The sequence below is a fragment of the Adiantum capillus-veneris genome, chromosome 5 (genome assembly GCF_014529385.1).
Source record: "Adiantum capillus-veneris isolate H3 chromosome 5, ASM1452938v2, whole genome shotgun sequence".
NCBI lineage: Eukaryota > Viridiplantae > Streptophyta > Polypodiopsida > Polypodiales > Pteridaceae > Adiantum > Adiantum capillus-veneris.
The window spans coordinates 7572693-7644781 of record NC_140935.1 but is presented as its reverse complement, the minus strand read 5'-3'; the positions used below and the strand labels follow the sequence as shown (position 1 = coordinate 7644781).

Below are 72089 nucleotides of genomic sequence, written 5' to 3'. Positions count from 1 at the left end.
GTGGCATGTTTACACACACAAGGAGCTTCACCTACAACCCGAAAGCTCAAATCTTCCTCTACACAAAGCTAATTGTAAGAGGTTCATACTTGTTGTTTGTGGGTTCTCTTCTTATTTTTGGTTCTTTTCTTTTTTGTGGCCACAGAGCTCATTATTAGTGGTTCAGATGTACATAGTAGATTATTTTTACTTTGCTTTGGTTTGTTTGTTGTTCTCTACTTGATTGTTATAGATTTTGTTTGTGGTTCTCTATTATGTTGATTCTAGACCTATATCCCTCAAGCATGAAAGGATGGCAGCCAGTAGAGTGTGTCATAGATATTTTAGATGTCCAGCATGGATCTATTGGTGAAGATCTTTACAAAGGGAGAACTCACGGTTCTCTAGCAGAAAAGGGGATATTCTTTTATGATCATTTTTATGTCCCACCAACATCTTTGAAGGATTGGGGCATTGTCACCTAGGTTGCGCTGCCTGGTTTTAGAAGTAGAGAGTGGCCATAGCCTAACATTGCAAGCAAGTAGAGTAGAGTTTCTATTTTTATTCCCATCATTTTCTTTGTGGATTTCTTTGCAAAGGTTGATGTGAAAGTCTTTAGAACAATGATGCCGATAAAGTGCTTAGAGAGTGTTTGCGGATGAAGATTGGAGTCAAAAAACAGTGAATGGGATCCTTTGCAAAGTGCAATATGGCTCCATTACGTGTAAATGCATGATCCATATCTAGAATATCATTATGTCATCTTTTTATAGTTGATGGCATCATGTGGGGGGGGACTTGGTCCTTTTAGATCCGAACATGGATGGTTTCAATGAGAACCCCATTCAGGACATTGATGTACGGATGAATAATGATCACTTGGCAACATTGAAGATAAGAACCAAGTGCTTGTTGCACCAAGTGAGACAGGACTTACACAATGAGGAGATAGATTTACCTACAACTTTTGCTTTTTAGATAGCTAAAAAGAAGGTATGTAGATAATGATTTCTTTTTTGATGGAGAAATTTGTGTGACACATTGTTACTTTTTCTATTTTTTAATATACATTGTGGGTCTCGAGGAGGATTGAGAAAAAAATTTCTTAGCCAAGAAGTGCCAGAAGTGATAGTACATCTTCTTCCAAGCTAAAGCCTACTCCCTATGGCAATTGTATTAGAGTGCCATTTTGTAAAAAGGTCGGTTGTCTCTTCTTGTAGCAGACTGACATTTTGTAGAATATTTCCATATCATTGACAAATAACACTTTGGTTCAGATGTCTCATCTTGTTGGTTTTCATTTTTATTTCTTTTATTGTTCAGATGTCTTATCTTGCTTGATATCTGATTTATTTTTTATTTGCTCATGTTGGGGTAAGCCATTTAGCTTACACTCGATATGTGACCAACCCCTAAAGCCGAGCATACCAACCATGCATCCTTATGTGCATGTGTGCATCCCACTACATAGATTTCCCTAAACATATGCTTGTTTACAGTCACATGTTATTCTCTATAGCCACATGTTGCTTGACCTTTCTTCCACATGTGATGAAAATCAGTTTCTAGCATTAAGTGCCATCTTCCACTTTGAGCCTATATAAGGCTATACTGCTTAGCTTGTAATTTGCTCTATCATCATAATCAATCAAGCATTTCCATTTCCATTTTCATCAAGTGCACTCTCTCAATGTCTAATACAATCATTATGTTCATTTCAATATGAATGCTTTGCTTGTCTACCCACCACAGCCTTTCAATTTAGATGTCTTATCTTGTATGATGGCAATGCCCTTCACAACACTATAAATAGGCAACTCGATTTAGGTTTGTCACCCTTACAATGAGCAATAGGTCAAGATATATGGGTTATGGCTCCCCTTCCTCACCTCATGTGAGCAAGAAGGAGAAAAAAAAAAGTGAGAAAAACCCATGAACAGGAGAAGGAAGAGAAGGAAGAGGTAGACCCTGAGGCAATTTTTGTTATCTCCACTTACTTGAAAGAACTCCCCCCATGGTTGGAAAATTTCTTAGGCCCTTCAGGGGTAAGGTTGGAGGATGACATGGATTATGGTTTGACCCTTGACATGCTATTGTCAACACAATTGGACTTGTAGAGATAGATGCAAGGGTTGCCACAATTTTAGCAGAAACTGAAAGACTATACTGGGAGCTACACAAGAGATGGAGCCATGTAGTGAAATTTGTAAAATTTATATCATGCTATCAAGGAGAGAATTTGTAATGTTTTCTCTTTACAAAAAAATATGAGTATGTAATGTTTACAAAATGCTCTCAAGTTGAGTGTATGTAATGTTCTCAAGTAGATAGTATGTAATACTCTTAAGTAGAATATGTATTGGTTTGCTATTTACAAAATTTTGGTTCATAAATACTTTTGGGGGTTTTGGGAGTCCTAGGACTCTTTCTTGTGCTTGCCTCCTCTTTTCTTCTTGGGCTCTTCCTTGGTGTTTTTGGCTCTTCTTCTTTCTCTTTTCCCTCCTTAGTCTTTGGCTCTTTTGCTGTTTTTTGCTTATCGTTTTCCTTGGGCTTTGGTTTTTCTGATGTCCTGTGCTTCTTCTTTGTCTCCTTCTTTTGCTCCTCTTTTTCATGTGTTTGTGATTTTTTGGGGCTCTTTTTGGGGGCAACAAGACTCTTTGCCTTCTTCTCTTCCTTTGGAACCTCCTTGGGCTTCTCTTCCTTTGGAACAAGGTTAAGCTTCTCATCCTTTTCCTTTGCTCTTTTCAGTGGATCCTCCTTGCCCTCTATGGTGCTTGGCCTCTTCCTTTGGCTTGTTTGGCCGTTTGGGTGCTTGTATAATGTTGTGGGTATCTGGACACTAACCATATACCTAATCAACTTTGCCCTTACCCACCAAACATAGTTCTCGGTGTAGCAATTCCTATTGATCTAGCAAAGAAAGATTGGTGTGTTATCTCTCAAAAAAAATTCAAGTAACAATTATATTTATATGGTCAAATGCTTACCCTAATAGTCCTTTTTGGGTTGCAATAGTTGTAGTCAACCACTAGCTTTGCATTTTTTATCACTCTCCATCCACATGAGAAAGCCTCCTCTTGCAAGGGTGGCTACACAAATAGAAGGGGGAAAATAAATATACTATTTAAAATGTATTTACTTACAACGTAATAGCACCATACCTTCACATCTACAATTTGCATGTCATCCATGAGCTTTGTGATGGGAGGACATTGCTCAATTACCTCTATCAACCTTGAGGCAACCCTATTTAGAAAGATCCAAAGCATTATTACACAATAAATGAAAGTGGAAGCAATGGCTAAAGTATTAGACAGTTACGCTTACAGCCTAGCCATTCCATGCTGGCCCTCAAGAGAGTTCAATATGAAACATGCTTTATCATTGATATCAATTTCTATAAGACTCTAGTGTGAGCTATGGCAAGACCACTGGACATTGTCAAAATCCTCCAAGATGAAAACTAAAAATGACCCACGGTTGCAGAAGAACATACTTCTCATGGTAGGGGTAGAGAAGGAGCTCACAAGTTTCAAAATCAATATTGGCTAGCCAGTTCCTTATGTCAAAATGAGTTCTCAAATAGTGAGAGATGGTTGGGTCAACCATGTCCACTTTGTGTTGGTGGACATCTAACTTATAGTCATGCATCAATCATCTCCAAAGAAATTCAAAGAACACTTATTAACTTTGAACAATATACAAAAACATATATAGAATGTTGATGGCTAGGAAAACCTCATTCCAGGATAATATGGTCATTGGTCTCTTTTTGCCAATCTTTGAGAATGTCAACACACTCAGCATCCAGGAAAATATAATCTTTTCTTTGAAGAAGGTCATCCTCTAAGAAAGCAGCCACAATGAAGCCTTTTGGATTGACACCTCTCAGCAATGAAGGGAGTTGAGCTTCAATATCCTTGAGTTCCTTTTCCAGCTCCTCCCTGTCAACTTTCATCTCCTCCCCTTCTTCCAGAGCATCCTCCCCATCTATGACTATCTCAATCCCCACTTCAAGACCTTTTTCCTTTGTCAATGAGGGTATGTTGAGGATGTTGAAGGTTTTCTCATCTTGAAGAGGTATAGATTCAAAAAATATGTTGAATATGTACCTTAATCTTCAAATAATCATATCTTTGTCCACAAATGGGACCCTATGATAGTGGGTTGCACATATGCATCTTGGGATAGCTCAATTAAAAAGTCTTTAGCAGCCTCATGTATACATGCCAAGGAACCTCTTGGAAGAACTCAATTAAAAAGTCTAGCCTCCTCCATACATGCCAAGGCACCTCTTGTCCATCTCATATCAATCTTAAATTGCTTTGCTATTTTCCCTACAGAGCCTTTGAAAAGGAAGCCTTGGAATTTCAATTGTCAAAGCCTTCTGTGATCTCCTTATCGCATCATCTCACCTTTTGAGAGAATCTCCTTTTCTGTACATGTGGGAGTTTCATGCCAACTCCCTTTTTGGTTGGTTTCTTGGAGGATGTAGCTCCTTTATCTCCATTTGAGCTCTCACCTTTATCTCCTTTAGAGATTTCACCTTTGTCTCTTGGTTTGAAATCTCTTGGTGTTCCTTTGACATCTCCTGATTTGACTTCCTCTCTAGGAACCTTCCTTGCAGTATGTTTGGTCTTTGACATATCTAAAGATTATACTTTAAAAAAAAGAAAATATATAGTCGTAGAGTCACTTAAGTTTCTCTTTCAAAATTTAAAGACTATCTTAAACCTTGTTTTCATTCACTTGAAAAGAACACAATCTCAAAGAGTTACATAAAAAATCAAGATCATGTCCTCTCTACGTGAAAATAGTGTAGTGTCTGACTACTCTATTTTTGCTTAAGGAGAACATCATTGCAAAAAAATTTACATAAGCTTTTGTGGTGTTCCTACGCAAATAGTGTAGATGAATACTCTATTTTTGCTTAAGAGAAACACATCCACAAAAAAATTTTACAAAATCTTGTGTGTCCTTTCTATGCAAAAATAGTGTTGTCGTCCACTACATTGTTTTTGCATGGAGAGGACACAATTACCCACAAAAAAAATGTGTCCTCCCTATGCAAAATAAGGGTTGGCATATGCATGTCCGCGGATGCATGTCTGACCACACAAAAAATTAATATAAGCTTTTGTGTCCTTGCTATGCAAAAATAGTGTAATTTTCACGTAGCGAGGACACAACTTGAAAAAAAATATGTGTTGCCAAATTTACAAAGAAAGCATGAAAAAATAAAAAGTTTACCTCACAATAAGAATTCCACAACATCCAAACGAGTAGAGAAAATGAGGAGAAATTATGTTTGTAGAAGAAGATCCGATTCAAATGACCGTGTGGAGCAATAGAAGAAGGTTTGGTACAAATTGACCTTATGGAGCAATATGGAGAGAAGAATGGAGTTGATAAGAAAAAATGGTGAAAAAAATATTGTTAGGGTGCATACGCTTCTATATATAGTAGTGAAAAATTACCTAGGTAAAATTTAAATTGACTTAATTTATGATGCATGATTTAACCATTGTGCACCTGTTCCAAGGTGGATGGTTGAAATATTATTTATAGCTATCAAAGTACTTATAAATGTCATTTTTATCGATCTTTGGCATTTTGTTAAGATGTTTGTCTAGAACTCAAATCTCAAAATGTTGCTGAGAAAGCACAAAGGTATGCGTTTTCTTTAGAATTTTTTTTAAAACATTTTTCTAATGCAATTTGAAAGTGTATCATCCCTACGCAAAATTAATGAGTATGGATGTTTTGTTGATGACGCTGAAATGGCACAGAGATGACACAATGTGAGGGGGAAAAAATTAATATCTCGTTGCTAACGCAAAAACTGAGCACCTGGACATACCTCTGAGTGCTCTATTTTTACATAGCAATGACAAAACCTCTTCCAATGAATGTATATTTTTTTATACATGTCGTTCCTATGCAAAAATAGAGCACCCGATTGCTCTATTTTTGCAAAGCAACGACCAAAAAAAAAATCATGCTAAAAAAAATTTGTATGTTATTACTATGCAAAAATAGAGCACTCGGACATGCATGCGAGTGCTCTATTTTTGCATAGAAACAACAGAACCTCCTCGTTATACAACCTTCTCTAATATGTCGTCTCTATGCAAAAATAGAACACTCGAACAAGCGTCTGGATGCTCTATTTTTGCATCGGGATGATGTTAGCAGCGGCTAACACAGGCTACACTGAATATGTATCAAGCGGGAGATATGCTACGGATGTGACTCACTATTTCCTACTCACTTTGTATAAGTCTTGGGCTCATTGGGAGTTCCAAAGTTGTATATGCTAGCTAGAGGGCTCAAGCTTAAACCCATAGTAGAAGGGACTGTGGTGAAAGCCTTTAAAAGGAAGCCTTTATGCAAGGAAGCTTCATTCTTGAGTATCCACTCTTGAGGATCCACTTTTGAGAGCTCTCTCTCTCTCTCTCTCTCTCTCTCTCTCTCTCTCTCTCTCTCTCTCTCTTGAGTGTTCACTCTATGGATGGCCTAACCTTGAGCTTAATGCCCATGCTTAAGAGGCTAGTACTAATCCATTGTAATTAGAGAAGCTTGATTTATCTAATCCCTATTTTACTCATTAGTCTTATCTTCTCTACATTTCATTATGTCATGAAGTAGTATTACACTCTCATTATTCTAGATTTGAGAGAGGTATGTACTTTTTGCTTTGATTTTAACTCTCTTCTTCCATTAGTATTTCAATTACTTGATTACTTCTCTAATTCTCTTGATTAGTATAGTGTGTGTGCACTCTTGGTCATGTCATTAGAGTTTGTGCCTAATTGTGTGCTTAAGTGTGTGAAGGTTTAAGAGCCTTGAGCTCAATGCCAGTTGTGTGTGATGTGATTAGAGTACCTTGGTTGGCATGTGATGATTGGGAAAGCCAACCTCAATGCAATTAGTGTGTGCTTTGATCATTGATGCTTGTGTTGACTGTGTTCTTGTGACTCCATAAGATTGGCAACTCGGACTTCTGTGGACTTGATGTGTGTAGGAGTTGATTGATTAGTGATTAGAGTATGTTTACAGTTAGTCTTGCCATGGCTAATCTCTACTTGCATTGGTGAGGTATTCTCTTGAATCCTCTATTTCTATTCATCCGATGCTCGTTTTTCCATGCCCTAACCGGGTTGTTGATCCACGGATTGATAATTCTATGTGGGTTGCAATTAGGTCGTTGCTACAACGCCTCCCAACATTTGGTGCCGCTTCCGGGGATTGATAACCTAAGTTAGTGAGTATAGGATGTTTAGAATAGAGTAATTTCCCTACTAATTTCATCGGTTTTTTAGTGTATGTAACTCAATTTTGGTTTGATTTGATGATGTTTGTGCAATAAATTCAAGCTAATTGTTGAGTTATGAATACTCCAAACCCCCAATTTCACTAACTTCTCACTAACCATTGCTAATTTCACTTCATTCCCATGCTAATTGTACTAATTCCATGCTAATTTTTACTAATTTTTGACTAGCTTTGCTAACCTAACCGCTAACATTGAAGTGTAATGAATATCAAATCCCCTTATAAGAGGTGGAATCAATACTTTTATCAAGTTAATTGTGCTAATCCATGCCTAATTTGATGATTTGAGTGTTTGATTTTGGCCTATAATGGTTAATTTTTGGGCTAATTTGGAAGAAGCCACACATGTGTGTGCATGATGGAATCATCGCGTGGAGCAAGGATTAGCTTAGATGCAATCGATTATAAGTGCATTGACCTACTCCATTCAATTTTTGGGTGGTTAATTTGATTCCAATGTGTTGCTAATTCATAGCTAAAATTAGATGTATAAATCAATTGACCTACACTTCGCACCTAATTTGATTGTTTTGGGATGAAATTGATGGTCAATTTTGACTAATGAATGATGTATGTGTCCAAATAATGCTTAATTCTTATCAAGAATTCATGTGTGTGAATAAAAATCATTGTGTGTGTAATGCACCAAAGAGGAAAAAAACTGCCAAAAAATTCAAGTGTGTGTGCATGCATAGAAATTGATGGAATTGATGAAATGTGAGTGTGCAATCATGTAATTGATGTGCATGTTAGGCTAATTCAAAAAATGGATAAGCCTAATTGTCAAAAATTTGGGCAAAAATTGAGTGTGTGTGCCTATCCAAGACCACTTAATTTTCTATAATTGATGGTCAATTAAGGCACCTAAATGATTTTTGATTGTGAAATATGCATGGAAAGTGTGTGCAATCATTAGGTGTAAGCCTAGATACATTGCCAATTGAGCCAAATTTGAACTTTTGTGCTTAATTTTTTAGTGTGTGCATTGCTTGATTGGGTCAAAATAGTGTCATTTTTTTATAAATTGAGCTTTGCATTCTTTAAGCTTGAAGTTTCCCAGGTTCCTTTTTAGGAGAAAAGCCCATAAGTCCTTTGATTCTATGCTCCTCAAAATCCATTTTCCTACCATCATTGTGGAGATCCTGCTCATGTTCAGGAGACCTAGGCCACCATTTAGATTTAGGTAGACAGCAAGTAACCCACGCTACTTTTGGAATCTTTGGGTTATCTAAATCTCCTCCCCACAAAAAAGATATGAACATAGAGACATATTTTTGCAATTGATATTTTGTTGGTTGCCAACAAGACAAAAAGTAAATCAGTGATGGCATAATGTAATGGTTTAGTACAAAAGCCCTGCTGGACAGAGAGATTTAGTGACTTTGCCATCTAAAACTTTTTTGTCTAATCTTATTCAGCACCCAATCCCATCTTTGGTTAAAGGTGAGTCTGAAACCCATAGGAATTCCTAGCAGTTTGAAGATCTGTCCATCTTCAATTTGAGGACACCCTGCTTATGTAACAATTTAAGGTTAGTACCTGTTGAAGCTTTGAAACCTGTTTTTGAATGGTTGATCATTGAACCATTGGCATCAAGAAATTGTTAAGGCAATCCCAAAAAGTTTCCCAAGTCTGAACATTAGTGTGCATTAACGCTTTAGTGTCATCTGCAAACTATTGCAAGCATAGCTTCTTGTTGGTCCCAGGGATATCAATCCCTTTAATTTTACCTGCTTCAATGGCATCTTTAACCAACCAACCCAAAGCATCAGAACAAATGGCATAAAGCAAAGGACATCCCTGTCTAATAGACCTCAGGGTGATTGATTAAGTTTCCCATTTATGGACAATTTAGCCAAAGCATTACCAAAGAATAATTGAATGACTTTGATAAAAATTTTGCCAAAGCCAATGTTATACAAAGATTGGAGGATGAAATCCCATTCAATCCTATCATATGCCTTGTCAAAATCAATATTAAAAAACATGTAGATCTTTTCAGTGTCATCTGCATAGTCTATAGCTTCCCACAATGTGATAATAGCATCCAGGAAAAATCTAATCTTAATGAAACCTTTTTGCTTAGTAAGAATAATATCATGCATTATAGAATTGAGTCTCCTTGGTAGGGCTAGGCAAAAACCTTGTAGGCAGAAGTCAAACAGGTAGCCGGCCCCAATCCCCCCCCCCCCCCCCCCCCCCCCCCCCCATGTATGAGCTTGATAACCCCAGTGTTAATGATAAACCTCATTGGAAAAACCATCTATGCCAAGGGATTTTCCAGCCTAAAGAGCGTCAATAGTGCTTTCCAATTCTCCATCTGTGAGAGGATGGTCCATCATTTTGTCCATGGATAGGTGTAACTTCTAGGTTGTCTTTACGAGAGTGAACAACATTGCCATTTTGATCCTTTAATAATAGGATGAAATCTTTAATCTTCTTTCTTTTGAGAAGATTAAACATGCCTTTGTCTAGAGTATCGATTTTGTCTACCCAATATTCTCTGATCCACATCAAAGAAGCCTTTGCAACAATGAGCTCTTCTCTTCTAAGTTGATCCTTAAGCTCAATGAGGGTTGGGGGGGGAGTAAGTCAAGGAGAATCCTTTGGGTATCTTTGACAGTCTTGTCCCAAGCTTTAGAGACAGAGGGATAACTACTGAAAGCTGAGTCAAAAGCCTCATTAACCTTTAACTTGACACAATAGATAGAAAGAAGGGATTGATCAAAGTGGGGCTAGCCTGCCTTGTACCTACAAGCATCCTTATGGAATTCAAAGAGCACAGGGGCATGATCACACAAAAGCATAGAATTTTCTTTCCAACAATTGACTTGCCAAAAATCCTATAGCAGATCAACATTTATGTAAATCCTGTCAAGCCTTGTTGCTCTAAAACAATTACCTTGTTGTCTGTTTGACCACGTGAATCCAGTATTTTGAGAGATATCTAGCAACTTTTGATTATCCAACATATCTTCCCACATGATCTTTTTTTATCCTCCTATGACCTGACCAAGCTTGTTCCATTTATCCTCAATCGTTTTCACCATGTTGAAATCACCTATAATCATGCCTAGTTTAGGCAAATTGGCTATCTCTGACCAAGATGTAGTCCTATCTGAAATTGAGTAGGGGCATATAGGGAGACTATAGTAAAGTTAAGGGCCACCTAATAGAGAAAGCAACCCAACAGTTGTTAGAAGACATGTGAAGTGCAGTAACCAGAGAACTGTATTTCTCGGCCATTGCAATAGCAACTCCACCCTTAACGCTTCCATGCTCAATGGTAAACCACTTCAAATTTGACCCAATTCTGAGAAGATTGGTGTTTGGGGCATTACCAGAACCTTTTCACTCTTGTGAACACACAATGCAAGGTTTACAATTAGAATCACCAATCCATTGCTTGATCACATGAGACCTAACTAGATCAGTTATCCCTTTGCAATTCAAAGTAAACCTAGTAGGTCTCCCCAATCTCGGAAAAATGAAATCCTTTCAAAACATCTTAAATGTATAAATAAAGGGTGAGTTTAGGAAATGAAAAGACCTATGGAAATGGAAAGTCAAAAGGCTCTTGGTGTCCATATAAAGAGATGGTCGAGTGCACATTTATACATATGTGGTTTTCTTTTGCTTATTTTTCTGTTAGCGTTTCCTTCTATGTATAGTGTGTCCTTCCATTATATAGGTAGTGAATATATTTTGTTTGAAGCCATTAGGAGAGAAAGAAGAAGAAAAAGAAGAGATTTAACGTCGTAGGAAACTATCCCAAGAGACCTTAAAGATATATCCAACGAGGAGAGTTGAACTCAAGACCTGTTAGTCAAGAGAGAAATGGCATAACCAATCTACCACACTTGGGTGATAGAAAGGTTATACCATTTTCCTCTTTTTATTAGCACACACACACCAGAGAAGAAGAGTATTTTAACGTCATAGGAAACATATCCCAAGAGACCTTAAAGATCTATTCGACAAGGAGAGTTGAACTCAAGACCTATTATTCAAGAAGGAAATAGCATAACCAATCTACCACACTTGGGTGATAGAAAGGTTATACCATTTTCCCCTTTTTATTAGCACATACACACACACCCACACACACACCCAAGAAGAAGAGTATTTTAACGTCATAGGAAACTATCCCAAGAAACCTTAAAGATCTATCCGACGAGGAGACTTGAACTCAAGACCTATTATTCAAGAGGGAAATGGCATAACCAATCTACCACACTTGGGTGATAGAAAGGTTATATCATTTTCCTCTTTTTATTAGCACGCGCGCACACACACACGAGAAGAAGAGTATTTTAACGTCGTAGGAAACTATCCCAAGAGACCTTAAAGATCTATCGGCGAGGAGAGTTGAACTCAAGACTTGTTATTGAAGAGGGAAATGGCATAACCAATCTACCACACTTGGGAGAGCAATAAATAAGGGGAGGACAATTCATTTTTTACTGCTTTTAAGTGGTTTTGCCAAAGAAACAGATGCACGGTTAGGACCCTTAGAGGCCTCCTTCTTCCTCTTTGATTTAGCTACTGAGGGTTGTGACAGTCTTTCTACTTCAGCTTGAGTCATGAAAATGTCGACATAAGGAGTGGGGGAGCTGTCAACCTTTGCGTTTAAAGTTGCATCATGCTCTTCTAGCTGCTCTTCAAAGGAAGGATTATCTTTGAGATGAGGATTAGGAAGTTGGGAATTAGGAATTGTATCTTCCTCTGAATCAAAAGAGGATAAGTTTGACATTCCTCCATCTCTCTTTATGGGACTACAGGAGGGATCTTCTCTAGGATCCTCAGCCTGTTGCTCCACTACTTTTCCTTTTTGAGATAGGTTCTGGGACTGATTCTGATGTAGATTCTAAGGAGTACCTTCTGGTCCTGCATGTTGATCCTGTGATAGCTCTTCATCCTCTTTGTCCTTTGGTTCCTCTAAGTCATAATTGAAAGGGTCAAATACATTTTCCAAAGAAGGACTGTAGTTGAACTTGTTCTTACAAGGATGGACTAGAGGAGGGATCTTCTCAACGTGTTGCTCCACTTCTTTTCCTTTTCGAGATAGATTCTGGGACTGATTTTGATATTGATTCTGAGGAGTACCTTCTGATCTTGTGATAGCTCTTCATCGTCTGGTTCCTCTAAGTCATAGTTGATAGGGTCAAAATACATTTTCCAAAAAAGGACAGTCACTAAACTTGTTCTTACAAGGGCTAGCTTTAGGGTTTTTGACTCTTCTTGCGAAATATGTTTTTGGTACTGACTGAAACCTTTGTTTTTGTCATGTGGAGGTTCTTCACCAGTTGGGACAATTTTCATCTCAGGGCAATCTTTAATGTAATGCCCCTATAAGTTCTTGGGCGAGTTCTTGTAAGCAACCCTTTGTAAATGGAAAAATCTACATGTGCAATCTCTGAAAGGCACATCAATCTTCAACTACTCGTGAATGTCTCAACAATTGAGGATCCCATCTAGGATTTATACTTTCCCTAGCCCTTTGACCCAAGACTTTACCTACCTAGCTCCCCACATTTTTGAGCCATGGGTAAACCTCTATGGGAAGGTCAGGGAAGTCTACCCGGACTGGCACTTTAGTAGGTCTCGGCCCCCTAGAATTGAACTCAGGGTGCCAGCTTTAACACAGTCATAGGGGTTTTTATAATAATCCATTGGCCATGTCTTACAACTTGTAGGGCAGTATTGGAATCTTCAAAAAAGAATAGATAATAGTTGTTATGTAAGTATTGAACCTTGAAACCTTAATGTTCTTATTAGACCCATTGCTGAGCTATCCATGTCTTCAGTGTTTCTAGAGAAGGCCTGATTCCATGGCAGAGACCAATTACAACCCTCTGTTGCAATTGAGTGTGCCACATCTCAAGTTCTTAGTAGGTATAGCTACTCCCTCGTCATCAATGGAAGGATCTCCTATCTCAGACGTATCCTCCCTATCAAGAATGTCCTGATCAAGAGCAACCCCCTGTTCATTAGGAACCCCTATCCTAGGGCTCTCTATTGGAACAATCATCAGAAGCATTTACTTTCATTCCTCGAATAGGCCAAAGACCCGAGGATGAAACAGAGAGACCTTACCTGCTGATTCAATAGGACCAGGGGATTCATGCACAATACTGGATCCCCTTGAATGTTGATAGCAGAGAGGAACATGGCGAGACAACTATAGAAGGTGCTCTATTCAGAAAATTATAAGCGAAGCGGTTTCTCCCTGCAAAGGCCTGAGGTGTAGGATTAGGGTTAGCACGGATGTGAGAAGAGACTAAGCCATTCCTAAGAGCTTCCTGCAGCTCCATTGTTCCTCCCTTCCCAAGGGTGGTGCAAGCGAAAAGAGGAAAGGAGACCTAGTCGGAGCGTGGTTAAAGGGAGTGAACAGGGCCATTATGGTGACGAGACCTCTACAATTCGTATTGTGCATTCGCCGCCACTCCTCTACCTCACTCCATTTTTGTGAAACTTTTGCAGACAGATCTTGTGGCTTTTGCTACATCACTGCTAATGTTTGGGTTTCTATGGCTAGGAACATTCACAGCCACAGATTGGGAGTGATTAGTGCCTGTCCACTGGTACATAAGGCTGATGCATGTGCTTGCCCTACCCATGTTTTGGAACCCTGCCAGTGCATTCCAAAAGACAACAAAAGCTCCTCATAAAGCACTTGTCGCATCGAAGCAGCACGCCCCAGTTGCCTTATACAGAGATAGTAAATTGACTTGCACATATGTACGCACTTGATGAACCCTGCCCAAGCTTCAGAACTCCCATGCATGTCTCTTCAATCTCATCCAACTCCTCCTTCCTGTTCTCAACCTACAAGCCCCTTCAACAGCCATCGTCTACTTTCATGCTCTCCCTTTAAGATCACCCTTGCAATAACTCGCCAGCGCTTCTTTTTAGCGATACTTTTCAATGTGAGCTTCCTCGGGGAATTTCACCCTCATTCACATTATTTTCAGTGTCATCAAGGTGGCCAATTGTGGTAGCAGCATTCAGGAAAACACTGTAAGGTAAAGGGACTCGGTCTGACTGCGCTTCAAGCTCTTCAATTAATATGGGTGCTCTTTGGTGGCAATGGTAGGCAATGCCTCAAGCTTGAGGTCAAAAGGAGAAGCACCACAGTACTCACATGGAGCACGATGCAACAACGCAACAGAAATAGCCACAAGACTATGATGAGCAAGGAAAAAGACCAGCACTGTGGGTGCTTTGAATATCTTAATTTGAGGAGAGTATGCAGTCACAATATATACAACCCAAGATGGTGGACCTCAGGCAATGCTTCACTCTATTATTAGGTTACCAAAGTATCTTACCACTACCAGAATATGTGAAGTCGCTCATTAAAGCAGACTCTGAACTACAATCTGTTTTCAAAGGGGTACTTACAGATGCTTGTTACAAGGAATTCTCTTTCTTTTTTTTGTTTGGGGGCGGGGGGGGGGGGGGGGGGGGGTGTTGTTGATTTGTAAACGGTAGTGAATCTGCTTATTCATACCATCCATTCCTAAATTGAAGACATTGACCAAATGCACATGCTCAGTCCCATCTCTTCAAACATGACATCAGAGTAGCATAGACAACATTAATCAATCATTTGTAATCTGTTATCTTCCGTTGCTGCTTACTACTAATATTGCTTCCCCTTCCACCTTTTCTCTTCAATTGGCCTGCTGCATTGACATCTTCACTTTGTAACTTGCCTTCCAGCTCCTCCTTCAAGGAACTGAGATGCCCTTCAGATGGTTGACCTTCAGTCTCCTTATTCAGCGCATACGCAGCACCCATCATGTCCCGACATTGCTTGTTAGCAATGCTATGATCCACCACTGCAACATATAAATGTTGGTATAAAACAACACAGCACTTGGATATCACGAGGCAAAACTAAACTTGTGAAAGCCATTTCCAGCTACAGTTAAAAGCTCTTGCAGAGCAAAAAATCATACCTGGTTTAGGGTAATCTTTTCCAATTATGCACCCTGCTTTTCTCTGGACCTCCAATGGAGCAGTCCAAGGCTCATATATATAAGCTTTGGGCATGTCTGGAAATAGATTGAATTCACAGCTAGTAAACATCTGCCTCATTCAAGACACTCCAAAGAGCTTCAATGACCAAACAGAATTAAAAAAGAGAGCAGCTCAGCATCCAGGGCCTTTTCACCTTTTAATATCGGAAGAAAATGGCGGATGTACTTCCCTTCTGGATCGTACTTCTTACCAAAAGTTATTGGTGAATATATACGATGGTACTGCAGATTCACAACGGGGCATAAATTATTACACTTCTGTCAGCAATAACAACGGAGCTGACATTGACCTAGACATATACATTCGGGGGAAATCACTACCTTCGAGTAGAATATCAATTATAACAGAACACCAAGAGGGATGTAGACTCTACATTCTACCAAAGCAAGTCCCAAAATGGCCCAAACATATAAGGGTAGTGAACACTTCCATGTCTACATGAATTCAAGAAAGCCCAAATTCACCGTTAAGGGAAATGGTTATACATCAATGGTCGTAATAATCCACAATAACACTGGAGTCCCCTGGAACACTACACACAGCCAGTCTCCGTTAGAAAGTACAAAACACTGGAGGCAAAAAGGTTAGGTATACATCAAGGAGCGCTTGAGAGGCATGTGGGAGGAATTAAGATAAGGAGGAATGTAACGGCAGATGATACACCCTTGATCTAATCTGAAGAATACTGCAACAAAAGACCAGCATCTGTCACAAACTGCTGTCGTGTCAAGCCATTGAGGAACGACCCAGGAAATCAAGAGCTCCAATCTGGATTGAGAAAACTAATTGTCCCTTGGATTGTCCCTCAGAATGACACTCGGAGATATACGGTAATCACAGACAATTACTTTCTTTCAAGAAGGGGAGATGTCAAACTACTGACGTGTCAAGCCACTGAAGAACAGAGCCAACCTCCAGATCCCAGTCTAGGGGCCTAAACCCTAGAAGAATCACAACTAGCAGAAGTTCTCACCAATTACAAATTCCCGGCGAATGGGGCAAACTCATTAAGTTTTACCAACTTATGAGACCCCGTTTGATGGGGGCCCAAGTCACTAGAAATAAAGCCGGTACACAAAACACACTCAAATTCTTGCATAGAAGATGATGACGTGGCAAATGTACGGACGCCCGCAGTTTGCGATGATAGTGCCACGTGGCAACATGTACGGATTTCCGCGTTTTACACAGCATGTGCTGACATGGTAGTTGTACAGATTTCCGTAATTTGCGATGGCAACCCTTTTAGCATTTGGGCTAGATGCTTTTAGAGTTTGAAGCTTTTTATGTAACCGCTTTTCAAGGCAAGAGCCTTTAAATATGTGCACAACGCTCATTCTCTAGCACTCTTCTGGGTGAAGGGGCAGAGCCTGAGTACCGGCATTGTACCGAGTTCAAGTAATATAAAGAAATACAGAAAGGGGCGCCAAGGTTTGGGGCCAGTGCTCTCTTGGGGTGGATTTTGCCACTCTACGTCTTGTGTGTCCTGCATCTCTTTCAATTCAATTGTTATTGAAGTGCTAAAAGTCTATCCAATCTGTTCTTTTCTATTGGCACGTGGTGCCCGTCCCGTGACAGCATCTAAGGAAGGATCTCCGTGACGAAGTACAAAGCAACGGAGGCGAAAAGGTTAGATATACATAAAGGAGGGCTTGGGAGGCATGTGGGAGGACGGATGGTGGCTATGGTCGGGTGGTTTGTTCGATGCGTATCTGTAGGCGGTCTGTTTAGCCGGGAGATCCTCCCTCCTCGTACGTTTCAAAAAGGAACCCTTGAGCACAGTTTGGAGCACTCATCTTGAGCAAAGTTCAACATTCATTCCGTTGCACCTTACACTCTGCTTATCACGAGGACGTGGCAATTGGTTTGTCACGAGGACGTGGCAACTGCTAACCTTAGTTGTTGGTTTCTTTCCAATGATTTTCGTTTAAATTTTTGAGATCCTCCTTTTGAAGTTACAAATGGTCGGACATTGTACGGACAATGTGAATGGTAGTTTCACCAGCAGATAGGAGTTGGTCATCATTGGAACTCGTAAAGTAAAAGGATGTCTAGACTCAATTCAAGATCATGTAGGTCTCCCCGACGCACTTAGCAAGTTGGTGGATACTAGGAAGTGAACTCAATAAAGGCATAAAGTCAAGGTGGGATCACCAAAGGAAAGTATCCGACAGTTGGGCCACATTGCATTTTTGGATGTGGTCCCAATGGGGATAGATGGTCAGAAGACGAGTGGGAGCCTAACAGAAGCATCTCCTAAAAATTAGGAAATTGCTATTTTGGGGCACGAGTCTGTTCGCGTCATTAGCTTTAGAATGACAAACAAGGGGAACATTTTATTACTCTGCTGCAAAGTCAACTGATGCACCAATTGAGAGATTTTTAAGCAAGAAGCCCAATGCGGGGAAATTGCATGCATGAGTGCCAAGTGGCACTTTTTGGCCAATTTACCAAGTCTAGGAGAACAGAACTCGTAAACTGAGTTTTTGGAGCAGTTTTGGAGGCTGACAACTCTGATTTTCAGCCATTTCTCTCCATTTTTGAGCTTCCCATGACTTTACCTAGAACCAAGGAGCTCATTTTCAGCATTGGAAGGCATCAGATACGTGTTTACAAGGCTGTTTTGCTACGTTTTCAGCGATACGCAGGTTTTGGCAACCATGGAAATCTTCCCTATTGCATCTATTTGTTCATAGATGCATTACAGGTCAAGCACAGAAGAGGGGGCGCTCGATTTATGATGGGGGGATACTTCATTGAGAACCTGTCACAAGTTAAGAGCTATTGATTGCAAGCTTTCCCTCTCATGTATAGTGTGGTGCAAGAAGTCATGTCCTACACACCTCACGTTGCTCTCTCTCTTCCCTTGTAGCCCGGATAATGTGTCGTGCTCTCTACAGTGTGGGTGCCCCTCAGTGCAATGTGCGTGGCAATCTCACTCAAACAAATGGAAACTCTCTCAAACAAAATGAAACACAAAAACAATGGATAACAGCAGAGACACAACAGTGGACCAGAACATGTGGACTCGACTAGCTCAAAGAACCATGTACAGACTCTGGCGTGGCAGCACCCTCAGCTCCAGCCCAAGACTCACAGGTACAAATGGGGTGTCGAGGCTCAGATGTGCAGGGATGGTGAAGCAGTGCTCTGTGTAAAACTCTCTCTAGACGACTACGTACCAGATAATCCAACTGACCCAAAACGACTACTCATATGTACAACCATAAGAGCCACCAACGGCCCATAAATGTCCAGCCAACTAAGTCTATCTCCAAACTGAGTGGTGGTGGTGACCTGGCCACGATGTCCACTAGACCACCGTAGGTACCCAGCCACGTGTCACTCCCAGCCCAAAGGGTCCGTCCAATGTGAACCAGACCAACTGTAGCTAATTGTCCAACTACCTGTCCTGTGAAGTGACATTGTAGCCCTGCTACAGGTTGCCCGCCACAAGACCGCTCACCGTCTCGCTGAGAGGAAGACTGAAACTGTGAAAGAAAACTACTAGTATGTACAATGGTGAGTTCCTGAATCTGTCATCCAAGAGATAGAGTGGTGGCCACTGCTGCATCCGAAGTATCAGCCTCTGGAGGTGGAGCCATCAAATCGATTGTGAGGCTTTGCTGTATGCGAGCTCTCCTGTCAGTAAGTGTGTTTCCTGAGAAATGACCAGCCACCTGCTGCTGAGCAGATGGTAGCACCTGTCCTGTATTGTACTGAGGGCGTCGAGTAACACAGCCATGGCGATGTGCTCCAGCAACTCCATCACAACAAGTCATATTTTGCATCTGAGGCAATGGTGAAGATTGAAACCCCTGAGGAGGAGGATACTGTTGTTGTTGTTGTTGTTGATTGTAGTACTGAACGGGAACTGGAGTCTGTGAGTAAAGTCCCATAAACTGCTGAGAAGGACCCGTTACTGCATGTTGCACTGGTGTACCTATTCCAGTCCACCCATATCCCATACCCATCATCGTAGGCTGCGTTGCCCTATTTTCTTGTAACAGCAATTCTCTAAATCCTTGTAGTTGATTCTCAAGGACACTAATCACTTGAGACTTTAACTTCAAGGCCTGCTGGAGTGCGAAAATAGTGACATCCCTATCCGCGATGGCGCTCTCAACAACCTTCAGAGCTCCCTCCATAGCTGTGTAAGTAGCTGCGTGACATTGGTGTGTGGCTACTAAACGCTCTGCACCCAGCTCAATGGTGGCAATGGCTTGCCTAGACTCCTGCAATATATCCTCAGATAGCCGAAAAAATGATGTAGAGTCCGATCCTGTAGAAGGTCCTATAACACTGTCAGAGTGAAGAGAGCTCGAGAGTGGTACAATTGGTGGGACTGGTGTGACAAGTGGCACTGCTCGCGGTGGACTAGGCGCATCCCTCTCTGTCGAAGTAGAGATGGTAGGAGTGGTTGCCGCAGGACTAGGCATAGGAGAAGAAGCAACTACCACTGGGACGTGTGAGCTAGTCACTGTGGTAGGGGTAAAAATAGCAGCAGTAGAGAGAGGAACACACACTGTAGAAGCCACAGCTGTGACATGCATAGTGTGATCTGGACCACCTGAACTTACCATCGAATCAATAGCGACCGTATGCGAGGAACGTCGAACTGGCTGCTTCACTCCAAGCTGTTGGCTTTCCAAAACTGGCAGGGATACTAAAGATTCTATTGTGTCCTTCACTACCTTTGCTCTCTTTTTCTTTGGCTTTTCAGATAGATCCATTGTTTGTTCAATATCTTTCCCTTTTCCCTTAGAGCCTTTACGCTGCATCGCCGCATCCACATCCATAGGACTAACAGGTATATTAATGACCCAAGCCAACATCGGAGCTGCGAAGCATTGAAAGCTAGATTGCACAGATTGCACCTAAGCTCTGAATCTTTTTGCCCGCGACTGTAGAGAGGTAAATAAAATTTGATGAAAGCCACACGGGATGGTGTGGATGAGGCAATATAGGCCTTCGCAGTGCGAGAATATAGTAGGCACGTCACATCTGGCCTTGCCCTTGCTGACTTTAGGATCTCTGACCAAAAAGTAATACTGGAAAATAGCCCAGAGCTGTTTATTCCTTGCATAGTCAACATGATGCGTACTGAGTAGCTCTTTGCATGCCTCGATTGTCGCATCTTTCGACAGTTGTGAATAGGTGCGCGTATCCGGTTTTACTGTAGGAAAGGTTGTCATCCCCAAAGCGTTACCTATTCGTGTAGCAGTCAGTGGGTGTCCTCTGACTTAGGGAAAAAACTTGAGGAGTGCATGCACCATATCCATGGGAATATCCGAAGGCAGATCGGTGTCTGCTAATGCTGACAGACCTAGCTTGTGTAGCTGGTCTTTTGATAAGACTTCTCGAAGCGACGGATGAGGCTGCTACAGATGGAAGTTCAGTGTGAACTTGGTTTGGGTCTTGGAAGAAGGAGGCCGAGGAATTTGATGACTCAATACCTGCATGATGATTTTTCTCTTCTTCTGGTTCTTTACAACTTCTTCTTCTTCATCATCCTCTTCCTCTTCCTCTTCCTCTTTGCTAGAAGATTCTGAGTCGGAAGCAGAGCTTGAGTCGGACACCTTGTAATTTTCATCACTATGATCAGTGGAGGAAACATCGGTGAGGCCATGGCTAGAGGTATCCACATCCTCTTCCTCTGCAGAACTTTGGGATGTCTCAGTTGGCCTCTCTGGAGAGAGAGCTTTCTTCTTCCTTACTTGTTTGCTTGTACCAACCATCACTCGGTCAATGTGCAGTGTGCAAGGTGAACTCTGGAATGCCCAGATGGAACGCCCAGATGCAGAGATGAGAGATGTAGCGCTGTAGTCGGAGTATCCTGTTTTCCAAAAGCTGTACTTGGAAAGGCTTGATTAAGCAAGAAGGGAGAAGCCTATACTTTCAAAAAAGCGCTAGCCTGTACTTTCAAAAAAAACGCTGGCCTGTACTTTCAAAAAGCGCTTGAAAAAGCAAAGCTGACAATCAAGCTAAGCGATCCCAAAGCTGACGATGCTTTCAACAAAGCGATGGATGAGTTTGGGCGAGGGGATTTGGGTAGGGTAAGGGCGAGGGAAGTAAGGCGGGGGTTGGGTTGGGTAGGGGCGAGGGTTGCAAGAAGAGGGTAGGGGCGAGGGCTTTGGGTGGAGAGGGGCGAGGGGATGAGAGTGGATATGGGCGAGTGTATGTGTTGCAAATAACACTGAGGATAGAAACAATTAGAGGAGTGACTGATTAGAGGAGGAGTGACTGGACTGTAGAAGTTCCCGATAATACCCAATTACCAAGAGGATTTAGTCGAGAAAAGATATCTTAGAGGAAAGGCGGAAACTTACAGACATAGCAAAAACTGAGACAATAACAGAACATCCATTCTGGTGGAAAGCTAGTGGGGAGGTGAGCAGAACTGAGACAGTAACAGAACACCCGTTCTGATGGAAAGATTGTGGGGGGAGAGAGATGGGACATAGAACCTACAGATGGCAGAATAGTTGCATACCCTTTACTCAGAGGAGTAATAGCACTTGATTCTGGAGCCATTTACCAGTGGCAAAGGGACGCCTTCCAAAGTGACTAACTGGACAGCCCCCTGTGGCAAAATCTCTTGTACTCTGAAGGGCCCTTGCCAAGTTGGAACCAGCTTCTTTGCTTTTTTCAAATATTTTGCCTGATAGAGTAGCACCAGTGTGCCTTGCGTTATTTTCGGCTTTCTGAGGTGGCGATCATGCCACGCTTTGCGACGAAGTTGCTCCGCTTGCAGAGCATGTGAAGCTAAACGGCGGCTTTCATCCAATAAGGTGAGACGAGATATAGAAGCAGATTCCATGCCCCAACTTGCACGCAGACTGCCCACCCTAGGGGATCCGGAGTTGAACTCAAATGGAGCTATGGCTTCCAAACCGAAAGCGAGTTGAAAAGGCGTTTGATTCGTTGTTGCTTTGAAAGATGTACGGTTTGCCCAAAGAGTGCAGTGCACAGCCTGAGCCCACGATGCTGGATGGAGATGACATGCTTTCCGCAGTAGAGCGATCAAAACCTTGTTGGTGCTCTCGGCCTGCCCATTGGCTCTAGGGTAATAAGAGCACGACTTGCGATGAAAAATCTTGTAATTGGCCAGCAAATTTGAGATCATGTCATTGACAAAATGACTGCCCCTATCACTTGTGATCTCTAAGGGACATCCAAATCTGCATAAAATAGTTTCATATAAAAATTTGGCTACTGTATTGTCAGTGCAATCTACTGTCGCCAGTACCTCTGCCCACTTTGTCGCATAGTCTATAGCCACTAGCAGATATTTGCGATTACTTGGTTGAGCCGGGGGATATATTGGACCCACAAAGTCCAAGCCCCATCTCTCAGAAGGTAGCCACGCCATCGAGACCTGCAGAGGACGGTTGGATTGCTTACTTGGCTTCGGCCCACAGCGCTGACACACATCACAGACCTTAGAATATGCTATTGCATCCTTAAAAACGTAGGGCCACCATTGACCACTCTGTAGAATCTTCTGGGCGATGATGTGACCAAGGTAATGGCCACCAGTGGGACCATTGTGGGCATCCTCCAGAATATGCTCCACCTCATGAGGCGAGACACAGCGCTTCAGAACACCATTTGGTCCCGATTTGTAGAGCTGGCCCCCAATCAGAGTGAAAGGCTTGGACTTCAACAGCAATCTCCTCTTCTACAGTGGAGATGCCTTCTCTGGGTACGACCCAGTAGATAGAAATGTAGGACCTCGCCGTACCATTCCGGTGTTGTATCGATTTTAAAAAGACTGCTATCTGGAAAGTCATCCGCAATCCCGATAGCTTCTTCACCTGTGTGAATGCGAGAGAGGTGGTCAGCCATTACATGATGCTTACCAGGACGGAGTACCACTTCAAAGTCAAACTCTTGGAATAGGAGGAGACATCGCCATACTCGACCTGCGACCTGTGGCTTATTAAGCAGATAGCGCAAGGCATGGTGATCATTAAGCAGATAGCGCAAGGCATGGTGATCAGTAATAATTGTGAAGTGGACCCCTAGCAAATAGTGACGAAATTTTTGCAGAGCATACACTATAGCCAAACCTTCCCTCTCTGTGGTGCTATAGTTGCGCTCTGCTTTGGTGAGTAAGCGACTTGCATAATGTACATGGCGATCCAAGTTGAACTCTTTGCTAGGCGGAGTCAGCACAGCACCCATAGCCAGCAGACTGGCATCTGTATGCACATGAAAAGGTAGGGCCCAATCCGGGGCAACTAGAATAGGCGCTTCAATGAGGCGTTTTTTGAGGTATGCAAATGCTTCGGCCTCAGGTGTTGGCCACTGGAAGGGAGCAGCAGCACTAGTGAGCCAGGTCAATGGTTGAGCCACCTGTGCATACATACGTATAAACCTGCGATGATAGCCGGTGTGGCCCACAAAGCTCTGAACACCTTTGGGATTTATGGGAGGAGGTAACTTCAAGATGGCCACTATCTTCTCTGGGTCAGGTGCTAAACCTTGAGCAGACACCACATGGCCCAACAGTGTGCCCTCTGTGACCAAAAAATGACACTTGTTCGGATTGAGCTTCAAACGTGCCTCTCTGCACCTGAGGAAGACTGCAGAGAGCTGAGCAAGATGCTCCTTTAGATTTTCTATTGGGGTCGAACATTGAGCACCCGAGAAGGTGGAAAAGTCGTCCATGAATATGCGAAGGTGATCAGTAAGCAGAGGACAAAAGATAAGACTATGCGATTGAAAGAAGGCCAAAAGACATTCTAGTGTAGATGAAAATACCCCAAGGAGTCACAAAAGCTGTTTTGATTTGGTCGTAAGGATGTATTCCTAATTGATTGTAGCCGCTGAACCCGTCCATAAAACTATACAGTACATGGCCAACGACATCTTCGAGGACTCTCTCAGTAAAAGGTGTCGGAAATCCATCCGGGATTGTGACCTTATTCAGAGCCCGGTAGTCGACGCAAACTCGAATTTTATTGGACTGCTTCTTTGGGGCAATAACCATAGGGGACAACCATTCAGAGTGCTCTACTGGTACAATAATACCTGCTTCTTGCATTTTTTCCAACTCGATTTTGATTGCTTCTGCATACTTGGGATTCAGTTTGTAAGCCCATCCTCTGGCCGGCTTAGCCCCCTCAACCAGAGGAATTGTGTGGACTCCTAGCTCTGCTGGGATTCCTTCCAAATCGTGGTAAGACCAAGCAAACACGTCCTTGAAAGAGCGCACGAAAGAGATTACCAAGTCGAGTAGAGCGGGGTGATCCCATAACCAAGTGGCTAATAAGATGGGCTGATGGTTGTCAGGGCCGCCTAGGTTGACTTCTCTGACTGGGTCAGGCGGTGCAGTGGGCGAGGCTACGTCAGGGGGAGAAGACCGTGCCGCCTCTGTTAGCTTTTGGACATTATGAGCTGGCGTCTAATCAATGTTGAAATCAGCATACTCTTCCTGCAACCATCCTGATGGAAGCTCTGCAAATGGTAAATCCTCAGATACCTCAAAGTGCTCCCGCATGGGTGGAGAGTCGGATGGAGTAGAGGCTAAGGAAGGAGCTGGGGTGTTGGCCAACTCTTGCAAGGGAGATTTTTTCCCCCTTCTATGGTGGGTTATAGGCTCACCCAGGCCGACGGTTTCCATCAAGGGACCCTCTGAAGGATGGGCACCAGAGACCGGTCCACTTGGTTCTGGCTCACTTGGCTGACTGGAATTACTGGCTTCAGGGGTAGCTTTAGGTGTAGGATCAGGGGGAGAGGGTGAATCTGTTGGCAAAGGTTGAAGAGAGACTACATAGCATGGCATCGAAGAGGTAGCTTCTAACCACTGCAGTAAGTCTTCATCGGACCCATCAGGAGGGACCGACTGCTCCAAGTCAGGGTTGGACTCTACTGACAAAGAGCTCTGCTGAACGACTGCATCCATACCTCCTTCGAGACGAATTTGTTGCATTGGAGAGCCAGGAGTATATATCCACATGGCGTCGGTTCCCCAGTCGTGAAGTGCTTTCGTATATCGCAACCATGGCCTACCAATCAGCAAGGGATAACCTCCCTCTACCTGGGGAAGATTAACTACCACAAAATCCAAGTTAAAAGTGAAATCTTGTACCTTCAGAGGCACCTTGTCGACTATGCCCACTGGGTAGACTGTTCTCTAATCGGCCAATGCAACAGTGAAAGGAGCAGGTCGGGTAGGCTTTAGACCTAAGGCCATCATAGTGAATTCGGGCATCAAATTGATTCAATATCCTCCATCAACGATGACGCCGGATAGCTGGTGCCCAAGAATAGATACAGTGAAGCGAGGACTTTTATAATCAGTGAGGGGAGCATATGGATAGGAAATCAAATAAGACTCTGAGGGCTGTACAGGGAGGTGCCCGCCACTAGGCCCAACCCCCGAGTACAGAGACTGAATGACTGACAGGGTGTCACTTCTAAGTGTTGCGTTGAGCCTTAGCATGTCGTATAGTGACACCTGTTGAAAAGCATTTTTCAAGATGGCTTCTGTTGTGGGCCTGGTGCCTTCGAACTGGGCTCCCTTTGGGACCTTAATCTGTTCCAAGTCCGCCACTGCTTCCAAGAAGGCTCCATCAATGTCAGATAACAGTGAAGTTGGTTTGCTATGAGCAATTTTGAAGGACTCATCCTTTAGGTCAAATAGACCAGCTTGAGGAAGTGGGGACTGGCGAGGTGGACCTGTGGGCAGACTGAGACCAAGAGCTGCTCTTTGTGCCCTAGTAAGGACACCAGCAGGCTCCTCCACTTGCAGTGGCTTAACCACATGAGTAGCAGGTGATGGTTGAGGCACGGTGTTCACAGTAATCAAGTTTATCTTCGGGAAGGTGAATTCTTGTTGGTTCTGAGTCGAGCTTGAAGACGTGGATGCCCTTTGCGTGGGACAATCCTTATTGTAGTGATCCTTCGAATCACGGCAATGACGACAAGGAGGGGACCCCTCAGGTAAAGGACACTTACTCTGATAATGCCCATATTCTCCGCATTTGTAGCAGAGTATGGGTCGATTGGAAGGACGAAACGAGGGACGAGGTGATTGCTGCATAGAGTTGGAGGCTGAAGTGTAGAAGCTCTGAGGGGTTGAGGTGGCATTAGCATTATAAAAACTTTGCGTCGGGAAAGTACTTGACATACCTTGGACAGCAGGGGTATTGAGCAAAGGTGGCATGTAGTTGGGATGGCCGTAGTGGGAAACCATGTTGGAAGCTGGTGCTAAACCCTGTTGGAGAGTAGGACCAAGACTTTGCTGTATTTTGTGCAATCCCTTTATATAGTAGCAATCCTTATCTTCATGACCCGATTTTTTGCAGAAGTGGCAATAAGAGCGAAGGGGACAGTCCTGTGGAGGGTGTCCTGGAGAGCGGCATGAACTACACCATACCATAGCCTTAGTCTCCTGCTAAGACCTGAGCTCTTCTAACTCTCTTTTAAGTTGATTATAAGCCTCTTGATGTGGAGGCTTCTCCTGTCTGAGAGAGAAGGATCTCTCTTCGTGAAGGGCTCGCTGTAACTTTAGGGCTTCCAGTTCCCTTCTTAAAGAAGTCAAGGGGTCTGATGGACTGTCCATGAGTACAGGGGCAGTATCTAACTGAAGAGAGTCAGTGAATTGCCTTCTTGCTCCCTCTATTCTAGTAGCAGTAGCAACAAAGTCCTCCAGACTGGCTTCAGGACGGAGACTTTCTCTGAGCTTTTGTTGAGAAGTCTTAGGCAGAGCCTTCTCTACCCACTTCTTCACCATGAATTCCCCTGGTTGCTGAGGCAGCTTGGCAACCAGGGACTTCGTTCTGGTCATGAGCTCTGCAAATGTCTCCTTGGGCTGGAGCAACACGTTGGCCAACTCATCTAGAATCTTCTCTTGATAATCCCCTGGTCGGAAAGCTTCACAGAACTGCTGTCTTAACATGGTCCAAGTAGTAAAGTGGTTTTCAACAAACTGACTGTACCATTTATCTGCAAGACCATCCAAGGTGGAAGGGAAGAGCACCAGGTATGCGTCTTCTCTGTTGAGGCCACGACCTTTGCAAAGAGAGACAAACCTCCGAGCATGGTCGTCTGCATCTTCTGCAGAGAGACCTTTAAAGGTAGGGAACTTGATGTTCACCTTTGCCAGAACACTTGTGAGCTCCTCCATGGCCTCTTGCTCCTGAGTCTGTTGCTCACTAGCTTGCTGTAACAAAATGGGGGAGAGCCTTACCGGAGAAGGTGACCTGGAGGATGTAGAACCGGTCGAAGGAATGGAGGTAGCCGTATGAGTAGGTATGGGTGATGGGGTTAATATGCTTCTACTGGGCACCAAGGGTTGACGTCGTCTGTGGTAGTACTTCAGAGGACTCAGTAGTGCACTTTGACGCTCCAAAGACCTCCTTGTATATGTCATGCAGTAACAGCCAACCCTACCAAGCTTTGGGCAAAAAGACCTTCACTTGGGCAAGACAACCTTCACTTGGCTGAACATTGGTCTAGACTCTATAGACCAAGGTGAGTGACTAGACCACCTGGCTTGGACCAGGACGAGGAAGGACTGGACCAGGGACGAGAAGGACTAGACCAAGACGAGCACTGGGTGGACCAGGGCGAGAGAGCACCAGACCAACAAGGCGAGAGACTAGACCAGCTAGGTTACGCTATCCAGAGACTAGACCAGCTAGATTAAGCTGTCAATGGGTGAAACTGGACCAGACCAACAGGCTGCACAGGCGAAGCGAAGAAACCAGCTACTCAACAAAGTGAGACTTCAGTTGAGGTCCCACCGTGATCGCCAAAATGAGAGCACCTGTAGCGCGGATAATGTGTCGTGCTCTCTACAGTGGGGGTGCCCCTCAGTGCAATGTGCGTGGCAATCTCACTCAAACAAATGGAAACTCTCTCAAACAAAATGAAACACAGAAACAATGGATAACAACAAAGAAACAACAGTGGACCAGAACATGTGGACTCGACTAGCTCAAAGAACCATGTACAAACTCTGGCGTGGCAGCACCCTCAGCTCCAGCCCAAGACTCACAGGTACAAATGGGGTGTCGAGGCTCAGATGTGCAGGTATGGTGAAGCAATGCTTGTGTAAGACTCTCTCTAGACGACTACGTACCAAATAATCCAACTGACCCAAAACGACTACTCATATGTACAACCATAAGAGCCACCAACGGCCCATAAATGTCTAGCCAGCTAAGTCTATCTCCAAACTGAGTGGTGGTGGTGACCTGGCCACGATGTCCACTAGACCACCGTAGGTACCCTACCACGTGTCACTCCCAGCCCAAAGGGTCCGTCCAGTGTGAACCAGACCAACTGTAGCTAACTGTCCAACTGCCTGTCCTGTGAAGTGACATTGTAGCCCTGCTACATCCCTAAGTGCAGTAATGTGATGCCCCACAAGAGGGCTCTTCATTTGACTGATGTACAACTGTGTGGTTTCATGCTTTTGTGCTGAGGCAAGAGCCTCCTTGAACAGGAACAGGGGTAGTTAATTGCTACTCCAAAGCACGCACCGGTGAGGGTCATAACCTCACTGTACAGGTGCATTTTCAGCGTTGTGTATGCGTTGTAATTTGACTGTTTTTCAGCCGTACGGACACCAGAACCATTGGGAACAATGCCCCATTGGCAGAGGACATTTCGGAAACTGTTTAGGGCTGAAAACAGGGCAAAAACCAGTAAATACAGCGTGCTGAATTTACTGTTTTTGGGCAAGAATCGGAGGATTTATGCCAGTGGAAGTGAGTTCCAGTAGAGGAATTGGTTTCGCGCAAGTTTTGAGGCTGCTATGTTGCCAAAATTTGGCCAAAACAGGTGGTATCTAGCTGGATACAAGTGAAGAATTCCAAGGACTCTACTTTGTAATTTACCCTCTCAAAGTATAAAGAAATACCGAAAGGGGCGCCAATTTTGGGGCCTACAGGTTGTCGGCGTCTGCTCGGAGCATTCTAGCTTCCGAGCCATGTGTACTTAAGTGTTAACTCCCGTTGCAGGTTCCTTTTGCAAAGTACTCTCTCTCTCTCTCTCTCTCTCTCTCTCTCTCTCTCTCTCTCTCTCTCTCTCTCTCTCTCTCTCTCTCTCTCTCTCTCTCGCGCAGGTGCAACTGCAAGAGAACGCACAGGCGCAGCAGCAGGGAGGCGTGTAGCGACAGCAGGTACAACTGTAGGAGAGCACGCATGCACAGCAGCAGCGGGGCGTGTAGGTGCAACAGCAGAAGGGCGAGCAGGTGCAACAGCAACAGCAGGCGCCTCAGCACGCGAACCTTCATTTTGCTGCAGCGACCTGTTCTTTCACCAGTTTTCTACATTTGCTGCCCGCAGACCCTGCAGGGATTTATTTGCAAGGAATTTGGAAACTGCAGAGCTCACAGAAATTGCAAATTGACACATACAGAAAGCAAACATATGCCATGTAGGCTGAATGGGGAAACATATGTATGCATAATGCGGTGCGTATAGGTTGCTCTCTCCTCTCTCTCAGAAAGTGAAACAAATAAGGCAAGACAAATGGCGGCGCACTACATGGTCACAAGCAAGAGGATGACAGCCATTGAAAAGGAGTTGAAAGAATGCAAAGCCCACATGGATGAGTGGAAGAAAGAGAAGAATTTAATTCTCGAATGGAAAAAGAGGGAGGAACAGGCGAGGGAACTAGAACGCAAGGAGTTCCGGGATGAAATTCAAGCTTTAAAAAGTAGCATCTCAACCCTTCGGGAGGAACTAGACGAAACCAAAGAGGGAAGACGCCTTGAAGATGGGGAAATTCAGCCATCAATGATTGACGAGCTGAATAGTATACGAGCACAAGTCAAAGAAATAAAGGAAGAAGGAGAAATGAAGACCTCATGGGTGGAGGTTCTCTCCAAAACGCAAAAGAAAATGGACGAGGCTGAAAAATGGATTGAAGTTGTCAAGAAGGGAAAGGGCAAGGAAATTCCGACTACACCCGACATCATCAACAAAACACTAGAAGAGGAACAACGAAGAAGGGTACGCGCTCTACACGTGAGAGTGACCGGCCTAAAAGATTCAGATAAGGTGGACCAAGAGGTGAAGAGCCTCATGTCCATGATGGGGGTGGAGAAGCCCTCGCACACACAAGCTTGGAGAGTGGGCAAGAAGAGTGAAGGTAATGGGGAGAGTTCAAAAGGACGGGCTCTCATTTTGCGCTTTCCCTCCATGGAAGAAAAGAAAGACTTTTTAAAGAAGAGGCCAACCCTCAAGAAAACAGGTATCTTTTTAGGAGATGATCTTACGCTCTCACAGCTTGCACATATGAGAGAGGTCATGCCAAAGATTATAGCAGCAAGGGAGAAGGGGAAGTTAGCTTTCTACAGAAATGGACGAGTAGTGATTACAGAGCACCGCTCTACATGACGGTGCGAGACCTATGGGACCACTCTCAGGATGGCAGTTTGGAACTGTAATGGTTCGTATAGACATGATGTGGGGGCCTTTGAGGATAGCTTCAGAGACAGAGACATTGTTTTCTACTCAGAGACTCATCAGGCTCCAGGACAGTTGATGCCGCACATATCAGGATACAGATGGGAGACAGCTTGTAGGACATGCACCAGAACTGCGCATGGGACTAGAGGATCAGGAGGTGTAGCAGTTCTTTTCAGAGAGGAGCTCCAACCACTATTGCACATAGTTCGGAGAGATGATCAGGCCAGATACTTGTGGGTGAGGCTGAGGGCAGAGACTCGACGTTTCTTGTACATCGCCATATGCTATTTTCCTCCCAGCACTTCAGTATATGCTTCACCCAGAGGACAGTCTCCTTACTCTGTACTTGATGATGATATCTGGGAGTTCTCCAGAGATGGAGACATCATACTCCTGGGGGATTTCAATGCCCGTACAGGCAGCTCACAGACAGTCTTCTATGACACATCAGAGGAGATGCTTAGAGAGCTAGAGCCAGAGGAGTTGGGACTTGAGAGATGCTCACACGACAGAGAACATACAGAGTATGGGAGATACCTGAGAGAGATGACGACTACTCACAGTTTAGCCATACTGAATGGCTTAACGACTTTCCCATTGTCTACAGGTTTTACTTGTTTTCCACATAGACATGGGTCCAGCACTGTAGACTATGTTCTGACACATCCGAGCTTTATCTCTCACATTCAGGATTTCACAGTGGGGCCCAGGCCAGTTGGGATAGCAGTAGATCATGCACTTTTAACATTATCAGTCTCCTTTGAGTACAATACATCTCAGGCCTCACGGGGTGGTGGACATACACGCTATACTTTTACACCAGAGACTGACTCAGTATATGTTGAGGAGATACGTAGGCTTTTATGCACATCAGAGCCAGTATACACAGTGGAGGAGATCACATCTATGCTGATAGTGACATTACATGGGGCAGCGACAGAGGCATATCCACACACTCAGCCTGGGCAGAGACGTCGTTCTGGGCACATGCCTCAGAACAACTGGTATGATGAGGAGTGTCGACAGAGGAGAGCTCAGATACAACGGGACCTTACATTGGGAGTGATCACCTATAGACAGTCTCGTATTGCTACACGACGACTAGTGCGACGGAAGAAGCGAGCTTTCTTGGTCCAGATGGAGCAAGATTTATATCAGCTCTTCCTTAGTAGAGATTCAGGAGAGGCTTGGCGTCTATTCCATAAAAAGTCTCCCCCAACAGTGATTACTTCTACAGAGATATGGGGGCAGTACGCAACATCTTTATACACTGTACCTGGACAACCACCATTACCAGACCCACCACAGCCATGTCCGGCTACGAGCACCTTCTTTACCACTGAGATGGTAAAGGAGGCCATTGACAAGATGAAGACCAGACGGGCACAGGATCATGAGGGTTTGGTAGCAGAGCACATTATACATGCTGGGGATTTGTTGGCAGAGATGCTTGCACGGCTATTCAACCGTGTCATGTGTGAAGGTCTCCCTGAGTCTTGGAGATTATCTACTATTGTACCTATCCTCAAGACAGGTGACCCCACAGTGCCGGGGAATTACCGTACTATCATGGTAGGACACACATTGGCACGGTTATATGCATCCATCCTCGAGCATAGGCTGAGCAGTTGGGCAGAGATTATGGGCATACGAGCACCTGGGCAGGCTGGTTTCAGAAGGGGTTTCTCCACACTAGATCATGTCTTTACACTCAGAGCTATCATTGAGGAGGGTCGAGCACATGGTAGACGGATATACTGCAGCTTTGTGGATTTTCGCAAAGCCTTTGACACAGTGCCGAGGGCCAGATTGATGCACCGGCTTATGGAATTGGGGGTACCCACAGAGCTGATGTGGGGGATCATGGCATTGTACAGATCAGTGATGGGTCATGTACGCACATCAGAGGGGATATCCGACATAGTTCACTCCACCATCGGAGTGAAACAGGGATGCCCACTGTCCTCTACTTTATTTGGTATGTATGTTGATGGGGTCTCTGATTATATTGACAGAGGAGGAGATAGAGGTGCACAGCTTGCAGGGACATGGATCCCTCTTTTATTGTATGCTGACGATATCGTGTTGATATCAGAATCGCCAGAGGGTATGCAGAGACATTTGGACGCATTGCATAGTTTTGCAGAGGATAGTGGATTGTCTGTCAACCTTGGTAAAACCAAGGTCATGGTATTTAATACCACGCCACAGTGGGTTAGGAGATCAGCACCTACTTTCACATATGGACAGGACAGTATGGAGTACACTGATGCATACACATATCTTGGGGTGGTCTTTAGTGGACCGAGGTTCACATTGAAAGTGGCAGCAGACACTAGATTGACTCGTGCCTATGCAGTCCTAGGTGGTTTAGAGAGGATTTGTTCGCAAGTTCAGTTCCAGGAACCTCGAACAAAGCTCTGGCTTTTCGATACTTTGGTCGCTTCAGTTATGCACTACGCGGTTCAGGTTTGGGGACCGTCTATTGACAGTGCTGGATGGACTAATATGGAGAGACCCCTGATATCTATGATTTCTAGGCTGATTAGAGCCAAGGCCTCAGTCCCACATGACATCATACGAGCGGAGCTGGCTGCCCCACCTATGGAGGTTGAGGCACTCACCAGATCAGTATCATTTGTACACAGCTTATGGGACACCACCAGGGACAAGTATGCCAGGCTTGCTCTCGAGTCATCCAGACAGCTGGCATTACAGGGAGATACATCATGTTGGTATGCACAGATGAGCTCATGGTTTCAGCATGGACAGACTGCCCCCTTTCCAGTATTCTCTTGATGCACCATCCTTGGCTCTTACACGGATGGAGACTACTAGACTCATTCGGCAGGATCTTATCCAGCTTGATAGCAAGAGGACATGGATAGAACCATCACGGGAGTTGGGTACGAAGAGGGTTTTCTATAGAGAACATCTTCTTCAACTCACGACAGACGGATTTGTCACACGGCCCAGTTACATGGACACACATCTATCTCATAGGTTACGATGTGCTATTGGCCAGATTCGCACATCTTCACACCAGCTTGGGATTGAGACAGGTAGATTCAGAGGCATACCAGCAGACAGTAGGATATGTCAGTTATGCCATGCAGAGCCAGAGACAGAGTTTCACTACATATGTCGCTGCACAGTCTACTATGAGATACGGGGACGCTTTCATTGTCTATTCAGAGATGGTTTTGACTCGTTAGACAGAGTCATGAGATATCAGGATCAAAGATGTCTCGGATTATTCCTACTTGAGATTCAGAGACATAGAGACGCTCTATTGAATGGGCAAAGACAGAGACAGTCCCAGAGACGCATCTCAGATTTCTTCAGTCTGAGTACCACAGAGTCAGAGGGGACACCACCACCAGAGAGCTCGGTTCCCACCCATACACACATCAGTGGTACTCTCATTGATCAAGCTATAGAGTTAGGGAGATCGAGACGACCGCGACTGAGGAGGGGGGCCACGCAGCACCGACGGAGATTGCGGCAGAGGATCCACAGGATTCTAGCACGACACCCAGAATGTCGATCGGGATAGGCTTCATGCTATTGCTATATTGTATCATGGTGACACTTATCCCCACTTTGTACCTTTATGGCATGATACCATTGCTCAGCCTACCAGCCACCCATAGGAGTCGGTAGCACTCCTATCATTTCTTTGTTTGTAGTTTTCTTGTTTGTACCCAGACTTGGTACTAGACTCATCATTGTAATCAGTTGGTCTCATAGGTCATTTTGGCCTCTTGTAGACGTTAATATATCATTTCATTTCATTTCATTTCTCAAGTAAAGTAAAGAATTCCGGGTGAAAGCCAAAGCCTACCGCCCCACGGCACCCCACGGGCCAGTTTCACTGCTCTACAGAAGTCAATGATCTCCCTCTATGAATGTCACCCCTCTTCTCAAGAGACTCTCCTTGTGTCTGCGCAGCTCTAGCAAAAACAACCCGAAGCATCTCTGATCTTGATATCTCATAACTAGCCAATGGTCCAAAGCCCTCTTTGGGTAGACAATGAAAGTGGCCTCGTATATCATAGTATACTAGACAATGGGGGATAGATCTGGGCTGATTTACGCTCCCGATGTGAGAGGAATGAAGGGCTAAAGGCTGGCTCCAAAAACACAACCGATTTGACGCGTTGAGCAAGGCAAAAAATGTAGATGATGATGGAGCAAATGATGGACAGCAATGGGAGCACTTCATGTGTAAGGTGCAGCGGAAGTGAATGTTGAACTTTGCTCAAGATGAGTGCCCCGAACTGTGCTCAAGGGTTCCTTTTACTTACGGAAGGGAGAGCCTTCCGTTCCCTTAGTGAGAGAGTGCAGATGATCACAAACAAAGTGGCAAACAGTGTGAATGAAGGTGTTGAGATTGAGAGATAGAGAGAGAAGAATACGACACCAGAATGTTGTCAAACCCTCCTCTAAAGGTCCCACTCTCTATGGTGAGAGACGGTCTACTATTGATTGCACAAATCTCTACAATGCTATGGACTTGCCAACGATGTCGACGATGATGAGGACAACGATGAGACGGGCTGAAATCTGAAAACGCTAATGGTTGAAATCTACAAATCTTTATCTGCTGAATTCTAACTCTAAGTCGGTGAGGACGGCGATGACGACGATGCAGCGACGGCCCGCTGAAAACACAGATACTGAAATCTGCGTTTTCCGGGCTGAATCTGCAAACTGCGCTGAATCTGACTGTGCGACGAGGATCTGCTGCAGGAAGGTGAGATCTGTGAGGTTTGGGACTTCTACTGTGGTGTCTTGATGCTGAAAACTGAAAACGTTGATGCTATCTGTGGTCTTGTCGCGATGGAACTGCAAAACGCTAGGAGGTTGTGTTGATCCAAAAACGTTGGGCTGAACTGGAGTCTTGTTGCAAAAATGCTAGGCTTCTGTTGTGGTCTTGCCGTCGCCGGGCTGATCTTCAATGCAAAAACGCAAGGGCTGGTTCTACCATGCAAAAACGCTAGGCTTGGTTCTTGATGAAAACGCTAGGTTTGCAAGTTGCAAAACGCTAGGTTTGTTGTTGGGGGTGGATCTTGCTGAGAAGGTTGAACCTTGGTTCCTGCTACCTCTTCTACCAGAAATGCTAGCACTAGGGTTTCTTATATACATGCTTGTCAGAATTGCCTTACCCAGTTTCCCAACAAAAGTCACTTAATAATAATAAGTGAAAATGGCTAAAATAGGGAAAATAGGTCTATGCACTATAAAAATGCTCCTGATGGGTTTTGACTGAAATCTGATGGTCATGTTGTGTGCAACCAGATGATATGCATCTACTCTAAGTGTCTGGACATGCATGGTCTACGAGCAGACTCACAAAAGTGCCAGAACACTTCCTAATCTATGCTGACTGAACTGAACTGAACCCATGTCGTGAAGTAGCTTGTCCATGTACACATAGGGTTAGATGTGTACATGACATCATGCAGCACGGTAATGGCCGCGACGCTCAATGGGCTTCCGAAGGACAGGGCTGCATAGTTACCCGAAATGGGAATCCGGAACTGGAAATTGGAATGGGAATGGGATACGGGGACCTGAAAATGGGCATTCCTTGTAACTATGTCGAGCTGCAGCAAGGATGTTAGCGTAAGTAGATCCAAGACACTTCTGACGATAAAAGGGGCTGAAAACTGAAAAAGCTGGTTGCTAGGGCTGATCTAGCGCTTGCTCACAATGGAGAGCCGAAAACGCCAAGGGCCGAAAATGCAAAACGTTGGGCTTGCAGATGCAAAACGTTGGCTGAGCTATGGCCTTGGCTAAACTAATGAGAAAACGCTAGGGCTGATGATTCTTATATATTGAATTTTTAGGTGCCTAGTCACGAAAATTATGCAAGGTCGGAAAAATGTGCAAATGTGCGCACATGGGAGTTCCCATGTGATAACTCACTGTTTTATGACTCATTTGACGAATGGACTAGGCCGATACGTTCATCTAAACTAGACCTACATGCACGTCATGTGAGATGCCCACCGAAGTGTAATAACATCTGTCAAAACGCGTGTACAAACCATTTATGCAAGAGGATTCCAAAACTAGAAAACCTAATCTAATGGATACGTCCGGACATGCACGTCCTCCAGGTAGGCTCACAAAATTGCCATTACTAATCCTCCTAGGATTCTAGACACTCCTATCTAAGGATGTACAAAATTGGCTCTAGAAATCGATGAAACATGTCCACGTGGCACACACAACCATGTGCACATGACATCATCTGAGATCCAAAATTGTCACAAGAGTCTCAAAAACAAGTGTGCTATGAAGCTCTGTCACAGACGGGAGCGCATGGCAATATAAAATATACTCGAATAAATAGGATTTATCACTTATTATTGAAGCCAGAGGATATAGAGAGAAATAGATCTATATATGTATATATATATATATATATATATATATATATATATATATATATATATATATATATATATATATAGAGAGAGAGAGAGAGAGAGAGAGAAATGAAATGAAATGAAATGTTATATTAACATCTTCAAAAGGCCAAAATGACCTATGAGACCAAAAAGTTACAATTGGTGAATCTGATACCATGTCTGAGTACAGAAATTACCAGGTTACAAAGTTACCAAGTTACAAAGAACTAACACTAAAACACTAAGGCACTAAGGAGAAAGGGAATAAGGGGGGGGGGGGGGGGGGGGGGTTTGTGGGTTCAGATGAAATCTCTCATCGGTCGCTGTCAGATCTCATCGACTTCCTCCATGGTCAGAACTCTGGTTGGGCATCTTGCATGTCGAGCTAGAGTGATCTGTATTTTCTGTTGTAACCTTCGTCGGTAGTGGGAGACCCCCCGAGGTCGTGGACGTCTGGATCTGCCAAGTTCAGTGGCTCTGTCAAGCAGTGTACCTCTAGTATGAGTAGGCTGTAATGACTGCTCCGTTTGCTCTCCTCTGTCTGGTGTAAAGAACTCTGTGATTCGTCTCTGAGACTGTCTTTCCCCTGATGTCCTCAGCAAGCTCTCCCTAAGTTTGCACAGCTCTAGCAGGAACAATCCAAGACACTTTTGATCCTTGTATCTCATGACTCTAGAAAAAGGTCCGAACCCTTCTCTAAACAAGCAGTGGAAGCATCCGTGTATCTCATAGTATGTCGGGCAATGGCATGTGTAGTGCAGTTCTGTCTCTGGCTCTAAGTTACATAGGTGACATATCCTGGCTCCTGTCGGCACCCCTTGGAATCGGCCAGTCTCGATCTGGAGCTGATGTGAGGATGTGCGTATCTGTCCAATAGCGCATCTTATTCCATGAGATAAGTGTGTATCCATGTATGGTGGCCTAGTCACAAATCCGTCCTCCGTGAGTTGGAGAAGATGCTCTCTGTAGAAGGCCATCTTCATGCCCAACTCCTGTGTCGGTTGTATCCATGTGCTCCTGGTATTTAGTTGAATCAGATCCTTACGTATGAGCCTGGTGATCTTTGTCCGTGTGAGAGACAAGGAGGGTGCATCCAAGGAGTATTTAAGCGGAGGTAATCTATCCATATTGAGACCATGCGACTGGAACCATGATGCCATATGTCCATACCAACATGCTGTATCGCCTTGTAGAGCTAGTTGTCGAGATGACTCCAGGGCAAGCCGAGTGTATCTGTCTCTAGGGAGATCCCATAAACCGTGCATAAAGGACACCGATCTCGTCAGTGCCTCCACCACGAGGGGGGGGGGGGGCGGCTAGCTTGGCTCGGATAATCCCATGTGGTACTGAGGCCTTAGCCTGAATCATCCAAGCGATCATAGAGACCAGAGGCCTCTCCATACATCTCCATCCATCTGTATTACCAGATCTCCCATGGTCGTCTACTAAGGGTCCCCATACCTGAACTCCATAGTGCATAGCTGGAGTCACTAGAGTGTCAAAGAGCCATAGCTTTGTTCGCGGTTCCTGAAACTGAACCTGTGAACACATCCTCTCCAGTCCTCCCAAAGCTGCATATGCTCTCGTCAGTCTAGTCTCTGATGCTCTCCTTAGTAAACACCGGTCCACTGAATACTACCCCAAGATAGGTATATGCATCTGTGTACTCCACAATCTCCTCGCCATACATAAATGTGGGTGCCGACCTCCTGACCCACTGTGGTGTGGTGTTGAACACCATAACCTTGGTTTTTCCCAGATTGACCGACAATCCACTGTCACGAGCAAATGTATGCAGAGCATCCAAATGACGCTGCATCCGGCTGAAATCAGCACAATATCATCAGCATATAGTAACAGTGGAATCCATGTCCCTGCTAGCTGAGCCCCCCTGTCTCCCTGCCGCTCTACATAGTCTGAAAACTCATCCACATACATCCCAAAAAGAGTCGAGGATAGTGGGCATCCCTGCTTTACTCCGATAGTGGAGTGGACCATGTCAGACATTCCCTCAGTGGTGCTTACCCGTCCCATCACTGTCCTGTATAGAGCCAGAATACCCCATATCAGCTCTGTAGGCACACCCATGTCTTGTAGTCTGTGTATAAGTCTGGCTCTCGGCACTGTGTCAAAAGCTTTGCGGAAATCCACAAAGCTACAATAGATTTTCATGCCATGGTGTCTACCCTCCTCAATAATAGCTCTGAGTGTCAGAATCTGGTCAAGAGTGGAGAAACCTCTCGTGAAACCTGCTTGCCCTGGTGCTCTTATTCCCTCTCACTCTGCTCAGCTCCTGCTCAAGGACGGATGCATACAACCTAGCTAATGTGTGGCCAACCATGATGGTGCGATAATTCGCGAGAATCATGGGATCTCCTGACTTGAAAATAGGCACAATCGTAGACATACTCCAGGTCTCCGGGAAGCCTTCATACATGGCTTGATTAAACATCATAGCCAGGAGCTCTGCAAGCATATCCCTGGCATGGATGAAGTGCTCTGCTACCAGACCATCATGATCATGCGCTCTCCTTGTCTTCATCTTGTCAATGGCTTTCCTTACCCTCTCCGCAGTAAAGAAAGAACATGTCTCTAGGCATGTCTCTAGTGGGTCCGGCAGAGGTGGTTGCCTTGATGCTGTGTAGAGAGATGTGGCATATTCCCCCCATATCTCAATGGAGGTGACCGCGGGTGGTGGTGAATGCTCGTGGATAGGCCCTTTTCTTTTGTCGCACTAGGCGGCGAAAGATAATCCGTGACTGTCGATGTGTGGTAATACCGGTGAGCACTTCCCTTTGTAGTTTGATCCTCGTCTCTTTGCACTCCTCATCATACCAACTGTTCTGGGGCATGTTCCCAAATCGTCTCCGTGTGGGCTGGCTGTGGGGGTATGCCTCTGATGCTGCATCATGGAGCGTCTCTGTCAAAATCTGAGTGAGTTTATCTAGTGGCCGTCCCGGATCCTGGGTGCATAGCTGCCTGTATATCTCATCCATATACACAGAATCCATCTCCCTCATGAAGGTATACCGAGTGTGTATGGGGACCCCACCTAATGGAGCTGTGCTGAACTGAAAGGTCAGGGTGAAAGACACGATAGCATGATCAATTGCTATTCCAACTGGCCTAGTGCCCACCATGAAATCCTGAAAGAATGGGATGAGACCTGACTGGGCCATAACATAATCCACTATGCTCGCACCATGTCGGTGTGGAAAGCAAGTAAAACCTCCAGCTATCGAAAATCTTTGTAGGCCATTCACAATGGCCAATCTGTGTGCGGTTCCCATATCTATCAAGTATCTACCATACTCAGTGTATTCCTCATCTTGTGATAGTCTGGATAGACCCATCTCTGTGACGTCCATCTCCCTGAGCATCTCTTCGGAAGTATCATAGAATATTGTCTGGTGGTGGGCAGTCCTAGCATTGAAATCCCCTAGTATGATAATGTCCCCATCCTTGGAAAACTCCCATATGTCATTATCCAAAATAGCAAAGGGGGATTGTCCTCTAGGTGATGCATATACTGACGTACTAGGAGGAAAGTAACAAATAGCAATGTAGAGGTATCTGCCCGTCTCTGCCCTGAGCCTCACCCACATGTACCTAGCTTGTTCATCCTTGCGTGCTATATATATCATTGGTTGCAATTCCTCCCTGAATAGAACTACCACTCCCCCTGAGCCCCGTCCTCGATGCTCCGATCTGGTCTCTTGTCTGCAGGCTGTCTCCCATCTATATACGCTCACCTGTGGCATGGATTGTCCCGGTGCTTGATGCGTCTCAAAGTAGAAAATGATGTCTCTCCCCATAAAGCTATCCTCAAAGGCCCCTACATCAAGACGGAGTGACCCGTTACAATTCCAAGTTGCCATCTTTAGTGTGGTCCCATAGGTCTCGCATCGTCATGCAGGGCGTCGCTCCAATATCACCACCTTTCCATCCCTGTAAAAGGCAATCTTCCCCTTTTCCCTTGCGGCTCTTATTTCCGGCATTACTTCTTGCATATGAGCAATCTGTGAGAGGGTGAGGTCATCTCCAAGAAAGATGCCCGTCTTCTTTAGAGTCGCTCTCTTCTTCAAGAAATCTTTCTTCGCTTCCATGGAGGGGAAGCGGAGAATGAGTGCCCTTTCCTTCAAGGTTTCTCCGTTGCTCCCACTTTTCTTAGTGCCCACTCTCCAAGCCCTTGTGCACGTCTGCTCGTTGACCCCCACCAAGGTCATGAGTTCTTTCACCTCTTTGTCTACATTATCTTGGTCTCTGAGGCCACATACCCTTACGTGTAAGGCCCGCACACGTCTCCTTTGTTCCTCTTCGAGTGTCAAGTTGATGATGGTTGGTGTGGGGGTGGGAGTTATTTCCTTGCCTTTCCCTTTCTTGACAATCTCGATCCATTTTTCGGCCTTTTCTGCTTTCTGCTCCGTTGCTCCCACTTTTCTTAGTGCCCACTCTCCAAGCCCTTGTGCACGTCTGCTCGTTGACCCCCACCAAGGTCATGAGTTCTTTCACCTCTTTGTCTACATTATCTTGGTCTCTGAGGCCACATACCCTTACGTGTAAGGCCCGCACACGTCTCCTTTGTTCCTCTTCGAGTGTCAAGTTGATGATGGTTGGTGTGGGGGTGGGAGTTATTTCCTTGCCTTTCCCTTTCTTGACAATCTCGATCCATTTTTCGGCCTTTTCTGCTTTCTGCTGGGTCTTTGTGATGACATCTACCCACGAAGTCGTCATTTCTTTTTGTTGCTCCCCACCTTCTTTGATGGCCCGTACTTGTTCCTTGATTGTGTTAAGCTCTTCAATGATAGAGGGTTGAAGTTCTCCCTCTTCGAGGACATTCTGCGATCGCGCCTCTGCAAGCTCTTTCTTGAGTAGTGCGATTTCCTCATCTTGGGCCTTCACGCGATCTTCGAGTGTACGTATCGTGATTTCCTGTGCTGCCACACGTGCGTCGAGGCCGTTAATAATACCTAAGAGGTGGCGGTTGATCTTGCAAATGGACTCACTCAGTTCTTCTTTGCATTTTTGGATGGCATCCTCCACCGGGTCATCCTTGCTATTCAGCTTTCTCGTGATTGAGAGGCCGCATGCACCCACACTAGCAGTGGGCGCGGTGGCTGGGCGAGTGTGGGAGCGTGAGGAGGTATGGCAAGCGAGGGGCAGCGATAAGAGTACGGAGAGAGAGAGAGAGAGAGAGAGAGAGAGAGAGAGAGAGAGAGAGAGAGAGAGAGAGAGAGAGAGAGAGTACTGGCAATAGAGTTAAAAATTGAGTTAAAAGGAAAGGAAGCGATAGAGATAGAGTACTGGCGAGAGAGAGAGAGAGAGAGAGAGAGAGGGTGGGCGGTGGGGGGGGGGAGGGGGAGGAGAGAGAGAGAAGCAACACGGGGGGGGCAATGAGGTGAAAGGGTTAAAATGTAAAATGTAAGTAAAGGTAAAAAAAGGGAGGGGGGGGGGGGGGGGGGGGGGGGGGGGGGGGGGCGAGGGGCGATAGGGTGAAAGGGTTAAAAATGTAAAGGTAAAGTGTAACAGACTTGGCACACTCCAAGTCAAGAATCAACCGCAACAGCACCAAATAACCACTTCAAAACAAGTCACAGATCACAACAAATGTACACTGGCCCGGCGGAGTTCCGTGCCTAGAGATATTGGCCCCAAAGACTGGCGCCCCTTAGGTATTTCTTTTTATGTTAATCAAATCAAAGTACAAGAGAGTGGCTAGGGTTTCACTCTTAGACTCTGCGTCCAAATGCTCTAAGAAGTGAGGCCCTCACCACTAATTTAAAGGTTACAAGGGATGCCCAAAAGCAGAGCCCCAAAAGCTTTTAAAATAAAAAGCATCAGTTCTCTCTCTCTCTCTTAGAGAGTCTTTTTCTCTTTTTTTAATTTAAAAAAAAGCAAAATTCACGTCGCTCATCATTTTCCCCAAAAAAAAAATTTTAAAAGCCTCCGCGATTTCCGGAAATTAGGGTTTTTGGTAGAAATTAGGGTTTGCAAGAATTTTAGGGTTTCTGTTGTCCGCCACGTCATCACTTTGTGACATACCCCCCTGTTGAAAGCATTGTAATCGACCGCGATTACGCCCGCAAAACCAACAAAAGCCATAAACCGTCTTAGCAGACACTGACTGTTAGTACCTACGTACTAGGAACACACATCTAGCACATGTACAAAATCGACAGTCACATCACACGACATCACAGGACATCACATGACATTCAACATTCATTCAGATCTTAGACCATGATTTATCGGCAATGTAGCTAACAATCACATCTAGGTCCAATCGAGATCTCATCGATGTCCGATTGACTAACCCCTATTGCAACCATGTCTATTCGAGATCAAGTAGACCAAAATGCTGCAGTCATTTCGTCTATCAATTCCTGCACTCACAAGAAGTCAAGAACAAATCAGTATCATAATCAGGAATTCCATTTCATAAAGTCATCCAGCAAAATACTGTCAGCTCTCAGTATCCCTGAAGCTCAAAGAGACATCAGTGACTTTAGTATCAAAATCGAGGCATCTGTTGACAAAGGAGCGGAGCGACTCCCCTCTTGTGCATCCCACTGCACCAAATCTTCGGCCAAGCTGAATTCTGGGTTCCGTGTGGAGTAGACTATGCTAAACCAAAACATCGAGGTAAAGTTTCACAATCCGAGGAGTATTTACTAGGTCCTCCTCCTCCATCCACTTCGCATCAAATGCAAGAAAGTTCTTGAACTAAACCAAGAACCGCCTTCGGACTTTACCTTTCTTCGTATCCGTATGTGCCAAAATCTGTTCAAGAACAAGGGTCTCCTCGTTTTCTTCCACTGCGGGTTGCTCATCAGGCTCCCCATCATCAGGCACATCACCCTTAACAGGGTTCAAGAGACTCACATGCAATGCATTATGAATCCTCCAAGTATCTGGCAGTTTCAATCGGAAGGAGACATCATTTATCCTTGTCAGTGATCTGGAAAGGTCCGTAGTATCGCATACTAAGCTTTGGAAAAAGCCTCTCCTTTCCCTTTTTCTTTCGTAGGCGTGCCTTCTCAAAAGTACGAGCACCCAATCATCCTCCTTCAAGTTCAAGTCGCAACGATGGCGATCCGCTGCCTTTTTTCTGTCGTTCTTGAGACTCCTGCAAAGTCTCGGAAACCTTGGCAAAAGCCGTATCCAAATCTCGCGAATATTCATCCGCTTCAAATATCTAATCTTTCGTGCTCAGGAAGGATGGAACCTTCGCAGCACTTTCAACAATCTCACATGGCGTCTTCCCCGTCGAAGAGTGTATCGTGTTACTGTAGGCAAATTCCACCAAAGATAGGTTCTTTTCCCATTGAGTCTTCCGATCCGAGATACAAGACTTCAATAAATCTAAAATCACTGAATTGGCAATCTCAAATTGCCCGTCAGTTTGCAAGTGGAACGATGACGAGAACTGCAACTGCGTGCCAATGTTCTCCCAAATTGCCTTCCAAAACAAACTCATAAATCTGGGGTCTCTGTCGGAGACAATGGTCTCAGACTACCATGTAATCGGAAAATCATCGTGATCATTCTGTGTTCTCGGGATATCAAAAATGAAATCCATTGCAATACTTTCCCATGGGTGGGTGGGTATGGGTAAAGGCTGTAACAATCCCTGTGCCTTATGCCTGTCAAACTTGACCTTCTAGCATACCAAGCAACTACGCACAAACTCTTCCACATCCTTTTTGAGTCTCGGCCCAAAGAAGTATCTCTCTACCCCTTTCATGGTGGTAGCAATGCCGCGGTGACCCGTAAAAGGTGGACAGTGGCATTCAGTCATAACCTTATCCCTCAACGGCTGTGTAACGCACCACATAGTCTTTTTCATCAAGTAGCCTTCCCGAAGGGAGTATCCAGCTACTGTCTCCCCATCCCGTATCCGTGTAAAAATATCTGCAAAATCTGTATCTGTGGCATATTGATCGACCATATCCTCGAAGCTCCTATGATGTAGTGCGGAAACAGCCAGAACCAACGGTTTTCGAGACAAAGCATCTGCCACCACATTCTTCTGTCCATGCACATGGACAATCTAGAAGTGAAAATGTGACAAGATGTTCGCCCACCGCATCTGCTTTTCCGAAAGCTGCTTCTGTGACAAGTAGCGCAAACTCTGATGGTCTGTAAAGACAGTAAAATCCGCTCCGAGTAGGTAATGCCGCCACTGAGTAAGAGCATGGATAACCGCCAAAAGCTCTTTCTCATAGATCTGTGCTGTCATCTCCGGCCTAGAGAACAAACGGCTCTCGTAAGCTATGACATGGCCTTCTTGCATCAAGACCGCACCCAGACTACGACCACAAGCATCACAATATACTTCAAATGACTTCTGCAAGTCCGACAAAGTCAAATCTAGTCCTGTAGTCAATTTCTCTTTCAATGTCCGAAAGGCAGTCACCTCTGTGGGTCCCCACGAAAAAAGTACTCCTTTCTGTGTCAAGGTATGCAAAGGGGAAGCAACCTATGCAAACTTTCGTATGAACCGCCTGTAGTACGAACACAGTCCCAAGAAGCCTTCATGGACATTCCTCAAATCGGGCCAATCACGGATAGTCTCTATCTTGGCCGGGTCCATTTGCACTCCTGCTGTCGACACAATGTGTCCCAAAAAGTGTATCTCTAGTAGGAAAAATTCACTTTTCTTTGCATTAATCACTAACGTGTGATCTCGTAATGCCTGAAAGACTTGAAGCAAATGATCTCTATGTTCTGCCTCATTCTTGGAGAAAACAATGATGTCGTCAAAGAAAGTGCCAACAAATAGCCTGTACTCTCGAAAAATCTTGTCCATCATCCGGTTAAATGTCGCAGGAGCATTGGTTAAGCCAAAAGGCATCACCAAAAACTCAAATAACCCAAAAGTCTTCCGAAAAGCTGTCTTGTAGACATCTCCTGGCCCTATCCTGATCTGATGATATCCACTCTTCAAGTCAATCCTGCTAAAGCACGAGGATCCCTGTAACCTGTCCAGTATATCATCGATCCTAGGAATCGGAAATCTGTTCTTGATGGTGATTTCGTTGAGAGTGCTATAATCGATGCACATTCTCCAAGATCCGTCTTTCTTCAAAACCAACAACACTGGAGAGCAATACGGTGAAGTACTAGGCTGGACAAGACCCTTTTCCAAGAGGTCTTTCATTGGGTTCATAATCTTTTCATTCTGTACTCGGCTCACACGGTAAGGTGGCTGATTCGGTGGCGTGCTTCCAAGTATTAGATCAATGGTTTGATCTTCAGGCCCTCTGAAAAGCAATCAGTATGAGTGTGGAGAAAAATCTTGGCGTTCTTTTGATCAGGTCAAAACATATTCAACCTTTATCCATCGTTCAATTCTCTTCCAAAAGAATGAGTAAGAAATTGAAGTTCATCAAGTACAATCTCTAAGCCCTTCATTTATCAAAGTCGCTTTCTCGGCCCGGTAGTCAACCACGGCGTAGTTCTTGTGGTACCAAGGGATCTTGAGTAGAACGTCACTCGCGTGCCCCGAACACCCTTGTCATTGCAAACAAAGTTTGCCAATGCTCGGTGTAATGGCAATATCCCATCCGGGTGCAAGTCGAACTACCTCTGCCTGTGGCGTCAGTCTGTCGGGCGTAATTCCAAATCGAGCCGCCAATTCCAAGTGAAAAGAAGTTGGCCTTGGCTCCTTCAAAAGAGCTTCCTGATCCTTCACTTTGCCCCAAAAGCGGCAAAGTTTGTACTTTCATCATTAGATTCGGTGCAGGTCCCACGCTATGTGGTACCAATTTTGCTTTTCTATCTGCCTTTTCTGCCACGTTCCTCAACTGCTCTCGAACTCTGAGGCCTGTTGTCGTTCTTATCATTCTGTTCTTTCTGTGCCTTTTTAGAGCACTTCGCGGAGATATGTCCATGTTCCCCGCATCCAAAGCACTTCCCCTCTCTGATGAAGCGAGCTCTCTCCTCAGGAGTAAGCTTGGGTCGTGCATCATTTTTCTCTTGGTTGCTCTTTTTTCTTTCTACTTTCATTCCCAGAAGTCTGTTCAACTCGTTGTGTCATAGCCTCATATGTGGGGTAGGTCAGACTGCCAGAGTGAATGGCAAAGCCCTGCTTCGCATGACTCATCAACTCCTGAATAGAAGCTGACTTCTGTTCCAAGCAGTGATCTCGGATCTCTGTAGGTAGACCCAAGGTAAACCGCTCAATCTGTTCTCTGAACGAGATCTTCTTGCATGAAGAGGCGGGTAGCAAAGAGCTCCAAAATCTTTCACAATAAGAATTCACTGTATCGCTCTTGGTCATCCGGAGATGGTTCCAAGCAGCTCGTATATCTCGCTCAAACTCTTGAGTCAACCAAGAAGAAATAAAAAGCCTCTTGAATTTCAGCCATGTAACTGGCACAGTCTTGCTTAATAGAAGCGTGGACCAAGTACGAGCATTCCCCTTATAGTAAGAGGCAGCTCTCCGAATCTTGGAGTGCTCTGAATAGCGTCCTCCCGCGAAAGCGACGTCAAACTGTTGAAAAAAGACAAAGCCTTCGAAGCATCCGAGTATCCTGAAAAAGTATCAAACTTGATCGAGTGGCCACCTTCCTTAAACTCTCGGACTTTCTTGCTTTTATCTTCGAGAAAGTCATACTGGTTGGCTTTGTAAAAATTCTTCTTGTTCGCATAAAACTTTCCGTCATCGAAATCTGAGCTGTCTGTAGACGAGTCCTCAATAGAACTGTCAGTCTCTGGGCGAGATGTAGCCTTCTGTGCCTTTTTCTTGCCCTTTTCGAAGCTTTGTTTCTTGCTTCGCTTTTTGCTTTTTCTGTCTTCTTCGCTCGAATCCGAAGAAGAACTGTCAGAAGAAGAAGAAGAAGAACTGGGTAGGTCTTCAAACTTGACGCGCTTCTTCAATTTCTTTGCCTTGTCAAATGTCAACCGACGACCCAAATATCCCGGGAAGTCAGTGCCTTTCTTCTGCTTTTTGCCGTGCTTTTTGGCTTTCTTTTGCGCGTCAAAAAGCTGAGTAATCTGTGCATCAACCACGTTCTCCAGTTCCTTCTCCGTATATTTTCTTGGAGACAGAAGGTTTCTTGAGAGCGGGTTTCGGGAGTGGTGTTGTGGTTCTCTGTCACTCCATCTGTACCTCTTCCAAAGAGGTCTGGTTCATATATTTTGCCACCTTCGGGTCCTTGGCAAAACTGAGCATCATCTTCGTTGCATCGCCAATCAATTGACGACGCATCATCTCTCTTTGCTCCGCTTGAGTAGGCCGAGGCAGGCCATACTCTCTATCTGAATCTTCGTTGTGATCCCAACCCACATCTCCAGATGCAGAGGGAGTCGACTGATCATTGCCTGAAGCCATAGGTGCCGCGGAAAAAAAAAATCGGGGATCGGATTTCCCGCAGAAGAGAAATCGGCCGTGCTCTGATACCACTGTAACAGACTTGGCACACTCCAAGTCAAGAATCAACCGCGACAGCACCAAATAACCACTTCAAAACAAGTCACAGATCACAATAGATGTACACTGGCCCGGCAGAGTTCCGTGCCTAGAGATATTGGCCCCAAAGACTGGCGCCCCTTTCGGTATTTCTTTTTATATTGATCAAATCGAAGTACAAGAGAGTGGCTAGGGTTTCACTCTAAGACTCTGCGTCCAGATGCTCTGAGAAGTGTTGCCAGCAAAAATTAGGGTTTGCAGGAATTTTAGGGTTTCTGGCAAAAATTAGGGTTTATGTTGTCCGCCACGTCATCACTTTGTGACATAAAGGGTTTAGGCGATAGGCAGCGCGATAGAGAGAGGGGGCGGGGGGAGGGGGGGGGGGGGGGGGGCCAATCGCGATAGAGAGAGGGAGCGGGGGGGGCAGCGCGATAGAGAGGGGGGGTGATAGAAAGGGAGGGCGGGGGGGCAACGTGTGGGTGCGAGGAGGGAGAGCGGCGCTGAGGGGGAGCTGCGTGTAACCGCGCGCAGGCAACAGAGAGCGAGGGCAGCAGTAGAGCGAGGCAACAACTACAACAGCAGAGAGAGCGCGCGAGGCAACACAAAGAGAGAGAGAGAGAGAGAGAGAGAGAGAGAGAGAGAGAGAGAGAGAGAGAGAGAAGATCGACACAATACTGGGGACCAGAAGATGGGTTGCGCTTTCTCTTGCAAAGGCTCATGCCTTCCTCTGCTCCTACTCCTTCACTAAGAGGAAGTACACCTGCAAACAAATACTCAGAGATCATAACATGAAAATCGTTACCTTCAAAGTCTTGACGCTCAAAATGCAACTCGATGCTCGAAAAGCAATTCCCTGGAAGAGATCTCTACATAGAAAATCCTCTCTTCCAATCCTACACACAGAAGAGGTGTGTTCTCGGGTTCCTTCTCGTAAATCAACCCCGTCTACGACGTTTATGGGCTGAAAACAGAGAAAAACAGCAGCTTGTTGCGATAGAAAAACACTCCGTAGGCACTTCTTTGCGAGGGAAATCGCACACTGGGTCCTGGCACATCTGGTACACATAGGGCAGCCATGGGCATCACCGGTAACATCTTCTTTGCGACTGAAATCTACAGCAACATCTCCTCCTTGCGAAAACTGGTCTTCCCTCTGGGAGAGGGCGTGTGATGCTTTTATAGCTCCCTGGCCACGGCAAAGATAGCAGGGCACTGGCTGCCCGCGTAGAGATCGCGGCTGTTTTTTTTTTTCCCCATTGTTCTATGAGAGAGAGAGAGAGAGAGAGAGGACGTTGGCTGATCTGTTGATCTGTTGCCTTATTTATCAGATAGCTGCCCACTTATTAAGTGGATGGCCAACATATTTTAAAAATGCGTTGAATCTACCCAAAAACTCAATAAAACCTTATAAGTTAAAACAATGCTTTCACATCACTTCCCAAACGTCCTTGGATGCAATCACATGCACAGTTGCAATGCAAACATAGACTTCCTCGCAGGAAAGCATCTTTTTCCCGAAAAGCAATCCCGCTTTCTCAAAAGGCAATCTGTTTTTCCTCAAAGTTTCCTCTAAACCCATCTTCATTCAAGTGCTTGCTTTTCCTTGTGCACATTTCTACCACAGTTCGGAGTTTCCTCCTAACTATGGATATTCCCTTTTCGATGCACCCATCACCCCCCTCGTGACACATCTAGAATACCCATCACCGAGTCCTTTCCTACCGAACTTACGGTACAATCTCCTTCGCAATGCTCTATGTCACACATCCTATGACGCATCAGAGATGTCCGTTCCCGGATGGTTAGATACTTCTTCCCGATGCTCCCTATCACCCGTCGATGTGACGCATCAAAAGTACTCGTTCCTGGTGGCCTTACAGATATACCCTTTCACAGTGCTCCCGTCATTCCTTTGAATGTCGCACTAGGGATACTTTGTACTCGGATGTCTCTAGTGAGAAAAACCCTCTCACTTAAAATTCCAATAATTCATTCAAAATTATTTTTCTTGATGTTCCAAGCGAGAAAACCCTCTCGCTTATAAATCCAATAATTCATTTAGAATTATTTTTATGTCAGATAAAGCCAATTTAGCAACAAGCTCCATCCGTAGCCTCTACCAAAGTTGGAGTTGAATTTGGATTAGCCTCCATCGGAAGTGATCGTTCTTCTTGTTAGAGCAAGAAGAAAATTGATCCACTTGAACGCATAAACAAAAACTTGAAAGACAAACCGAACAAAAAAGATCACAGTTGCATTTGTAGGCAAGACGGCAAAGAGGGAGTTCCTCTTTAGAGAGTGTTGGCCTTCAAGTAGAGGTTTCCAGGTACCCTGAAGGCTGAATCTCCTAGGTCAAGTGTCTATTCATTCCCCACTTACAATTAGCTCTCTATGTTCAGGCTAGCTCTCAAGAGTCGAGCATCCATTGGCTCGTAAGTCCTTGCCCTCGTATCGTGCCACCAACGCTCATTATAATACTTTCAATATAATATGACTACAATATTACATGTCTATTTAATGTAATTTTGTGGCCATCTTGCTTTACTCCTAGGTGCAATATGTATAGATCAAAATGTAATCGAAAAGTATTCGTTTACTCTATGATTTTGTACATTGTCCTTGTTTCTTGATTGTTGCCATCCCTGATCCTGTTCATGTTACTCTCAGTCAGTAACTCTAAACCTCAATGTCATAACACAGAATTTTGGAACTATGCGGAAGGACACCTAGTGATGTCAAATACTTCCAAGGGGACCTTCAAAGATGTGAAGCCACAATGCCCACCTAGAATGGTGTTCACTACGCACGCCAAAGCCAAATGAAGCTAAAAGTCAATGTGTAAGAGCAGCACCAAAACCACTAACAATATGCCAGCCTGTCAATATTCAAACAAGACTTCTCAGACTGTTCCACATAGTGAGCAATTAAGTTACAAACTTTAAAGCATCACAGTTTCAAGTCTTCTTTTCTTTCTTACTTGATAAAAGAAAGACGATGCTGAGAGCCACATCCAATTTCCATTGTTGATAGCCCAATCAGCATCAATGAGAAGTCGATCAAACACATCACGACCTTTCTCCCAATAGACAAACTGAAAAAACAAGAGAGAACAGTTTCAACAAACTTCAATCTGCATCCACAGAACATAAGGCAACGGTGGCTGAAAGTGGAAGATACTGAAAAATCATATGACATTTACCAAATCTCCTCTTGTAAGGAAACACGCAACCGCATGGCGAGCAAGGTGATGCATCCAACCCCATTTCCTCAGCTGTTTTAGCTAAAAAATGTTAGTGTTTGAAGATGACACTGTCAAAAACATTAATATAATGTGTGCACAGATTTCCAACCTGAATCATAGCAGCATCAATCCAAGGAAACCCTGTCCTACCTTCGCGCCATAAAGCAAGAAGATGATCATCATCTTTCCAAGGAATCTGTGGAAAAACTTTGTATGAATTACCAGAGCTTCTGTGCTTATCTGGGCTTACATAAACAGATTACCTGCTTGCAAATAGGATTTCCAACCATGCGGTCGAAATTAGGAGTACCATATCCAGCAGTGTAAAAAAATTCCCTCCACAATAGCTGCAAACTAAATCAGTGAACTCCTTCATTAATCCCACAAACACCCATAACACAATAGGAAGAGAACCGCATTACCTGGCCCTCTAGAGACACAGGAGGTTTCGAATTCGATTTTGATTGAGAGTACACTTCTTTTAATCTTGAGTAGAAAAGGCGAGCCGACAAGCATCCAAACTGCCCAGTATTGAGTGCACAGTTAGTAATGGAGGTAGGCACACAGATATGCAAAAGATGACTATAGCAAAGAAACCTAACCTTTAAGTAAGGTGAAAGAACAGTTGTGGCTGGCTTGATAAAAGCAGTTGGATCACCTTTGGGCTTCTCGAACTCAGCCACCCATTTCTACACGATAAGCTCCAGAATTCAATTTCAAGCCCATTCTCCCCCTGAATTGCAAATTCATTACAGAATACAAGTGGTCGACCTACTTTGTCTTTCATTGATGCATCCAACCGTTTCAAAGCTTCAGTTTCTCCTCCAGGAAAAGGCGTAAACTCTTCCTGTTCATAGGCTCAACACAAGGTTAGCAACGACGTCACTGGACTATTGTAGATAAAAATTTGGAAAAGTTTACCTGCTCCAAGTTGTTGTAGCCAAGATCTTCAAGAGATGGAAGGCTGATTATTTTGACCCCACCGAATTCCTTAGCAAGGGGTATGATAGAAGGGGCATCTCCAAGGGGGGCCGGAGCTCTACCAAGAATTTTGCAGAAGGACTGGTAGGTCAACGGTGCTGATCCCCCATTCTGATTCAAAGAAAAAGAAGTGAATTGTATGGGGGAATGAATGTTGCATGCGCACGTAGCACTCCCCAAGGGTTTTGAACTGTAGCCTATGGTTGCAACAACTCGATTACTCAACAGCTACTCACTAAAAAGGATTAGTAAAGCCTACAAGCATTCTGCTTAATGTCCCCTATTGATGCAACCGTCCTTCCTATTGTATAATATATACTTTACAGACAAATACAAAACTGGAGCCTTTGCACACTCCCACCTTTTTTATGATTTCTTCCGGATTGAAAATTGTGTGACTCACAGGACAGAAAACATCCACTGCAGCTGTTGCCGCAGCTTCCTGCAATGCGGAAGCACACTTCAGAAGCATCCTCGATTGCATGGCTGCTGGATTAAGGTCAATCACAAAACTTGTCACCTTACCTTAACTTTGCTATCCCTGGTCTGTGCATACGGCTCAGTGTCATTCTCAAAACAGAGCCTCTTGATATTCCACTGCCAAAACCAAGCTCCACAATGGAGATTATGAAGCAAAACAAGGCATGGATTGCAGGAAAGAAGACGCTCAAGTATGGAGTGTGAGCTTTTTAAAGCAAGCTTCTCAGTCACATGCATCCTATCAAAAAGGTTCCTGAAAAGAAGTGCCTAGCACAACATTCCCCATTTATCTCACAAATGACAATACTAGAATGATCCGTAGCAGCCACAAACTTCAAAGCTTGCCATACATATCAGGCATTTCCCTTTTATACGTTTTAGTCTGCTACCGAGCACTCTGAAAGTTTCACTTTTATCTAGCTATGGGGTTAGTAGAGTACCTTTCTCAATAGGTCTGGAATAACAGAAACAGGATCTCCCTTGAAGAGGAGAAGGCGAGATCCTTTTGCTTGAAGACAAGTATCAAGGTCCTCCAAGCTCTGCAATAGAAACCGAATACGGTTTGCGCCAACCCGAGTGGAGCCTGGTGAAGGAGCTGCAGGGTCTGGAGCTACAAACCAAGGGTCCAGAACGAAGACCGGATACACATACTTCGCGCATTCACATGCCTTATGCAGAGCAGGATTGTCGTGAAGGCGCAGCCCCTTCCGAAACCAGATGAGAGAATTGATGTCCATGAGCGGGATTCACACTGATGTGCTCGTCCTGAGCTGTCGGCATGAAGAGAACGCGGGAATAGAATGGGCCCCTCCGTCAATTCAGTTTGAACAAATACCTTGGCATTTCCCATGGCCCAGATCTACCCACGTCACGGCTGCGCGCGCGCCGGCCAGTGGGTTTTGGTTTTCTTTTGGGAAAATTACCAAAATACCCCTTTAATTTGTGGAAATTCCCAAAATACCCTTGTATCTATTTTAGTTGGATTGTTCACGATTTCCTAATCTTTATTCTTTTTTGACAATGGAGATCCGTTGTTTAGTGCTTAGCATGTAATTTGTCACAAATTACCTCCCGAAAAAAGACAATCATGTCTAAAAATAATGAAGCAATTCATCTCCAAAGCCTACATAACCAGCTCAAATTCTAGTTTTAGTATCTTGTATTGATAGACAATCAGTCTTCTTATGAAAAGCTACAAACTTTTTTATCTTTGGATAAATTTACTCTCACAATCAGGGGTATTTTGGGAATTTTGGAAAATTTGAAGGGCATTTTGGGAACTTATGACAAAATATGAGGGGTATTGAGAATTTTGGAAAGGGAAAATTACAAAATCTAATTTGTGGAAATTCATAAAATACCCCTCAAATTTCAAAAAATCCCAAAATACCCTTGTATCTATTTTGGTCGAATTGTTCAAGATTTTATGATCTTTATTCCTTTTTGACAATTTAGATCTGTTTTTTAGTGCTTAGCATGTAATTGTCACAAATTACCTCGCAAAAATAGTCGATTATTTCTAAAAATAATGAAGTGATTCATCTCCAAAGCCTACATAACCAACTCAGATTCTAGCTTGAGCATTTTGTATTGATAGACGATCAATCTTCTTATGAAAAGCTATATAAAAAGGGGAAAATTACCAAAATACCCCTCTAATTTGTGGAAATTCCCAAAATACCCTTCAAATTTCAAAAATTCCCAATATACCCCTCATATTTTGTCATAAATTCCCAAAATGCCCTTCAAATTTTTCAAAATTCCCAAAATACCCTTGGTTGTGAAAGTAAATTTATCCAAAGATAATTTTTTTTAATAGCTTTCATAAGAAGACTGATTGTCTATCAATACAAGATACTAAAACTAGAATTTGAGCTGGTTATGTAGGTTTTGGAGATAAATTGCTTTCATTATTTTTAGACATAATTGTCTTTCTTTTGCGAGGTAATTTGTGACAAATTACATGCTAAGCACTAAAAAAACGGATCTCCATTGTCAAAAAAGAATAAAGATTAGAAAATCGTGCAAACCAACTAAAATAGATACAAGGGTATTTCGGAAATTTTTGCAATTTGAGGGGTATTTTGGAAATTTCCACAAATCAGAGGGGTATTTTGGTAATTTAATTTATCTTTGGAGAAATTTAATCTCACGATTGGGGTATTTTGGGTATTTTGGAAAATTAGAGGGGCATTTTGGGAATTTATGACAAAATATTGGGGGTATTTTGGGAATTTCCACGAATTAGAGGGTATTTTGGTAATTTTCCCTCCCCCCCCCCCGGGGGGGGCCTTGGGTCCTAAATGAACCCCGAGGAGGTGGGATTGATTGTGGGCAAATAACGCGCAAATCTCGAGGCATTTGAATGGCCAAGAAAAGTCATCGGTGTTGACCCACCCCTTCTGCAAGGTTGACGTAGTGCCCTAGGAAGGAAGATAGTGAGCAATAGTTAAGGGCCTAAGGTGCCCAACTCCCTGCCAAGAAAAAATTACCTCTTGAATGTACCCAATGTCAAAGATATTTAAGAAAAAGTTTGCAAAAAGGAGTGCTTAAAACCACAATAATGGCTAATAGAAGACCAAGCAAAATGAGGAAAGGGCGCGCCTACCTTGTCATTGGGCACTTAGCTTCCTAGGCCATTAATTATTTTACATGTATCTTGGTCATATGTGGAGTCTTCAAAGACTTCATGGTCACACTCCATAACCATATCATGCTGGGGGCACCTAGCTCCCTAGTGTCATGATGAAACAATAATTTAAATGTATCTTTTCTTCCATCTCCCCTATGCAAACTCCAACCATACCACACTAACTTTACATAATGATAGAGATTTACTTTACCCACAATTAATATGGCAAGCTTCGGGTGCCTATTGCCCTAGGAAGGATTAGGACATGCTTTAGGAAGCATGAGGATAGGTTTTATCCCCATAGCCCACCTTCTCACGACAACCTTATCTTCTTGGATTACCAAAAAAGTTGGCTTGGTGTGTCATCAAATACCACCCCTCCTTTCAAGAGGGATATGTCATCGTGGAATGTAGGTTGTCCTTTTCAAAATGAAAGTGACCAAATATTGTGTCATTGTGCTATTGAACACCTTGTGAGGCATCCCATCCATGGCTTGACCTAGCGCCCTGGCTCCTTTCAAGGGAAGCTTTATGGTTGTGGCTAACATAAAGCAAATATTAAAAACTTGTTCTCATACTGTGGAAAATAGTGTTGTTGGGTTGCCTAGCATCCCAAAGGGTGGAGTCTAAAAACTTCTCTAGCATTTTTTTTGCAGTTATAGTCCCTAGAGCCTTTTAGTAGGTATTGGCCACCCTTCCCTAGCATTTTGGAGTTAGTGGTTGCAGCCTCTATCTCGAAGCGCTTCTCAACACTAATCGCCTTCCATCTACAACCTATCTCTAGCATTTGTTGGTAGCCTCTATTGCCCTCTCTTTGGAGCCAAAACACATATGCTCGTTGTACGCTTTGTCGTACGTGTCAAAAGCTGAGTACTTGCATGTGCACTGTGTGCGAGCCTCGAAAGGCTGCAAACACACAAACTAGAAGATCCTAGCAACCTCAAACGGACAGAGGTGTGTCACTCACTGCTCAATGCTTCCGTCGTGAAGGATCCTATGCTGCAAAGAAGAAGGAGCTGCCGCCGATGCCACGCTCAATTGCCGGTGCCGCCACAATGCTCTCTCTCTCTCTCTCTCTCTCTCTCTCTCTCACACACACACACACACACACACACACACACACACACACACCTGTAAGCACACGAAGGAGAAGGAGACAGAGATGGAGCAAGAGCACTTCTTAGCTTACACCTCAGAGAATGAGGATTTTTAGGTCAAATGGACCTAAGAGTTTGACCCATTCACACATAGGTGCCCATAGTGGTCGGTCGTTGCAAAACTACTGTAAAAATAAGATAAGTGGTGTGTCTCTCATTGGCGATCACCTACACATCTATTGTACCGACAAGCCCGGTCCATGACTCTATCAAATAAATAATATGCGTCCATCGAAGGTGATAGGGTGTCCGTGAGGGTTAACATGCCCCCCTTTCTGATGTAGAGTTCGTCCTCGAAAGCTATTAAGATGAAGCCCGTTCGTCGAGGTGGAAGAGCATCCGAGATTGAATGTCCTTAGCCTTCTTTAATCACTGCAAAATCAACCAAAATTGGCACAGTAATTGCATTCCTTATACAATTGAAAAGCATATGCAGTTGTAGGCACACAAATTGATTGATAACAGAATATTAAACAAATTGTCAACAGCAGTAAGCATTAAATTGTAATATAATCAAATGCATAAACAATTGTAAATGTCAAAAACTAAACAAGTTTGGGTCGTTAATTTAACGGTCAAAAGGCACTAGAGGTCAACTATTAATACCATGGGCAAGCTTCTCAATTTTCTTTGGTCAATTAAGTTGTTTAATCACGAGAGCCAAGTATTTCATGTCTGAGGGCTGACTAGAGGCTATACCCAGAAGACCTTGTAGTTAAGCTACGATAAAAGGAATTGCTCATGAAATCATCGCCTGACTTATTCACTTTTCTTTGGCCCCCCAAACTCTTTTCACATTGATTCAATTTTGATGTGTGTGCTTATTTTGTATGCCTTGGGTTTTTTGCTTTTCAAGGAAAAGCGCCCACACTAGGAACCTCTAGGGCTCTAGTATCATAGGCAATACAGGTGAGTAAAGTACCAAAGTAAGATTTTACATTGTGGCACTTTTGGTTTTTGTTGTTTGTTTGTTTTCAGCATTTCAATTTTGTAACTTTTGGGGGGTCATATGACACTGTTACCCTCCCTAGGCTCATCACACTAGTAAACTCCCTTTATAATACTTAAGCTTAAGGTTAATAGGGACTAAGCCCACTAGGAAGCCTTAGTACATTACACACAATGCTTCCTAAATCGGATTAAGAGCCTAAAGCATCCATTGATTATTAGGAAGGCATTCCCCGTGGTATTAAGAGAAGATCTCTAATGCCTGACTTGGTCAAACTAACTTAGTCAGACTGCTTGATTCTTTAACCTAGACAAGGGATTATGACAAAAAATTATATCGAATCTAATGTTTATACTAAGCAAATGCGCAGAATATTATGCTACCAATCAAAACTAAAGCAGACAAACATGGATGTTTAAAAAAAAGACAAGGGACAATGCTAATGGACAAGAAACACCTATTCGTGTTGATGATCGCGTTTGATTCGAAGAGTAAACGAGAGAAAGACTCCATGAAGTTCAGAATCCTAACAACAGCAACGCGTTCCTGTACACACTAGAAAACACAAAGAATACCTATAGGAGGCACATCAGTGGGAAGAGGCACCAACCTTTATTGAACACAATCAAACAACAGAAGGAACCCTAACCAAATTATTTGCACACACACCCCTCCCTCCCCCCCCCCCCCCAGAGTCAAGGGAACAGAATATTGTAGAGATAGTGTCATAAAAACTAATATCTAACCAACCCAAATGATTTTCTCATATTAAACTGATCACTTAATGTGGGAGAATAAACGAAAACAAGGGTTAAGATATAGACATGTGCTTATAGATCTATCTAAACACGGGGCCAATGGTAAAGGAGCCCAAATGAGAGATGGTCTATCAAAGAGCAAGGCTAACCAATGGAGCATAAGACCTTAGGGTTAGCTTCATTGAATACCTCCAATAATGTGTGTAAAAGTCCTTTGACTTTAGGTAAGCTAGGGCTGAGCTTGAGGCGCGAGAACCCGACCCAGCTCGAGGTGCTTGTCCTGCTTGTCATGCTTGATGACTAAGGTTCTTGAGGTGCTTGATGATTGAGGTGCTTAATGATTGAGATGCTTGAGGTGCTTGACATGCTTGAGATGTTAGGGTTGCACTTGAGGTGAGAACCCAGCCCAAGCTTAAAGTGCTTAAGGGCCAAGCTTGTGGTGGGAACTGGGCCTGTGCATGAGGGGTTGAGGTGTCAAAAAGTCAAAGATTCAATCCCTACAAGGAGGGGGCGATCCCTACATGAGGGGGGATGAGAGAGAACACCCACACACTCACACAAGGCATGCATGGTACAAAGAAAGCAAAAGGGACACTTGTCAGGTTCCTTCTCATGGTGTGCCTAAAGCCTATTGGTTGGCCACCCAAGGGGTCCAATGATAATTTAGGGGATTTAATTAATTGATTTTGCATTTATCAAGTCCTCTCTCTCAAAGGGGAAAGGGGGACACTTGTCTCAAGGCTGCCCTTGCTGCTTGTAATGCCTCCTACTTATGATTGGCTAGGCCTGGAGGGGTCCAATGAGCTTCAAGCATGAGCTACAAGGGGGGGTCGACCCAAGCAAGCCAGGGGGTTGCTTAGGGGGTATACTCACCCACACACACACACAAACACTCTCATTGTGTGCTAGGCAAGGTGCAAGAGCTCCATCTCCTTCTCCAAGCTCCTTGAGAAGTTGAGAGCCTACACAAACACTCTTGGCTATGGAATGCAAATCCAACCAAGATCTATGCTTCAATGCTTAAGCTTTCCATCTTTATTACTATGCTATCATGTATGCTAAGCAAGAAGAGTGATGATAAGTGAGGAATTATTTCTTTCTCCTATGGAATACTTCTTCTTCCTCTTCCCTACCCTCATTCCCTGCTAGCTCTCTCCACCTTCGAAGGTGTTTGAGGTCTTGGGACTGAGGCTTGGGATAGTTAATGCTTTCTACAAAGTGCATGTTATGCTTATTGCAAGAAGGCTAATGGTTTATTGCAAGTAGATTGGTTACTTAATGCAAGTAGATTAATTGTTGCTTTAGGCACAAGTTGATGCATAAAAATATACATCTTCATGCACTCAAATGATTTAGGGAACACAAAGACTAATGATGTTCACGAGTTCTTGATTGTTTTCAAGCTAAGATTGATTGTTGGTATTATGCAAAAGCTTGGTGTATGAAGCCTCCATCTCGATGCTACCAAAGAGGTCTTAAGGAACACAAAGATTATATTGTACCAAGTCTCTCTTAATGAGAGAATCTATAATACAAATGCCTTTTGGAGGGGGGACCGGCTCCACATAAATCTGGTCCTTACCTGTTGTCATATTCTCTAAAATCAATCTCTCTCTCTCTCTCTCTCTCTCTCTCTCTCTCTCAAAGCTATTGTTCATGTCTAGTTAATTAAGTGTTATGATTAAGTCGCTACTACCAACTAAGTTCACCCTCTTTGCTCTCAAAGTTGCTCACTTTAATTCTCTTAATTCCGCTATTCTCTAAGTTCATAGGCCATTTCCATTACATTGGTATCAGAGCATTTGGTTTCTCTTTTCTTGCTTAAGAAGAGAGGTCCTTAAGTAGCCTATAAATGGTTGATGTTGTTAATTATATTAGGGTAAGTGGAACTGGGATCTATTATCGGTTTTGTTGAGCCCACTATGTGGGATATGGTGCACACCTCGGGAGCTTTGGACTTAATAATGGAGTCTTTTTAAACTTGCCTACGGCTTTACCATTATTGAGCCATAAGAAGTCCGAAAGGAGCTAACCCTCGGCAACTCTGCTATGTTAGACCTACTCCTCTACTCTCTATAATTAACCACTTTGAGCCATGGGTGTAGATACTTAAGAGCCGATTTTCAAAGGCTAAGAGGAGTGGCAACTAAGGTTTTGAATTGCCAAATCATACACTAAGTACATACATAAATTTTGTTAACATGGCTGACAATAATCAAGAGAGTAGAACGAGTATTGATAACTTTGATTTTGCACATGAAGGTGCTAATGATGATGCTCCCATGTTTATCAAGTGTCTTGTTTCTAAGCTGCAACAAGCTATGGGAAACCCAGCCCTACAAGGTGAAGTTTTCCAACAACTTCATAGTTATGGGATTCTCCAAACTCCCCCAAAAGAGAGAGCACTTGAGAAGTCTCTTCAAGAGATTTCCAAGAGAGGGCTCTCTACAGTGAGAGAAGAGGAGAACCCATATGAAGCGCTTAAACGATTACTAGTGGGCTTACCTCCATCCAAGAAGAAAGGTGAAGTCTCTACTATAGAGCCTTCCCCAAGAGAAGGAGAAAGAAGTGAGTCTCCCAATACTTCTGAAGATGTGGCTCCAAGAAGATGGCAGCCTCAACGATCTCCAACTCCCCCCAAGAGAGAAAGATTGCCGGAAAGTCCTCCTCCTCGTTATCACAAAAAGGAAGAGAGGTACCACAAGAAGGAAAAGGAGAGAAAGAGGTCACCCTCTTCTCCATCTTCATCACCTTCCTCATAGTCCAATGAAGGTAGCGGCTCTTCTCTCAAAGAGCCCAAAAGGAAAGGCCATCGCAAGTCCTATTCGGTATGGAGAAGGTCCAAGAAGCTGAAGAAGTTCAAGGAGGGAGGAAAGGACACCACTTTTCTTACCTATGATGGCACCTTTGGTGCTGCGGACAAGATCTTGGCCTTCATCCAACAGTTTGATGTGGCCTTTGGTGATGAGGACTTTATGGAGTCCTCTAAACTGTGTCATGTATCTATGCATTTTCAGAGCTCCGCTCGTCAATGGTGGGCTAGCCTACGAGCCCAAAGGAAAGCTCCAAGGACATGGCAGCCTTTAAGAGCCTCCATCATGAAACAATTTCTGGCAAGCAACACTAAAGACAATGTCCTCACAGAATGGCAAATCTTGAAACTCTCTCCCTACGAGTCTATCCAGAAGTATGTAGATAAGTTTTGGGATTTACTTCTCAAAGTCAGTGTCTACAAAAAGATAGGCTTTGAGGAGCAAAAGCAACAATTTTGTGCGGGTCTTTTTGACGAGATGGCCGAGTATATTAACTCACAAAGGCCTAATGCCATATCGGCGGTCATACACCATACTATGGTCGCCTCTCAAATCAATTTCCAACAAGGGGTTAAGAGAAACTCTCAGCCCATGGAAGTGAAGGATCAAAACGAGCCTAGAGGAAGGAATAATGCTCAAATTTCCTCCAAAGGCAACTCTAGCAACACGGATAACAACGCTAAGGAGAAAGGAGTCTACAAAGGTAAGAATAGACTCTCTCCAACAGAGCTAGAGTGTTATCGTAAGGATAACAAATGCTACAAGTGTGGACAACAAGGGCATGTCTATCGTGCTTGTCCCCAAAGAAATTCATGCAACAAGCCGCCTTGAGTTTCTATGCTGGAAACTCCAAAAGAGGCTGCTCATAGCAAAAGGCTTTTGTCTTTCCTAAGCTAGGAGATATGTACATACATGTTTATGAGTCGGTAGCATCCTATACCATGTAAATATGCATGCTTTTCGTAAGTTAATGAAAATCTATATATTCATATACATGATTTTTGTTGAAAAGTCTGTAAATGAATTCAATGTTTCAACCAATAACAATATTAAAAAAAAACGGGAATCAAGAGAAATTAGAATTTTCTACATTCTTAAATGGATTCCAAAATGTTTTTATTGATGATACCCCCGTGAGCTATCTCCACAATGAGGGGACAATGACCATTCAATGGAGCTTTTACCACGAAGCTCACTGCCTAATAAGCCTCCTTATTGAGCTTTATAAGCTCCACGAGAGGAGTTCAAAAGGCAATAGCATGAACTGGTAAGTTTTGAGAGAGATTAGGCTTTCCTCTAACCAAAAGAAAAGTGGATTTTTTAAAAAGAGATTCAATAATTAGGTCACATTATCTCTAAAGGTGGTATTTGTATGGAACCACAAAAGGTAGAGGTAATAAAAAGATGGCCTAATCCAAGGAGTCTACATGAGTTGCAAAGCTCTAAAGGTATGAGTGCATACTAGAGATGCTTCATAGGAAAAATTCATGCTTATAGCAGGTCCCATACATGACTTAACAAAAAAGAACGTTAAGTGTACATGGACTACAAAGAGAGAAAAATACTTTTGAAAAGTTCAAAGAGAAACTTATCTCTCAACTTATGCTTACACTAGGGGATCTCTCAAAGCTATTTGAGGTCCAATGTAATGCTTGGATGCATGCCTTCAAGCAAAAATTTGCTTCAAGAAGGGAATACCATAGAATACAAGATTCAAAGACTCAAATCCAATGAGCGAATGTTGGACATATACATGCCATTGACACATGGAAGTACTTCTTGCGGACTCCATCCATGATACAAACCAAGCTCTTCGACAATCAAATGAGGTGGGCAAATTTCTTTTTGCAATTTAAATTTTACATTGCTCACATTGCTAGCAAGCACAAACATGTAGCCGATGCACTTTCCCGATGGCCAACGGTAGATAGGGTATCAATAGCAACTTCCAATGAACTATGTTTTATGATAGTTAAATATGCTTCTAGCCCAGGCTTTAGGGATATAATAATAGCCTTTACAAATGGAAGAAAAAGAACCACTCACGTTAGAGGATGGTTATCTTCCATACCTCAATAGGCTATATCTTCCTCACTTCCCATGCTCCTCCCATATGTGGGGCAAAGAGGAATTCGAATTTATTCTTTTAGGAATAAAAGCATACTTGTATTGGCTTACCAAGAAACAAGAACATACAAGAGTATGTTTCAAAATGTATGGTATACCAAAAGATGAAGTATGATAGAAGGACCATGGCTTGCCAACATCTAATTGTGTCGGATAGAAATCCTACCACGACCACTAATTTCTGATAGAGTCTCTATCAGAACTAGAGTAACCCTCTTATGTTGGCCTACTATTCCAACGGATGGCCAAAAGAAAAATCACAAAACTAATGATCCTTGATCTACTAAAAGCTTGTGATTCGAGGTAGATCAATGCTCGAAATGGGAGAAGTACTTACCCTAACAATAGTATGTCTCTAATAACATGAACATACTTCTAAGGGGAAAGTACCTTTCGAGGCTAAAGACGGAAGATCCAAACGTCCCTTGTAGCTTAAGGTACCTGGGAAGATCTTCATTGAAAAGGAGTATAGCCGAGATCAAAACGAATCTTTTTAAAAGATTAAACAGGCTATATCCATCTATTAGCTAGGCAAAAGAGGTTCCTGCCATTAGGCATAAAAGAGCCTTATCCTTTAAAGAAAAAGAAATCTTTCTTTGGGTCTTACTAAACAATTAAAGTTGCCCAACTATTGGCTCATATATATCATTTTTCATGAGAGCCTATTCGAGCCTTATTAAGGAGAGCCACCAATAGAGGCTATAAATGTAGACCCATTAGAGATCGAGGATGAAGCAAACGAGCTCTAACCCAAGTTCATCCTTCGACAGGAACACCTGGTATTAAGAAATGGTAAGATTATTGACAGTATCTTATTTAAGTTAAGAATTATCCTTTCAAAGATGCTAAATGCATGTAAAGAACATAGCGTAAGGATAATATGAACCTTGTTAATGATGCTTACAATGACACAAAAGAGTAAGCAAATGTAAAAGCAATGCATTTTAAACGATCCATGTTTTTGTCTTATAAGACTCTCTTTTTATGTTTCGTGCACAAATTTTAAGAAGTATGCATACTTAGGATCATGTTTGTGGTGACTACGTCTCCCAAACACCAAGTAGAACTTGTCCCTCTACTTTGGAAGTATGACATGGACCAAAAAGCGCAGACATGCTTGCGGCAGACAATGTCTCTCAAGCACCAAGTGGATTAGTCATCCACTCTGGAATGATGTCGTAGGGTAAAAATGGATCCTCTACCCGCTAAGATCAATGGACCAACGGGTGTGACTTTACCATCTCTACCTCATAGTCGAGGACGACTATGATTTTAAGACAGAGGTAATGTCATAAAAACTAATATCTAACCAACCCAAATGATTTTCTCATATTAAACTGATCACTTAATGTGGGAGAATAAACAGAAACAAGGGTTAAGATATAGACATGTGCTTATAGATCTATCTATCTACCTCATAGTCGAGGACGACTATGATTTCAAGACAGAGGTAATGTCATAAAAACTAATATCTAACCAACCCAAATGATTTTCTCATATTAAACTGATCACTTAATGTGGGAGAATAAACGGAAACAAGGGTTAAGATATAGACATGTGCTTATAGATCTATCTCAACACGGGGCCAATGGTAAAGGAGCCCAAATGAGAGATGGTCTATCAAAGATCAAGGCTAACCAATGGAGCATAAGACCTTATGGTTAGCTTCATTGAAGACCTCCAATAATGTTTGTGAAAGTCCTTTGACCTTAGGTAAGCTAAGGCTGAGCTTCAGGCACGGGAACCCGACCCAGCTCGAGGGCTTGTCCTGCTTGTCATGCTTGATGACTAAGGTGCTTGAGGTGCTTAATGATTGAGATGCTTGACATGCTTGAGATGTTAGGGTTGCACTTGAGGTGAGAGCCCAGCCCAAGCTTAAAGTGCTTAAGGGCCAAGCTTGTGGTGGGAACTTGGCCTATGCATGAGGGGTTGAGGTGTCAAAAAGTCAAAGATTCAATCCCTACAAGGAGGGGGCGAGCCCTACACGAGGGGGGATGAGAGAGAACACCCACACACTCACACAAGGCATGCATGGTACAAAGAAAGCAAAAGGGACACTTGTCGGGTTCCTCCTCATGTTGCCCTCATGGTGTGCCTAAAGCCTATTGGTTGGCCACCCAAGGGGTCCAATGATAATTTAGGAGATTTAATTAATTGATTTTGCATTTATCAAGTCCTCTCTCTCAAAGGGGAAAGGGGGGCACTTGTCTCAAGGCTACCCTTGCTGCTTGTAATGCCTCCTACTTATGATTGGCTAGGCCTGGAGGGGTCCAATGAGCTTCAAGCATGAGCTACAAGGGGGGCTCAACCCAAGCAAGCTAGGGGGTTGCTTAGGGGGTATACTCACCCACACACACACACAAACACTCTCATTGTGTGCTAGGCAAGGTGCAAGAGCTCCATCTCCTTCTCCAAGCTCCTTGAGAAGTTGAGAGCCTACACAAACACTCTTGGCTATGGAATGCAAATCCAACCAAGAGCTATGCTTCAATGCTTAAGCTTTCCATCTTCATTACTATGCTATCATGTATGCTAAGCAAGAAGAGTGATGATAAGTGAGGAATTATTTCTTTCTCCTATGGAATACTTCTTCTTCCTCTTCCCTACCCTCATTCCCTGCTAGCTCTCTCCACCTTCGAAGGTGTTTGAGGTCTTGGGACTGAGGCTTGGGATAGTTAATGCTTTCTACAAAGTGCATGTTATGCTTATTGCAAGAAGGCTAATGGTTTATTGCAAGTAGATTGGTTACTTAATGCAAGTAGATTAATTGTATTGCAAGGTAGATTAATTGTTGCTTTAGGCACAAGTTGATGCATAAAAATATACATCTTCATGCACTCAAATGACTTAGGGAACACAAAGACTAATGATGTTCACAAGTTCTTGATTGTTTTCAAGCTAAGATTGATTGTTGATATTATGCAAAAGCTTGGTGTATGAAGCTTCCATCTCCATACTGCCAAAGAGGTCTCAAGGAACACAAAGATTGTATTGTACCAAGTCTCTCTTAATGAAAGAATCTATAATACAAATGCCTTTTGGAGGGGGGACCGGCTCCACATAAATCCGGTCCTCAACTGTTGTCATATTCTCTAAAATCTCTCTCTCTCTCTCTCTCTCTCTCTCTCTCTCTCTCTCTCGCAAAGGTATTGCTCATGCCTAGTTAATTAAGTGTTATGATTAAGTTGCTACTACCAACTAAGTTCACCCTCTTTGCTCTCAAAGTTGCTCACTTTAATTCTCTTAATTCCGCTATTCTCTAAGTTCATAGGCCATTTCCATTACAGATGGAGAGGTAACCCTAAGGCTAAACCCCGATCCTCGTCATCGTCGAAAAAACAAAGTCATCATCCTCGAGACCATACGTGCCATCCGTGTAATCACGTAACTCTTCCTCATCATTAGAGGCACAAATGTTCACTAAGAACGTTACTTATAGGCGTCTATAGTCATCTTGGTCAAGAGGGTAAGCTTGTGCAATTGGAGAGATGTCCTCTACTAAGTATGGATCAGTCGTGGTCAAGAGACGTATCAACCATTCTAACTCCTCGAAATTCCTCTCACACGCTAGCATATCTACCAGATCCCATTCACATGCAAGCACCGGGTAGACTATGTGAAACACTTGTGAAAAATAAAGAGGGTACCTCTCATCCAAGGTAGAAGTGGATGACTCTAGCATACTAGCCATATCTGTACACATTGATAGATGATGGTTAGAGTGCAAATATGATAAGGGTCGTGTCAAAAGCTCATGTCCTTGTGCATAATGTGTTTTTATTATTTTCATATATAGAACTTGTAGGTTTCCAGATTTTTGTTTGGTGGCTCTTGCTCTTTTACTTTTTTATTTTTGTTTTTATGAGTATAAGGCTTTATATATACATTTCCTAATATTGGGAGATTGAGAGGTCGGGGAGGAAAGTTAAGAGGGGAGCAAGTGAATGATGGATGTCAGCAAACACTCCTCCCTTCCTTGGGTAGATCATACCTTTTGGAATGATGTCATCACCTTTTGAAACCAATTGTTCCAAGTTGTCTTGGGTGAAGACTTTGACCAATAGTTTTCGACCGCCCTAGGCATTTCATCTAGTTGCAAGGGTGGCAAGATACTCTCCCATGATTTTATTTGCAGCGTTGTTGTAGGTGGTGAACTTACAACGGGAGGTGAAATCTCTTTCTTGTTTGTATGGATATGTACAATGGTAGGTGGAGGTTGTGTCGAAGCTTCTATTTGCTTCATTCGTTCTTCTATGTTTAGCTGAGCGAAACAAGCCTTTCTCGCTTGGGTACCCAAACTAGCTCCGAGTCAGTTGTATAGTGTTCTGTGATCTTTCCTTTCCTACAATCTTCGATCGGCTTTATCGTCACAGGATTTGACTCACATGGGTCAAGTGACAGGTAAGAACACAATTTACGTTTTGGCACCCATATTTGATCATTTCCTTGATAGTAGCCTTGGGCTTCCAATAGTCGTTTAGAAATCCAATGCAACGTTTTCTTACATTTATGGGAGCGAGTGGGGCGTTTCTTATAAGGCTCCTATTTTTTAGCATCAACCATGGTCGCTAAAGCAGCTTTAGGGACCCACTTGTATGTTTTCTTCGTTATATTAGGATGCGCCTTGTGTGTCGTAAGCTTTGTTTCAACTACAAAAGTTGAAGCTCTAAAGAGTTGGGCTATAGGGACATGTGGTTCAACCTCCTGGACATGCAATGTTTTGGGTTAGGTGACATTACGATAAGAACACAATTTACGATTTGGCACTCAGATTTTATCATTTCCATGATAGTAGCTTGGGCTTCCAATAGTCGTTTAGGAATCCAACGCAACGTTTTCTTACATTTCTGGGAGCAAGTGGGGCGTTTCTTACAAAGCTCCTATTTTTTAGCATCAGCCATGGTCGCCAAAGAAGCTTTAGGGACCCACTTGTATGTTTTCTTTGTTATATTAGGATGCGCCTTGTGTGTCTCAAGCTTTGTTTCAACTACAGAAGTTGAAGCTCTAGAGAGTTGGGCACATATGGTTCAACCTCCTAGACATGCAATGTTTTGGGTATTATTTCCTCAAGAGGCAATATCTCAGGGACTATGGGTTGGGTGGCAGGGCTAAGAGTTGGTTTGTGCGTTGTAACACTCACATTCCCCCAATCATAGTGCATTTGGTGGCTATCATCCATACACATCCTAGGTTTATATTCCCTTCCATAGTTCCAGCAGGCATGACCAAAAAGTCTTGAGCCATGACCCTGTTGTCATAACTGACATAAGTGTGCCAGATTCCAAGTTTTTTTCTTGACACCCTTGACTTGGATAGTACTCTCAGATAGAGATGTCTTTCCTAACTGACACCACATTCCATATGACAACAGATTATATTTAGCACTCTTGTCCAATAAGGCCTTATATAGCGGGTTCCCATAGGTGCTACTCAACTCGACAAGGCTTCGTAGAGGTATGTCAGAATCCAACCAATTATCCTTGGTTTCAACGTGAAATACACGTGTAACTCCAAGGTTGGCCTCTCGTTGGCGTCTTATGCATCGTTCATATATACAGGGTCGTCACCAGTCCCTATGTTCGTCTTTGAACTGGGGTCTAATTTCGCTGCTTTTTGTGATCTCTTCCTTCGTGTTTTCTTCTTCTTATGAGATCGGGCAATTGATATTGTGTCTCTTTCTTCAAGAATATAATATTGGTTTTGGAGCATCGATCGTGTGAATACATTTACTGGTACCACATGCGTACTTTGGTTGGCTCCTCATCAACCTCAATTAAATTCAATGGCATTATCTTTGGCGCATTTGAATTATTAGGACATTGGGCAATCAAATAATCTATGCCACATCGATTACACATGAGTATCGGCATTGTAGACGTGCTCGCTTGATTGATTAGTGTAGCATTCTTTTGTAGCCTAATAGGACACTCGGCTTCATGATGTGGACCCCCACACTCATAGCATTGAAGAGGTGGTCTCTTGGCAGTGTAATTGATATTTTGGCCTCTTGCTGCAAGAGCAACTACTTGATAGACATGTTTGACTTGTCCCCAATAGTCCTCCATGTAATATTGTGGACTTTCTTCAAGTGCATCAATCCCATGGGCAATATTAGGTTTTAGAGCTTAAGGTGGAGGAATAATGAGTGTCAGCATAAACGGAGACACTCTCTATGTGCTCGTCCTTTAGCACACGACCAGAGTGTAGGTGCATGTGACCTTAACACTCTAGGAGCGTTGGTGAGTGCCTGTGAAGGCTGCTCACCTAGTTTTTTAGGTGTTTACAATCCAAAAATTTTGTATTTTTTGTCTTTTTTCCTAACCAAGCCACAAAATATGACATGTGATAGCTCAAAACGAGCCTCTTGGCTAGGGGGACGTGCCGTGCTTTACAACACCCGATTCGGTTACGTACAGCCCTCAGAATCCTAACACTAGTCTTTTCCTAGGTGGGAGGAGGGCTAGAATTAGTAAGTCCAAAGGGTGAGTGTGAAGGGAATGGTGGAGGACTTGAGAAACTTGTCCCACATGCCCTCCCTTCACTTAAGGTCCTAGTCTTTATATATAAAGTAGTGTGTAGTATATCATAAGACTGAGGACTGAGGCCTGGCCCTAAGCTCGAGCTCGATTTTGGGTTTCGGGGAATGATCCCGATCCCAATCCTTCCTTTTAAGATAAGTTTTTTTTAATTTTTGTTTTGACTTTTCTTTTTAGCCCCAAATACCCCAAGCGTTTTTTTAATATTATTATTTTTTTAATTCAAAAAAGAGAGGATAATGTGGCCGCTTGGACGTCGAGCTCCCACGCACACACACACAACTCTTGTGAGCTCTGTCTAACCTCTTTTCAACTAACACAGCTAATAATTAACGCTAACTATCTTTGCTAATACACTGTCAAACACAGTGTACACTGCACACTCAGAGACAGTCAACTCTACTGCTCATTGTCTACTCTACTTCTCACTATCTACACTCACTAACAGATCTACTAACACTTGCACATTATAGATCTTGCAAAACTAACAAAAACAAGTACAATGCAGCACTAACAGAAGCTTACAGCCACCAATCGAAGCTAACAAAACTTGCTAATCTGCCCATTACAGCTACTTAACAGTTCTCACACAACTCAACAAAAAACAAAAAACAGATGGAAGAAAGGCTTCCAGAGGTAGCATCGAGTGCTCCTCAAGCTTAATGCAAGGCTTTCCCCGACAGCAACACCAAAAATGTACGCTCTGTTGTACGTGTCAAGAGCTGGGAACTTGCATGTGCACTGTGTGTGAGCCTCAAAAGGTTGCAAACACACAACTAGAAGATCCTAGCAAGCTCAAAGGAGCAAGGGTGTGTCACTCATCGCTCAATGCTTCCATCGTGAAGGATCTTGGCTGCGAAGAAGAGGGAGCCACCACCGATGTTGTGCTCAACTGCCTCGCCGCCATCGATGCCTCTGCAATGCTTGATCTCTCTCTCTCTCTCTCTCTCTCTCTCTCTCTCTCTCTCTCTCAAGCATAAGCACACGAAGGAGAAGGAGATAGAGATGGAGCAAGAGCACTGCTTAGCTTACACCTCAGAGAATGAGGATTTTTAGGTCAAATGGACCTTTTATAAGAGTTTGACCCATTCACACATGGGCACCCACAATGGCCGGTCGTTGCAAAACTACTGTAAAAATAGGATAAGTGGTGTGCCTCTCATCGGTGATCACCTACACACCTATTGGGCAGACAAGCCCGGTCCATGTGTTGGAGGAGCGACTCACACACCCATGAAGTGCATGCAAACACTACCAATATCAACATAATGTCAATTGAGGACACAGATGACACGATAGGCACACGGAGGAAATCTCTTTAGCTTGTCAGACTGAGACCATCCTACACATACAACACTCTGGAAGGCCAACTAAACCACAATCAAGAACCTCACTGTTCTCAACTACACCACCTAGCCACATACACACATACGGAAGGTAACTCACCTAATCATGCCAAATTCGTACGAAACTTAAGGAACACCATCCCCTCACTAGGATACACCCGTCCCTAAGCTTCTACACTCAAAACCCGTCTACGGAAAACGTGTAGGATGACAGAGCATAATTTTGAAAGTGCCCAAAACTGAAATTTATGAGTACCTATGCGTAGCTTATGTCGCCACGATTCTATAGACTACTAGCATGCAGAAAACAGACATTGTTTGATACACTTACGGCCACAAATAGCTCGTAGATGCGTCGACGTGTACGCTTCATCTCGTGTGGAATGCTTGGCGTTATCGCGTAGCTCTCCTCGAGCCTACAACAATGGTGCAGTCGGATCTCCAAT

General features: G+C 43.7%; 1 protein-coding gene across 2 annotated transcripts; it reads right to left on the bottom strand.

Annotated features, from left to right (window-relative positions):
* Positions 1-14505: 14505 nt before the first annotated feature.
* UVR3 (DNA photolyase family protein) lies at positions 14506-54126 on the bottom strand. 2 transcript variants are annotated; one of them, XM_086511961.1, is made up of 14 exons: positions 53766-54124; positions 53371-53442; positions 53207-53287; positions 52786-52956; positions 52640-52711; positions 52467-52553; positions 52287-52385; positions 52128-52211; positions 51974-52060; positions 51823-51894; positions 51601-51714; positions 15494-15581; positions 15279-15374; positions 14506-15158 (listed from the first exon to the last, which is right to left on the bottom strand). In XM_086511961.1, exons 1-14 carry the CDS (start codon positions 54060-54062, stop codon positions 14923-14925), a joined length of 1656 nt encoding a protein of 551 aa, XP_086368087.1. In that variant the 5' UTR covers positions 54063-54124; the 3' UTR covers positions 14506-14922. The 2 variants fall into 2 exon arrangements, with proteins under 2 accessions (XP_086368087.1, XP_086368086.1); XM_086511960.1 differs by having other exon boundaries at positions 52287-52553; positions 53766-54126.
* Positions 54127-72089: the final 17963 nt, after the last annotated feature.

Excerpts from the sequence above, each read along its gene's own strand:
- UVR3 (XM_086511960.1), bottom strand. The coding sequence starts at position 54,062 with ATGGACATCAATTCTCTCATCTGGTTTCGGAAGGGGCTGCGCCTTCAC. Across the intron at positions 51,715-51,822 it reads TCCTTACAAGAGGAGATTTG|TTTGTCTATTGGGAGAAAGG; the intron begins GTAAATGTCATA and ends TTGTTTTTTCAG. Across the intron at positions 15,582-51,600 it reads CATCGTCTTTCTTTTATCAA|TACCATCGTATATATTCACC; the intron begins GTAAGAAAGAAA and ends GTGAATCTGCAG.